The 70,244-nt window shown below is 47.1% G+C and overlaps 3 protein-coding genes across 8 annotated transcripts in view; 1 reads left to right on the forward strand and 2 right to left on the reverse strand.

Moving 5' to 3' along the window:
* SENP2 (SUMO specific peptidase 2) overlaps positions 1-9,473 on the forward strand; it is a 21,539-nt gene extending 12,066 nt beyond the window's left edge. Inside the window, exons 9-17 of the mRNA XM_049803205.1 lie at positions 1,026-1,083; positions 2,782-2,845; positions 3,560-3,709; positions 5,067-5,198; positions 5,613-5,816; positions 5,944-6,023; positions 7,269-7,353; positions 8,082-8,177; positions 8,747-9,473. Of these exons, the coding sequence (XP_049659162.1) occupies positions 1,026-1,083; positions 2,782-2,845; positions 3,560-3,709; positions 5,067-5,198; positions 5,613-5,816; positions 5,944-6,023; positions 7,269-7,353; positions 8,082-8,177; positions 8,747-8,809 (932 nt within the window). The 3' untranslated portion in view covers positions 8,810-9,473. The remainder of the gene's footprint in view (positions 1-1,025; positions 1,084-2,781; positions 2,846-3,559; positions 3,710-5,066; positions 5,199-5,612; positions 5,817-5,943; positions 6,024-7,268; positions 7,354-8,081; positions 8,178-8,746) is intronic.
* Positions 9,474-12,438: 2,965 nt separating this feature from the next.
* On the reverse strand, positions 12,439-39,047 carry IGF2BP2 (insulin like growth factor 2 mRNA binding protein 2). 4 transcript variants are annotated; one of them, XM_049802576.1, is made up of 18 exons: positions 38,836-39,047; positions 38,215-38,275; positions 28,057-28,105; positions 27,622-27,673; positions 26,970-27,033; positions 24,383-24,455; positions 24,183-24,250; positions 19,912-20,046; positions 19,356-19,478; positions 18,935-19,070; positions 18,603-18,731; positions 17,639-17,662; positions 16,106-16,174; positions 15,830-15,946; positions 15,484-15,558; positions 15,108-15,239; positions 14,704-14,817; positions 12,439-14,121 (listed from the first exon to the last, which is right to left on the reverse strand). In XM_049802576.1, the coding sequence occupies exons 1-18, from the start codon at positions 39,023-39,025 to the stop codon at positions 14,026-14,028; spliced, it is 1,707 nt and encodes a 568-aa protein (XP_049658533.1). In that variant the 5' UTR covers positions 39,026-39,047; the 3' UTR covers positions 12,439-14,025. The 4 variants fall into 4 exon arrangements, with proteins under 4 accessions (XP_049658533.1, XP_049658531.1, XP_049658530.1 ...); XM_049802574.1 differs by having other exon boundaries at positions 17,639-17,659; positions 24,183-24,455; XM_049802573.1 differs by having other exon boundaries at positions 24,183-24,455.
* A 7,476-nt stretch (positions 39,048-46,523) lies between these two features.
* TRA2B (transformer 2 beta homolog) lies at positions 46,524-67,517 on the reverse strand. 3 transcript variants are annotated; one of them, XM_049802683.1, is made up of 9 exons: positions 67,411-67,517; positions 60,283-60,416; positions 56,096-56,258; positions 55,060-55,248; positions 53,647-53,762; positions 52,386-52,469; positions 48,815-48,877; positions 48,168-48,241; positions 46,524-47,318 (listed from the first exon to the last, which is right to left on the reverse strand). In XM_049802683.1, the coding sequence occupies exons 1-9, from the start codon at positions 67,444-67,446 to the stop codon at positions 47,308-47,310; spliced, it is 870 nt and encodes a 289-aa protein (XP_049658640.1). In that variant the 5' UTR covers positions 67,447-67,517; the 3' UTR covers positions 46,524-47,307. The 3 variants fall into 3 exon arrangements, with proteins under 3 accessions (XP_049658640.1, XP_049658644.1, XP_049658645.1); XM_049802687.1 differs by lacking the exon at positions 46,524-47,318 and having other exon boundaries at positions 48,160-48,241; positions 67,411-67,500; XM_049802688.1 differs by lacking the exons at positions 46,524-47,318; positions 48,168-48,241; positions 48,815-48,877 and adding an exon at positions 48,892-51,599.
* Between the last annotated feature and the right edge of the window lie 2,727 nt (positions 67,518-70,244).

Below are 70,244 nucleotides of genomic sequence, written 5' to 3' on the forward strand. Positions count from 1 at the left end.
TAGAATGAAGTTAGCTGTTAGAACGAAATGAGCTGTCTCTGGAAAGAAAGGGGAAAAATAAGAGGGAGGAACACTACCACCCCCCAGCCCCCCTCAAACCATAATTAGTTATTGGCTAAAATGGCTTTGTTTAAGACTTTTGTTGAAGTGAAAAATTGTACTTGAGAGACATTACTGTACCAGTGATGTTTGTAGCTGCAGAAGTAACTCCACTGTACAGGAGAACGTCCTAGTATCTGGCTGTTGGTACTGGGATGGGGGTGATACATTACTGCGCACCCTTAGGTGCCAGTTACTTAACTCCGAGTTGCAGTTATGTGTTACTCTTAAATCCCTTTTTAATGCTATACATGACTATTTCTATGATAGCAGAGCTTCAAAACCAAGTAAGCTAACTGCACAGTACCACTGTTGATATCGTTAGGTTCTTTTGTAGATCATCTTTAGCAAGTTGAAGATATGTAACTACTGAAGGTGACCTTACTTGTCTTCTGCAGAGTGGGCTAAACTGGTTTGCTGAGAAGCTATTTTCTTTTGTACCAGCAGTGTGTTATAATACCATGTGTTCATGGGTATACGTTTAATATTGTCCCAGTCTTTTTTGTTCCCCCAGTTCATGACTTAAATAATTTTTCATCAATACTTCCTTTTACATATTTGATTTTATTATGGTATCATATGAGTTTTGAAATTATTTCTGCGCAAGTGTTAGAATTTGGGGAAAACTTGGTTTGTTGTCGAAAATGACAAGCTATTCTTCTGAGCCTGGAGAAGCATCTGGTTTGCAAGAATCACACATTGAGTCAAGTGTGCAATGTAGGATTTAAAATCTAATAAATGCCCTGCTTCAGCTCTCATATGCTTGCACATGATAGTCAAACTGTTTGCCAGAGTTCAAACTGCCTAACCATACAGTCATCATTAAAAGTTTTTTTTAATTTATCACCGAGAAACCGAGAGCTATATACATCTGATAGTAATTGAAAGTTGACTTCTTGTTTTCATATTACTGCTTTTCTGTGCAGATATCAAATGTGCAGATGTTCGCAGCCCACAGTGGCCTCAGAGAAGTGATATGATCAGGTAGAGTCTCTTTTTAATCATTGTTCTTGTTTCTTTTGGCTCTGTGTGCATGTGTCTTCCAGCCTCCAGTAGTGTCCAGAATACAGATCATATTTATCGTCTCAGTGCTGTGGAAGAGGAGTAGCTAGCTTGTGGGTCTGGAATTGCTCTCAAGCCAGTTGCATCTCAAATACAGCTCCCATGCTAGAGCCATGCTGTGTGACAAACAGGGTTGGGCTGGTGTGGTGTTTTCTGGGTCCTTTGCTGTGGGAAGAAAGCCAGTGAGGATGAGAGTGGTGGCTGTACCAAGTTGTCCTTGGATTTGCAGAATCCATTTTTGCTTGTGAGTCTCTTTCTGCCAAAGCATTAATGAGCTGACATTTCATTTCTTTCAATTTGAAACTAGGATCCTAAGCATAAGGTTGAGAGAGCTTGTAAAGCCTGGTGGGACTGAGGCAGTTTTTGTGACTTACAGGATGCCTTGGGTTTGAATATGAGACCAAAAGGGAAGCATGCAGTTGGGTTGTGTGCCTGTTTGAGAGGCCAGTGGACTCATTTGTATTGGCTGTCTGAGCTGGCAGCACTATAAGTTCAAATGGGAAATGGGGTTTTGGTTGCAATAAGTGCAGCTACAGGGAGAGATTTCGTATGGCAGTTTCACGTATGCGTCTTTCTGCAGTGGCCTGCCCTTAAATGAGAGAGGAGAAAGTGTAGATAGGAGCAGAGGGAGATTCAGTTGTGGCAGTCCTGTTTTTTAGCTAATTCTGTCCCTATTCTTCTCCCTGCTTTAAACACTAGTGCTATATTTAACTGTGCAGCATTGTTCCTGGACTTAAATTGTCACTGGTTCTCCTAATCTAGAGGGGAGAGAAGGAAATAAAATAACTAATGGAGTATGATGGGTTCAAGTAAAAGGAACAAACGTTTTCTTGCCTTTTTTTGCAGATTTAGCTACTAACTGAAGTAATTTGACAAGGCCTGTGATACCTACTCTTATGCTGGACTGAAAGTCTTTAAAGCACAATGAGTGTAGGATACCATAGAATTCTGTTGTAGGTCTGCCTCCTGAAAAAGGGGATCTTTGGTGACAATGCAAATTCTTGTTTTTGAAGAAGGGACATATATATGGACAACTTTAATGTCTGTGTATTTGTTTGCTCTTCAGAGTCTGCGTGGTTTTAATGATAATCCTCTCCAAATGGGGATAGTCACTCTCTTGACTAGCCTATAGAAGGCAAGTAAACATCCTGTAGCTGTCCCATTTTTAATTCAATGTGCTGGTCTTAGTTTCCGTAAGCTAACTATATTTGGATGCAAGTATAGTTGCAGACGTTCATGTTCTACCTTGCAGTATAACACCTAGCGTGCAGTATATTATCACTAGTAGCTCACAAAGCACTTGATAGAGGAAGTGCTGGTTGCTTCCCTGTTTTCCAAATAATGAGACTGATAAAGAGAAACGAAAGGAGTCTCGCACATGTAGATGGAAGAAAGTTTGCAAAGCTCCCAGCGCTTCATTCTATCCCAGTCTTGCTGCTACAAAAGAATGGTGCTGGAAGCTGAGACAACGTTGTCACATGTTCATGTGTGCAACTGAGGCTCTAGTCAGAATCAGCCTTGAAAAAGCTTTTCTTATCCAGAAGGTGAATTCTTGAGAATTACAGGGGACAGTACGGATATACAGCTCACTTCTCTCTCTTTTTCTCCCTTTCTGTGCAGGTACTACACACCAGGGGAAAACTCTCATGAACAGGGAAGACCAGTGAAACAAGCCATTGCAGGGGTAAGCTTCTGTTGTTCATTATTTCACTTTTTAGGAAAATACAGCTGTTTGTTATGAGAAATTTTTGCACTCTTCACTTACGTATATTGTTGAGTAAGTAATGTTTTTGTCCCGCTTGTTTTTCCCAGGGAAAGCAGGAGCATTATTTGTGTAGTGCTGTCACAAAGGGTTTCCCACTGCCATCAATTTTGCTTCTGAACTATTATGAGCACACTACACTATACTATTTTTATTCTTCCCCTTTAATGTGTTGGGTATAGCTTCAAAATCTAGCACACAGACTTAGTTGACCTGCAAAGCTGGACTGCAGTGTCTTTAGTCTTGTCTTGTTTTGTGAGATGGGTAGTACATCTCTTTGACTTTCATCTCTGGTCAGGATTGAGATAAAAAAAATTTTAATCATGGAAATCAGAAATATTAATCTCAATGTCAACTTGACGCCTGTGTGTGGAGGCTTTGCTGGGGTTCTTAATGCTGGTCCAAGCCAAACTAACTTTCTGCCTCTCTTGCCTCTGTTTAATTTTGAGTGCAGCACTAGATGGGTGGACAGTTGGAATGCAGTCATCAATAAAAAGTAACAGCAAAATTGGAGTTTGCTGGTTGGATGTGTGTACAAACCCCTTCCAGTTGTATACATGAGCAAGATTTTCTGCACTATCCCCTAGCAAACAAACCTGTGCTTGCTTGTTAGCTTAATGTCCTTTTGTCCAACAGAGACAACATGGAGCTGAAACCTCAGAAAATGTGTTACGGCAATTACATCTGGCACCTGTTCTGCCTAGAAAATCATCTGCCCTTGATGTGGAAGAAAAGAAAATCCCAAGCTTGGAAAAAACAGTAGAACACCTTTCTCCGCTCACAGAGGTACCATAGCTGACAGTCTGTTAGACAAAACAGAAGGCTGTGAAACAGCTGCAGGGAACTCCATTTATTATAGGTGGTCCTTAAGGCTGTTTGAAATCTTAAGAACTTGCATTTAATTTGTTACCGAGTGTCTGCAGCTGTGACTTTACAGTGCAAGGGTCAGCAATAAAGCTGATTTTAAGGATTTATTGTGTTGCACACACTCCTTTAGTTGTGCTAACCTAAGGGTTTGTGGGGCTTCTGCGACTAGGACAAAAATTATTCCAGGTTTAACAACAGTGTCCCAGAGCAGTGCTAACCTGATTCATACAGTTGTATTGGCTCTGCCTCTCAACCTGTCCTACCACAGTGATAGAATCTGAAAAATAAGCTTTTGCTGATCCACGATGTTGCATTGCTTGTGGGGAACCTGAGCATCTTCTGTACGTCCTCTGGATCTTGCAGAGTCATGTATGCACACTGGGCATGGTTGCACTGCATGTAACAGTGGTCACAGGAGTTAACTTAGTTATGCTATTCAACAGGGAGTGGGAGTTCAAGTTCCTCTACTTGTATGAATTTTGGCTGCTTTTATTCTTCAGAGTTGCAGTCGTGCTGATCTAGTTGAGCACCTCCTTTTTTGCCCATTGAGGATTGACTTGGAAAGGGCTAGTAAATCCGGAGTTTACAAAGTCTGCAGAGTGATGCTCAGTAAAGGAAAACCAGGTGTTTTTCTTATTTTGCTAGCCCATATTCAACCAAGAATGAAATGCTATTGCAGCTCAGAGTATTTTATACTAACAGACCTAGTGGCTTATTTGCATTCCTTAAGCAGGCTTAGATGGAAACATCCATATTACCACCAGCTGCATGCACAACCTGGACTCCTGATTGCCTAACTCCAGTGTAGCTGCCTCAGTTTCCCCCTTCGCTGTTACTTCAGTTCCCTTTGAAGTCCCCTGCCTTCAGTTTCTTTCAGGCTCCTGAGTTAGTTGCCATGGTATGGAGAATGCCTACTATGGTTGGCTTAAACCTTGGTATTGCGAGGGCTGTAGCATCATGTGGGAAAGGTGTTTGCTGTACTTCCATTCATTTTTCAGTTGCTTTAGTGTGTTTGCTAGTCCACGTGTTTTATACTGGCTTCCTTTGTGAAAACAAATTGAAGCAAACCTGGGCTCTAAAGTTCAAAGTTAGGATGCTGAAACAAACCAGCCAACAAGAAGGTGCTATTGCTAACTTAGCAAAAAAAATGGCAAAGCCAGTTGCTCTGTCACCTGAGCTTAGTTTACAGGCCTTGTTTCAGTTGAAAGCTGCCCACAGGTTAGCATGCTCAATACTCTGTTTCACAAGTCCTTCCCCATTTAATTGTTCATTTCAGGCTATGGAGAGAGAGGTCATTGCCGCATTTGGCAAAGGTGAGCCACATGACATCATGAGCAGTGCCTTCAAACTAAAGGTCACTCGTGAGGACATCCACACACTAAAGAACCTTCGCTGGCTAAATGATGAGGTAAAACTAGCTGCAGCACAGTGGTATTCTAATTCAGTATTTATTTAAAAATACCCCTTCACTGTGTACAGAAGTCTTTTCAAAGTTATTTGATGATCCCCACTGCAGAGCCTAGAAATATCTGTACAGTTCTTATTTTAGGTACTTAAGGGTCTAGTGTTTCTGGAAGTTCCTTTGCTACTTGTATTATGCAGCTTCCAGGAATTAGACTAGGTTATTGGAGTGGGTGGCAGGTGTTTTTATCAAACTGCGGAAGAAACCAAGTGCAAAACTCTCAGAACAAAAGCTGACAGCTGAGACTGGAGTTCTCTCAGCTGCGTACTTAAGGGTGGCCAGCAAAGACACATTGCTGTATTTTTCTTTTGGTAAGCTAGTGTCTTATTTTACATCTCAAGTTTACTCTTTATGGGACAGGTCATTAATTTCTACATGAATCTTCTAGTGGAAAGAAATAAGAAGGAAGGATATCCAGCAGTCCATGCTTTTAGTACTTTCTTTTATCCCAAACTAATTTCTGGGGGCTACAAAGCAGTAAGAAGATGGACCAGAGCTGTGGATCTTTTCAAGCTGGACCTCATCTTAGTCCCCGTTCACCTGAGAGTGCACTGGGCACTAGTGGTGAGTCAAACTGGCTTTTTATTTACAATTGGATGGGGAGAAAAAACTAGCAAGAAAAGTCATTTAGGTTTTGCTGTATGTACAGCACAAGGTTGTGCTTTGTCTAACAGTCACCTTTTAATAACAGGTTATAGATATCAGAAAGAAGACCATCAAATACTTTGACTCAATGGGACAAAAAGGCAACAAGATTTGTGAAACTTTGTTGTAAGTAACTGCTCAGTCAATGCTTTTATGTTGTGAATTATAAGATTTTTGGATTTTGTCCCTGTAATGTAACTGCAAGTTTTCGTGTTTCTGGTAAATATGAAACAGAAATCTTTGATTTGCTTGCTGTGAGCTGTGTGACATTGGCTACTTATCTAGTCTCACATCGTCCTCTCCACCCAGGGTCTTGGCTGCCTGGATTCTGCCACCTTCCCACTATGCACAGACAAAGCATCACTGTCAAATACGTGATAGCCTCGTGGCATACATGTGCTGACTTTGTTAGTAATCAGTAAAACTGGGCTACTGATGAAAGCGAAGAATTTCAGGGAAGTGTTTCAAAATACCAACCTGACTGTGAAAGGATTACAGTCTTCCAAGAGCTTTTTAACTTCTCCTTCTTTAAGAACTTCCAGATTGCAACTTAGTAATGTTGGTGTCCTAGGGTATATACACTTCTATTTGTGATCAGCTACACATAGTTTTACTCTTTATTGCTTAGCTCTTTTATCCTTTTCTTGTATTGAGACCTTTTCCCCCCCACAATGTGCAATGTCCATCCTTTCTACTGTAGTGAGCTACATAACATGCTCCTTCTCAGTTTGTATCTCTTCTATTCTGTTCAGTGTTTTAAACAAAGCCACCATATTTCCCTCCAGCTTACTCCAGCAGCCTGCCCTCATGTCCTCACTATGTGTTATTTGTATTTCTGACATTCTCATTTGAGACAGATGACTTGTAGCAAGCTTTTCCAGATGTATCAGCTGGCCTGTCATACATCTCAAATGTAATGGATACAGTTTTTCATGTTGCACAAGCCAGCATCCTTAGATGTCTTTGCCACTGATGCAGAAGTAGTAAAACCCCTTAATCCAACAGCTTTGTAGACCAAGAGCAGGAGAGCAGCCCCACAGAGACAAACCAAGTGTTATTTTAGTCCAGTGCTCTCCTGAACAGTTAACAGCAGATGCCTCTACTAAGCAATGAGCTTGTGCTTTTGTGGAAGTCTCTGTTGGAATTGTTGGTCTCGTTCCTGACCAGTTGGTCTCATTCCTGACCACTAGCTCACTGTGTTTGTAAACTTAAGATTTGGATTTTTCCTCCAAATGCCTTAAAGCAGCTTCTCTGAGGATCCTCTGACGTTTTATTGTCCTGCCATTCTTCTTCATGTAATCCTTCAGCAGCTTTTTTTTTGGTTGGCCTAAATTACAGAGATGATGAGTGATTTTGTTTTGTTTTAAACAGCCAATACCTGCAAGAAGAAAGCTGTGAAAAAAGAAATCTGGACCTGACTTTTTCGGAGTGGACTCTTCACAGCGTGGAGTCACATGTATGTGAGCCCTACTTGGATTTGAAATATGAACTATAACTCCTTGTCACGAAGGTCTTAACACTTTCTATTAAGTCCAAGCCTTTAGAGAACGGCCATAAGCATCTCGTGTTTTTACAGTACCACCTCAGGCTGCAGGTGGACCAGGAAACCATGCTGGGATGAAATCTTTAAGCAGTGCCTCTCCTTGCTGGCTGAATAATTTTCTTTTTTTTAATTAGTCTGCCACATTAAGGTGAATCTGGCTTTGCCCCCATTTCGCAAGCAAATTTAAGAATCTGTTTAGCTGTTGTCAGAAAATGTAGGCTTCAAAAATCAGGTTTGGATTTGGGATAATTATTCTTGTTTGGAGCACAAATCCTGGCATGTGACAACGCAAAAGGTTGAGCTGATATTTCTCAACAAGTTCATAGTAAAAAGGACTATCTAAGGACTCCATTTAAGAAACATGACACTGTGCAAACCTCAAGACACCTTGCAGGGAGGAAGGCTGCTATCCCATATCAGCCTGCCAAGAATTTGGATTGTAACATCCAAGTAAAGGAAGCAGAGGGGAGGGATGATGTGCAGTTAACTGGGTGTATTCCTTGTGTGCAGGAGTGGTAAATGGATTAGGCAAGTAGGTTGATGAGTGTCTGGTTAGCGTATAGTTGGTATGGATAGTGTGGGCTACTTCCAAATTGTTTGTAAGATAGAGGAAAATTCTCCATCTTCTTTGTGTTCATTAGGAAATCCCTCAGCAATTGAATGGAAGTGACTGCGGCGTTTTTATGTGCAAATATGCGGATTACATCTCCAGAGACAAGCCGATAACCTTTACACAGGTGAGTGAAGGTTATGAGCAGCTCCAGATTTTTTTGCACAGATAAAAGTGCCAGGGAATTTACGCAGCAGCCTTTACTTGTGTCTGGAACAGAGGCTGATGTTTCATACCTCTCTCTGTGTTTGGTGCATGGTTGCTGGGGTTGGAACTTCAAAGTGGCCTCAGCAGAGCAGAGCTATATTCTCCATCCTCACATCTGGTATCTGCTTCCTAGGTGAATCAGTGAGATTCCTTATTGCAGCCAGTGGGTTTGTGGTATCTGGCCTTTGTATCTTTTGGAGAAATGGGTTTCACCCTTTGACCGGTTAAGACACTGGTTATTTTCCAACGCGGTGGTCTTTTCTTAGAGTGCTTTTAAGCTGTTGTGTAGTCAAGTAAATCTGGTTTTGTTGGGTTGTCGTGTCACCCTCTTAGGACCCGTGTGGGTGAAATCTATGTTGTACCCAAATGGCAAGTGTTAATGGTTTTTAAAAGGAACTTCATATTAAAGAATTAACTGGGTGTTTATGCATATTTTCTGCCTCTTTCTGCCATGACTTTGTATTTAATGGATTTTTCTTTTCTTTTCAGAATCACATGCCTTACTTCCGCAAGAAGATGGTGTGGGAAATAATCCATCAGCAGCTGCTTTGAGACATGCACTATTGGAGTAACACTGTGATCACCTTAGTGTGACTTAACTCTTATTTTAGTTACTTTTCTAGTATCTTATTTGAAAAGGCAGCAGGCACACAAATTTTCCTCTTTAGGCTCTGAAGTAGCGGTTAAGTTGTTGGTTTTTTTCTCCCCAATTTTGGAGACAGTAACTCTCTTTGAAATTAGCTAATGCACCTTAAAGTGCAAGCCAGAAAGATTGCTGTGACCTATCCAAGGGAATGGTTAAGAACAAATGCTGTGAACCTCTGTCACTGAGGTGGATGCTCATACCTCGCAGCACACATGGACACGTTATGGACAAACCTGACTCTCATTTGTGGTTGTGGTAACAGTTGTGTTTGCTGAACTTATCTTCCGAAGGACAAATGTGCTTAGCTACTGTTTCCTCAAGGAGAGTTTTCTTCTGTTTCTGGAACATATATGATCTACTTGATTCCTAAAACTGGATTTGTGATGACCATACAAAGAAAGCATTTACCATCTTTTGATTTGTAACAAATCCATAGTGAAGCCCCTGTAGCTGGGGTTGGTTTGTTGTTTGTTGTTTGTTTTTGTTATTTTTACTGTCTCCAGGGAGTTATCTAATGTGAAAAGAGAAGTATTTATTTCTTTTTATTAAAATAAATGTAACTTATATAAAGAGCCTTACTGGAATGAAACTCTACCTGGTAATGAAATAGAATGACTTTTTTTAATTGAAAAAAGTTTGATGTATCAGTGTGGTTTTTAGCACGCTTACAATCCATGAGATTCTAGCCAGGATGAGTATTAGAGCACAAAACCCTCTAAGCGATTGTCACAAAATCCCGAAGGGGCAATCAGGATGTCATTCAGCAGCCAGATGAGCAAGCACAATCCCAGTAATACAAAGTAGGAGATTTCTTTGGGGTAAGTCACTAGACTTTGAAGTAGGACAAACAAAACCTGTGTGTGCAGCTTGGTGAACACAGGCTGTCCAGTACTAGAATCTGTTTAAGGCTAATACGGCTGTCTCCACACAGTATTGCAGTGTACTGCTGTGAAAGTGGAATAAAATGTGCTAGCACTGATGGGCTGGGCTACCGACATGTGTCCCGCCAGGTTTAGTGGTGTTGGTGGAACATGTTACTGCCTTATTGCCCCTCTGCTGCAGGTACTGCCTCCACAGGTCTGCCTAATGAATAGCTTGTGTGAATTCTTACTCCGTTACAGTCAGACCAAGCTAGATCAGTTTTAAACATGGTGTTTCCCCCTTCCTTTTGTTTTTTGTCCTTCAGGTTATACTCCAGAACTGGAGTAGGATTTCAAGTCTTTCATTTACCATTGCAGAGGAAAGATTGCCCATAGCTGGTTTGGAAGCCATGCATTCAAATGCTTGTATAAATAACCATGTTGGATACTTTCTGTAATGGCATAGTTACCATAATGTAAGGTGATTCCTGACTGGTGATGAGGTCTATCTCCTCTCCTCAGCTGTGGGGAAAGGTGGTGATTTTGGGGACATCCCCTCTGTCACTGTGGGTATGGTCAGCCTCCTTCACAGTGCTGCTCCTTACCTGAAGATCTGCTCTCCTGGGAAAGCTGATAAGGTGGTTTATCTGTGTTGCAGGTCAGCAGCTCCATCAGTCTTTGCTTTCAAACTGATTAGCTTAATCTGTCAGAAAATCAGAGGAGATTCTCCAAAGAGAGAACTATTACAAAGGCAATCTGTCGGGTTTTGTCCTTACATGAGATACTTAATCTTCCCTGGATCCCTGAGGGCTTGGAAGATTTTAGCTGTTCATTAACGCTAGGACCCAGTAGCTGAGTGCTTCAAGTATCCTTTCCCTTTAGCTTCAGTTCATCTCTGTTTGGGGGATGCAATTTTGAGGCTGACCCTGCATTCTGCTGATTGCAAAAGCAGAATTTTTCTTTGGGGGGAAAAAAACCCACCAACAAAACAAGCCCTGCAGAGAGGCTAGTGGTGTAAGGATTCTTTCCAGGTCTTCCTTTGTGCATACCTCTTAAGCAGAGGGGGCTCAGATGTTAGATGGAAGGAGCAGGGTGACACTGCCATGAACAGCTTACCTGGACATGCAGCCAGCTGGTGCCTTCCCTGTCCTCTACACAAACTGAAAAGCACTTCTGTGGTGTAAACCCTGTTAGGGGATACCTGCACTGGTCACTTAGAAGTGCCTGTGTGTTCGTGGCTTCTGAAAGCCTCCTTGTGTGAGATGGTGGGGAAATTGTACACATACCAGTTGACATCCCCTCTGTCTTTAAGGTCATCTCATGGGCTCTGGCCCTTCAGCTTGGTTCCTTATGCCCCTACAAGGTGCTGTGAGAACACCCCAGGGGCAGAAACAGCTTATTAACTCTTGTGCTTTGGATGAACAGTTGTGGGCAGGATCTGGGCCTCACTTCTCATTAGTAAATGGCCTTTTGGAGGTGAGCTTGTGCTTTCCCATGCTGATGGGAGAACACGTGTATGGTGTGAGTAATGCTGCATCTCCCAGCTGCTGCCCTGGGTGGGGGAGATGTTCATCATCTGGCTTTGCAGTTCTGATGTTCTCTGTCTGCCCCATGATGTGGTCCTTACTCATAGGAAGGATGTGGGAGGGGCTGAGACAGTGAGTTTGGGTCAGACTGACCCTTATGGTGCTGGTGATCATGGGTCTACCCCAGGGCTGTGCCTGTCCTGCCAGGAGCAGTCATTCCTCACTGCCTGGGGCTGGGGATGGTGGGGGGGACAGCAAACATGAAAACTGATGCTCTTTTTGCGATCATTCATGCTGTAGGTGGGGAAGGGACTTTTTTTTGCTCCCCGTATCTTTCCACAATACGCGGACAGGACAAGTGATGTGTTTTGGTGCTTTGAGGAGTTACATGGGTGGCATCAGAGCCTGCCCTCCCCAGGTGCCACCACTCCCATGGCACTGTGTACCCAGTGCCTGATGGGTGGGAGGGAAGGAGCACAGCTTGGGGGCCATGGGGGGGTTCTCTCATTGTGGCACCCATCAGCACTCCATGTGATGACCAGGTGCAGACCTTCCCCTGCCACAGTTTCATGCAAGGGACAACCAAGACCCATTTTGGTCCTTTCCCTGTTTGGTGGTGGCCTTATCCCTGCTGCTGGCAAGACCGAGCTTTTGGCTAGCTAGAGAAGCCACCATGGGGGTGGGTAGGGGAGCTTTCCAGCTACATGAGCATAATCAGTGTGCTATTAATAACCACAGCAGTGCCATAGCATCATTTTGGCTTTGCTACCTGCGGAGAGGCAGGGCCCCTTGTTTAGTCGGGGGAGAGGTGGCTTTGCGATGGCAACACCTCCCCAAGTGACTGGGTAAAGCTACTCCTGGCAATGTCTGCAAACCGCCCCTCCCCCTCCCAAAAATACACCCCCAAACTGCCCCTTCTCCCCCAGCAGTGCAGCTCCGGCTGCCCAGTGCTGGAGGCAGGGTATTGGAGTGGCAATGGGGAATAACGCACACCACCCCCACCCCCACCCCCCCCACCCCCGGTCAAAGCTCAGCTTGGCTGTGACCAATGCAAGGGACTTGAAAGAAAGCAACAGATAGCAAGCTCAAGCTCGTGTTAGCTGCATATATTTCTCTTTTTTTTTTTTTTTTTTTTTTTTTTTTTGGTGGTTGTTGTTGTTGGGTTGGTTTTTCACAGAACACTTTGCAGTAGAGGAAAATGTGGCGTCACAGCCCATGGGTCCGGCGCTGGCACCGGCACCTCACCCTGGCACGCTCAGCCGGTGGCATGGGACCCGTCTGCAGCATATTGCTCCCCTCTCTCCTCTTGCCTGGCGGGTTTCACCCCTTTTGTTCATTGGGGTTTTTTTTTTCTTTATACCTTTTTTTATGGTTGGTGGGGTTGGTTTTTTTTCCTTTTTTTTTTTTTTTTTTTCTCCTTTTTAAACATTTCTCAAGCTTTCTCTGAAGGAATGGCCACTGGCTCTCAGCTAGCAGGAGACTACAGAAGAGCTCTGGGACATGTAGGATGGTTTCCTTCTCCCGCCTCGCAGCTGACTTGGTCGAGATCATTTTCCAACTCATTTTTTATTAAAAAAATAAAAAAATGCTCCAACTATCAGTTTTACAAGGCATACAAAATCTCTAAAAGGGAAACACAAGCGCAAGGTGCTGAGGTATGAAAACCTGAGGTAGTTTTTGTGTGTCTGTGTGTATGCGTGTGGGGTTTGGGTGGGTTTTTTTTTCTTAATTTTAAAAGAGTTTTGCTAGTTGTTTTTCCAGCCCTGGGCTGAAACCTCTTGTAAATATGTTTCCTCCCCCCATTTTCCCCTCTTCTCCTTGCAACAGTGATCTTTAAGGAAAAAGATCCCTGCCCAAAGCAGGCAGGGCTGGTGCTGCCCATCATTTTCTGGGGATGTTAGGGCCAAGCATGGCTGTGTTGGGCAGTGATGGAAAGAGAGAGGGGATGGACAGACAGACAGTCAGAAAGGGGGGGGCAGAATGGAAGCAAACCCCAGTTTTGGACTCTGTGAAGCACAAGAGGAAAGGGCATGTGAAAGAGATTCCTCTTTTAGGAGACGGTATCCCTTCTGTTGGCTCATACAGGCACTGCTCTTCTCAAAGCCCTTAAGAAATTGCTTTTTTAACACTCTCTTTTTTTTCCCCTGCTGGCAATCCTACACCTCTGCTCTACTGTGCATTTGAGAACCAATGGACTAGCTCCTTTCTTTAAAACTCTAGAAAAGCCTGCTTTTGCTAAAAACAAACATCCCCCTCCCCCCGACCCCTTTGAAATTTAAAAAGAATTAAAAAAAAAAAAAACTTAACAAAACTTAAAAATCAGCATTAGTTTCATTATCGATATATTAATTCTAAAATAGGTGAGCGCCATGCTGTGCGCTGCAGCCCCCCTCCCCCCCCCCCCCCCAACACCGGGCGAGCTCCCCCGGCTGTGTCTGGATGAAACGGGTGGCTTTTAGGAAATTAAAAATTTAAAAAATGTCTCTCTCTGCCTATGTTAGTCCAACTAAAGGGATAGCGTCAGGAGGCGATGGAGTAGGGGGGAGGCTGTGGGATGGAGAGAGCCCTCCCTGTACCCCTCTGCTGCGCATCCTCACAGCACCCTGGCCGCAGTGGGGGCGGGCTCGGGGGGGGGGGGGTCTTTGGTTTGCTCCCCTGACCTGCTGGGGGGGGGTCCGGCGATGGCAGCGGTGGGGTTACATTCATCGGGCGGTGCTGGCCGGCACGGTGGGAGCCTCACTTGCTGTGCTGCGAGGCCGGGGCTCCCTGAGCATGTTTCTGCTCCTGCTGCTTCACCTGCTGTACGATTTCCCTGATCTTGCGCTGTGCAGTCTTGGGGGAAGGGGGGAGCAAGAACCAGGGATCAGGGTGGGCACCGCAAGCAGCCTGAGCAGTTGTTCCCCCCCAGCCGCAACAGCATCTCACCGCTCAGCCCCCTCCAAGCTTTTAATTACAGGACAAGCAGGCAGTTTGGCACAGCCGTAATTAAGGATGTGCTCAAGAAGGAGCTGCTGTGCTCCTGCACAGCTGCAAGCAGAGCATTGCCGGGTTTTAACTTCTGCTTCATCTATCACTCCTCCAAAGCCTGAGTTTTGGGGTGCTGCTCAAGCAGTCCAGAGACAAGGTGGGATGCGGGTGCCTGCGGAAGCTCCCTGCTGGCACTGATGCAGGGGAGGAGCCGATTCACACCCCAGGTGCCACTATGCATAGTGTCTTTTAGCTAGATCAGGCCAATCTTTAGTTTTAATGCTAGAACAGTTGGGGAGAGCTGCCAAAACACCTTTAGTGCATCCTGGAGGCACAGGAACCATCCAAATTGGAGCAGTAGGATGCCCAGGCAGCGCTGTGCTTGGCGGCTGACCTGGGTGGATTAAACTGGCTGGGACTATCAGAAAAGCCACGGCCAAACCTTACCTGACTGGCAAAGAAATGCCCAATGATTTTAACGATGACCTCCTCGTTCTCGTCCGGGGTTTGGTCTCGTGGCACAATGACTTCTGCACTAGTTAAATTTTGCAGTTCGTTCACCTGGAGCAAACAACAGAGCCCCGGGCATGCGTTTTGTTGTAGAAGAGCCAAAATCCTCTGCTACTGGCTCAGAGCCAGTGCACAGCACCAGGCTGCCCAGTCGCACCCTGTCCCCCCACATTGGGACGGTCACCACCCAAAGAGAGCCACCACCAGGACACGGGGCTGGGGTCAAGATGTTGCTGTGATCACTGAGCAGCTGGGCTTTGCCCCTGCCCTGGGGCAGGCAGGGGTGATGGGTGATGCCCAGCTCTGGGGATGGGGGGAGCCTCCCTGCACGCCCCACCTACCGTCTTGCCACCTTTGCCTATCACGCGGCCGGCGGCGAAGGAAGGCACCTTGATGTGGGCTTCAAGCTTCACTTCTTCTTTCGGGTTAAAGAAGTTTTCCTCTTTCAGCTTCCCAAATATTCGCCCTTGGGCCTGGGGAGGAGATATAAGGGAAGTAAAACCAGCAGGCAGCTGTCCTGGCAGTGCCTGCGGTGCCCTCCATCCTCAAGGGCAATGATGTGCCGATGTCTGCCAGCACCAAAACCATGGCACTGAACAAAGAGCTCCCCCGGCACTCAGAACCCAGGCTGGCAGCACGGCAGCGACCAAAGGGATGCTCTTGACTCATCCCTTAGCATCCCCCCAACCACAGCCCCCCACGCCGTGGCCAGCACACCTTGAACTGAGCCTCGGGCGGCCCCGTGATGATGACCATCCGCTCGCTGGCGTCAGGACCTTCTGCCGGGGCGATCTGCGGAGGGATGGGGGAGAAGGAATGTGTGTGGCCCTGCTTTGGCAAGACCTCCCCTATGTGGGATGTCCCAGTGCACGGGGGCACCCCCCCATGCAGGAGCATCCCCTCCCACCTAAGCAGGGATCATAACTGGGGTGTTGCAGGACTGCGTTTCTACTAATTTGGGGAGCAAAACCGCTCCCCAAGGGCTCCCGTTTGCTGCCCTCGGCAGTAGGAAGGGGAAACTGAGGCACAAAGCCTGGCTCCAGCCTTGCAGCGCCCTGCTCACCTTGATGGAGGCACCAGCAAACCGTGCCAGCTGCTTGATGTGCTGCCCCTTCTTCCCGATGATGGCCCCCACTGCCTGCGTCGGGATGAACAAGTTCACAACCTCCTGCTCAGGCAGCTGGTGAGGGCATGGAAGAGCAAGAACATCAGAAGACCAGCCGGACCAGGGGGGTGGTTGCCCCCTCTGCGAGCATCCCAGGGCAGCAGCTGCCCACATGCCCACCCTCCCACAGTGTCTGAGCGAAGACCTCATGGAGGGAGGTGCTGGGACACTTACAGGGTGCTGGTGGGGGAAGGCACCAGCTGGGGGGGCTCCGTACAGACCTGAGAGGTATGCCGAGGAGCTCTATGGTGGGAGAGAAAACGAGGGTCAGTGACGTCCCCAATGTGCCAGCCCCTTCGCAGCCACCCCCAGCCTGATGCAGAGCAGCGTGCCACGACCATGAGCCTGGCAGGGACATGGGGACAACCCTTCAGTTCCTGAAACCCCTCCAGGAGAGCACAGGTGCACCCAAGGGTGCATTGGGGTGAGCTGCAGCCTGGATCCTGCACCTGCAGCACAGTGCAATGGGACTGGGAGGTGGATGGGAGCTCCCAGTTACACCCAGTCACTCCTCACTGCTGGTTTTTTTGGCTGTATCCTGCTAGTATTTACAGCAGAAAACTGGCCCCTACGGCCTTTCGGAGCAGCTGCAACCATGGAAAGCCGAAAGCATGCTGTAACCACCATCGGTCTCCCTGTAGAGAAGTGGGGGTTTGCTGAGAACTAAGCAAAACGTCTGGTTTGGCTCTGATTTCCATTACCATTTCCCTTCTCCAGTTCTAAGAGACGAAAAAGCAAAGGCTGAAGAAGACATTCTCCCAAGACCTGGGCCAGGGACAGGGAGAAAGCAGTGGGTCTCTCTATGGCCAAAAGCAAGGGGTGCATGCCAGCACTCCAACCCAAGCCCTCTTCAGCTCTTGTGTCTCAAATACAGCAGACACTTCTCCTGGCAGCAGATGTAACTCTCTCCCGCTCTGGGTTCGGGCAAGCGCAACCAGACGCTACCTGCAAACCATGGTTAGCGGAAAAGACCCAGCTCCCCTGCCCGTGGCAGACGTCGCTCTCGCTCCCAGCCCTCTACTTCAACTCAGCGCGCTGAGGTTTTGTGCTCCTCCTCGCACCCAGCTCATGCTCCCTATGTCCACAGGCTGCTCCATGTCTGCTATACCAATGTGTCCTCTCCTGCCCAGCCTGTCCTCATGGCCAGGGTGGGCACTGGACCTCCCCAGCTCCCCCCATTCACCGTGAGGCTCCTTCCTCAACCTCCATCCTTGCCAGGCCTCTACAACTCCATAGTTTAAGGTACAGCCACTGGCCCTAGGCCCTGCTGAGGACATGGTCAGAGATGACCACTCTGAGGTGTGAAACACAAAGTACTTGGCGGGAAGGACCTGCCACAAAGCCAAGCTGGTTTCCTCCTAGGTTTTCTTGCCAGCTCCTTGTTTTACTATAAAAAAAAATTATAGCAATTGCTCCTCTTGGCCTCGCCAGGGTGGCTTGAAAAAGGCCATGCAAAGCTCTCCGGTGAAGGAGCCCGCACCGACTGCTGCCCTTCAGACCTGCCCAGCTCCTCTCCATCACACCAACGAACGCTCAAGCAGACGTTTCCTGAAGGCTGTGCTCGCTCAGGTGGGTGACGCAGGCAGAGCATCCTCCCCTCCGCGGGGTGACAGTGCACAGACAGACCGACCGCCTCTCTCGATGCCCTCCAGGGCCATCACGACAACATGCTCACGCACCCCTCCGCACCGCCAGCCTGGCACTCACCGTTCTCCTCCGACCGCTCTGCTGCTGGCGTTGCCAGGAAAAGAAAACAGCACAAGTAAATTAACCCGCGCGCCAGTGGCCGTACAGCCAAAGCATCTCAGCATAAGTATTTAGAGAGACTAACAGAGACTGACCAAAGAGCCTGGTCATCCTAAGGGTGCTCTGCAGGTGCTAGTGGGTTGGGGATGGGCCTTCTCTGTCAGCACTTTGGCCAGCATCTTTTCCTGACACTGGACCATCCTTGCCTGCATGCAACCTCAGTGGTTTTGAAACTGCTTCCCCGGCTTGCTTTGCTCCAAGTCTCAGCAGCCACAGTACCCCAAGAAAGAGGAAAACCCTTGACTATGAAGTCAGGTGAAGACCGGCTCCCAACAAGTACAGCCCTTCGGGTGCTAGGGCAGGGATCGAAGCTGATGGTGGTAGTTGCACAGGGCGTGCTGCTCGTCCCCGTTCACGCCATGCTCCGCACGCCCTACAGCAATACCAGCAGGTTCAGGTGGCCACTGAGACCAGACCTGCAGGGCACAACCAAATCCACACCACCACAACCCAGCTGTGGGTTGGAGGTCAGGACTGAAGACCACCTACATGGTTTTTCCATGCTGGCATCAGCACAGATTGCCCCCAGCCTCCTTCACAGAGCAGCACGCTTGGGACACAGCCAGTCCTTAAAACGCAGGTGAAACCAAACTCAGCACAACATGGACATGCAGCTGATCTTCCTGAGGAGCTAAATCCACAGAGGGACAAGCCATGTTCATTCAGCATCTTCTCCACTTTGCTGCTGTGATGAGCATCTTCCCCAAATGGCCAAGAGTCAGAGCTCTTGTTCAAGGTTCCCCATGAGATGACGGCTCCTACAGCTACAGTGTCCACCCACACCCAAGAGCTACACCAGGAGAGTCTAGAGACCACTCTGCCCCCAAGAACACGTCCCTTGCACTCCAAAACCTCTTGCACTTACTGCAAACGGGTGGTACGGGGTGGCTGCCGCAGCCCCTCGGGCCCCTGGGGTAGATGGGAGCATGGGCAGCCCTGTCGAGAAGATGCCCAAAGCGCTGAGGTTCAGTCCTGGGATCAGGTTGGCTTGTTGCTGGGAAAGCAAAGACATGAAGAAACATGTAAAAGGGGCAGTGGGGTTTTTGGGGTTCTCGCCACATACTGTGGACATCATGGGTGAGGGCCAACCCTTGCTGTAATAGATCAATGCCCCCCCCGCCCTCCAATTTTCTTCTGGCCACCTCAGCAGAGGTTCTGAAGCAGAAGGCATCCCGGGCAGCAGGGCTGGGAGCTTACATTGACGGCCACGATGTCGTTCTCGTAAGCTTCTCGCAACTTCTTCATGATCTCCACTTCAGCATTGGAGCACGCCTCCGTGCTGCCCTTCACCGTGATGGTCCGCTCCGGGTTATAAATGGTTAAATCCTGCAAACTACCCCACAGATAAATCCAGAGATACAGTTATTTTTTTTCCCCCCAAGTCAAAAAAAAAAAAAAAAAAAAAGGAAAACTCAAATCAAAGATGAGGGTCCCCCCCGAGACAGCATGGGACCCCACACCCTCTCCGTGTCCAATGCCACCATCCACCTGGGATGCGGAATGCCCAACCAGGATGGGGAACATGCATGGGAAGATGCAACTGCTCTGTTTTCTGGCTCCAGTGCTGCCCGTACCGCGTGTGATGGAGGGGGATGGCTTGGTGTTCAACAGGACTTACGGGGAGATGGTGATCTTCGTGCCTGTGTCCTGCTCGATCTTCTTGAGGTTGCGGCCCTCCTTGCCAATCAATCTCCCCACCAGACTGTTGTGTGCTAGGATTTTCAAGGGAACCTCTTCTGCTCTAAAATGGATTAAAAAATAAAATCTAAAAGGTCCATCCGGCCAGGAAACCAATTTCCAGCAACTGCCACTAACGATGTGGTAGAAGGAGCAGAAGAACCACCACCATTTCCCATGACTGTCTCTCCTCATTTTCTGGGGAACGGGAACTCAGGGACTTCCCAAGCCTGATGGCACATCTATAGTTCATGGACTTTTGTTCTCCAAGTTTATCTACATGCTCTTTGGACCCACTTGAGTTTTTGGTCTCTACAGCACTGTCAACCACACCATGGAGATGTTATTAACTGACCTACAACTCTATCCTGAAACTCTGGATGCCAGCAGTTTCCTCAGGGGGTGGGAGGTGACAGAAGATGGCTTCTTCTCCACTAATGGCTGAATTTACCTCCCTTCCACCAAACCTGCCCATTTTGCTGAGCCAGGGCACTTACGATTTAGTTTCATCAGCCTCCTTCTGCATGATATCAAGGATCATGCGACATGCTTCGGAGCACCCCTCTGGCGTGGCATGGATGGTGATGGGCTTTTCAGCAGCGCCAGCATTCTCCTTCCGATGGATGTCAACCCTATGGTGAAACAACCAGCAGAGAGGACGCCCCCTGAGATGCGTCTGGTGTCACACAAAGGCTTTTGAGAGCTCAGGAGATGAGCTTGCTATTCACAGAAAAGCTCATTTCAACACCTGCTCAATCTTTGGGGTGAACCTGGGTCTCGCTGACGTACATCTACTGTCACCTGGCCTCATGCAAGCCCAGGCAGTGTTTCGCTTCAGTTAGTTTAGATCAGATTTGAGCTACATTTGCCTTTATGCCTCCCTGCCTGGGAGCTGAGGGATATCAATCAATGTCAAATGATGCATCAAGAGGGGGGAGAACAAATCCTCAACTGGACAAAGCTCTGAGCAACCTGGTCTACCATCATTGATGCCAGTCCCGATTGGAGCAGGAGACCGGATTAGAAGTCTCCAAAGATCCCTTCCAACCGTAACCTCTCTGCACAACACCCGAGGCTGTCCAGCAACCAGCGGCTGCCACAACCGTTGCGTGTCATTCGTGACAGAGAGACAACTTACCCGTAGGCAGCGTTTGTCACGACACGGAGGCACACGGCAACAACAGCGCTTGTACTCACGCCCTTCCACGGGAGACCAGAAAGCTCTCCCTTGCGCACCTGCAGGGACCGTGCTCTAGCTCCTCTGGTCCTCCCCTCAGCTCATGGCGGGGAGGAGGCACGTGCCTCCAGCTCGCTCCTCACTGCTCAACCATACCTGGCAAAGGCCCTGAGAGAAAGGGAGAGAGGAAAGCAGGGTAGGAGACTCCCGCACATCAACCATGCGTCTTGAAGAACAGGGGTAAGCAACCTTTTCATCTTCTCCACGTGAGTCCACACACTCTTCCCACTGGAGGGTGATGCCATGCGGCCATCCTGCCATTGGCCACCACCTCAGTGTCCCTGTGACTGCTGGAGCCAGGGCTGAGCTGGCCCAGATCTTCTGAGAAGGTGCACTAGTGGCCACTCAGCCACTCAATGAATGCCACCAGCACGGTGGCATCAGCTTCATCATCTGGTGATGGTGGCATCACCATCAGCTCCAACACGGTGCCCTCCAGCTACGTTTCTGTTTTCATAAGAGATCCCCATCCTGACTGGCATCATTCACGGGTGCTGCTGTGCATGCAAGGCCAAGGGTTGTGGTGCAGAATCACGCTTAACCAGCACCAGATTTGAATGCTGCAGGGTCACAGCGGGTTTGCACAGGTCAACTCTTCCAGGAGCTCATGAACCAGTGCATTAGGAACAAGGATGCTTCATCTACAGGTAGAGGGGGAGCAGCTGGGTGAACCTTCCCTGAGATAAGGGAAGAGCCTATCCCATCAGCTTCAAAAGGCACCCCAGGGTGGTTTCATCAGAACACTGAAGAGGGAATGAAGACAGTTTGATCTTCTTTGCAGGCTACAGCTCTCCAGATCTCCTACAGCTTCAGCCAGAGCTGCTCAGGCAGGAGACTGGTCCTGCTTGGACTGTGCAAAGAAGGGCTGGAGACACCAGCACCGCCGAGCTCTCCCTGCCCTTTGGTTATGTCTACAGCACACTGTGACCCGGTTGCATGCTGCGTGACACCCTCTAAGGTGCTCCCAGCTGTGGAGCTCCATCAGGTTGACTTGGAGGATCTGTTCCTTCAGAGGCAGCACCCAGCAGGCGCGGGGACACCCACTGCCACCCCTCCTGCCAAGGAGAAGGCAAACCCATCACGACGTGCCGGAAGAGGCGAGGATAGGCCTGTGCTCCAGAGCAGTGCTGCAATGTCACACCAGGTTGACGCTCCCAGCTGTGGGGGAACTGATGAGGAATCCATGGCTGCCCCAACAAACCCCACAGACAGGAGTCAGGCAGCTTCTTGAACCCATGAGCAGTTGAGGCTGGTGGAGATGGAGCATGCAGCTGAGCTTTTGTATGGAAGAAGGGCCAAGAGCCACGGATGGCCTGAACAGATGCACTGAAGTGACGAGTACCCTGGACGAGCCCAGGAGAGGGACATGGGCCAGGTTTCTGGCTGATCTCCAAGCCACCCCTGTGCAGGCACCAGCTCAATTTGCAGAGAGAAGATGGGGTGCCAGTAAGGGGCTGCTGCATTCAGGCTTGTCCCACCCCAAAGAGCTGGAGGGTTGGAGGAGGGCTCTGGACTTCCCAGCACATCCCAGTGCTGCTGCTGCACAGCTCCATTCCAAAGGGAGGATGGAGAAGGGGACCCTCACCCCATCACCAGCTGCCTGGGACCCTGGAGTGCTGCAGGCAATGGAGACTGGAGCAGCTGACAACAGGTATGGTGGGACAGGGACAGGGAAGGCCTGCCCATGGGGCAGCAGCAAAAACCTCCAACACACTTTATGGGGGGTGGGGGAGGTGGGAACGCTTCAGAGAGCAGTGGCCATGAGGGACAGCCCTCTCAAGGTGAACAGTACGATGTGCATGTAGGGTTAACCTGGCCCCATGTCTGCTTGGTAGCAATGGCCCTCTCCTCATCAAGTTACAAGGGCTGCAATCACTGTGGAAGGTTGTCTGGTGTGGTGGGCTCTTGGTCTGGGCTCCTCCTCAGCCAAGGAAGAAGATGGCTCAACCTGGGGAGAGTTTTGTCCCCTGGAGCTCAGGAGCATCTCTGGGCATCACTGTGTGCAGAGACAGGGGTGAAGTCCTACGTGACCAGAAGAATCCAGGACCCCATGTCAATCTGGGAAGGAGCAGGGGCCAGGCAACAGGATGTCACCAGCACCCTCGTCCTCAGGATCATCACACTGGTGGGTGAGGGTGGCCTCAGCAGGGACAGAGCTGGGGGCTGACACCCCAAACTGAAGGCAATGGTCTCCTGTGACGGCCTGGGCCGGGTGCATGAGGTCCCTCTTGCCCAAGGCTGGAGCCAAGCTGGTGGCCCGCTATGGCACATAGCCTCCTTGGGCAGGTCAGGAGAGGTGAGAGCATGGAGCACGGCCTTTCTCCACGGCACCAGGTCTTCGGGGCAGGCACAGAGAGCCAACCCACAAGAAGGGACAGCTTGGTGGCAGAAACTGCCCCAGGCAGCAGCATTTGGCCTTGTGGTCAGCAGAAACCGGCAGTCAGTGCCTCCCACCTTCCTCACCAGGTTCAGGACTTGCAAAGGGCAACCTTCCAGTCTTGGGTGGCAAGGTCACAGCTACACCCACTGCTGATCACACAGGGGGACTCACCTGGAGAAGAAGGGCTTGCGGCCAACCAGGACCAGCTCACAGCTACTATGTGACCATACTCTAGGGCTAGCTGGGCTCAAAGGGCTCCTCTCCCTACACATCTGCCCCCTTTCCGTACAAACCTCTTCCTGCAAACCCAACACTGGGGTCTGGCTCGCTCAGCTGCAGAGCGGCGCGTCCTCCTACCTCCTGCTCAAGTGGACGTGCTATTATGAAATAATTTGCCTCTAAAAGCTTCTCTGAGAACTAGGACGCCCTGAAGGATGTTCTGGTACAGGAGTCCTACGTCCTGTGGGATCACCGGGTTCAGGATGATGAGCATGGGAGAAGACAGCTTTGGGTTAAACACAAACAAATCTGGGCAGGAACAAACCATGCAGGAAAACCATGCAGAAAATCAGAGGTGAAATCAATGTGAACATTGACAAGAGAAACACGGAAAACTTTGGCAAGACAGTCCCCCCCCACCCCCCTTTTTTTTTTTTCTTCAAAAAGAAAACTGTTAGATTGCAAAAAAAGGCTTTGAACAGTTATGAAAAGCCCATCCTTCTCAAGGCAGCACTCCCATGGTGCCCCCTTTCCCCCTACAACAGCTCCAGCCCGTAAGGGGTGCTGTGGGATGAGCAAATCCCAAGGGCAAAGACTGCACGGGCACCGACTGCTATACCTAGGATCCCCCCTTCAGCATTTTACCCGCAAATTTGCCATTTCTCCCTAAATCCTCGTCCCCAGCCATTCTTGTGATTAGGCTTTAGAAACCCATTCCTGGCCTTTTTGAACGTGCATCCCCCTCTTGCCGCACCCAGACCACCCTGGCCAGCAGGAACAGTTCAGGACATGGGCTCTGCCACCATCCCATGAAGGCTGCACCCCAAAAAACCAGCACTGGCTGGCACTTGAAAGCCCCAAATGCATGGAGGACCCATGCTGGGGACCTACAGCACCCTACGGAAGGAAACAAAACCATTCGAGGTACTTACTTGGACTGGGTTTGCTTAGTAAGGTTCTTTATGGTCAAGCCCTCCTTTCCTATGATCGCACCAACAAACTGCGTGGGCACCAGCATCCGCAGTGGGAAATCGAGCTGTTTGGGCTGCGAGGAGCCCCCCGGGGAGGAGCCCCGCTCCCTGGAAGAGTGGCCCCCGCGGCGGGATCGTTGGGGGGGTGGAGGGGAGCTCACCTCTTCATCCGGGATGTAGGAAATCTTGAAGGAATAGTTCTCAAACTGGTGGTCACTCAGCTTCTCAATTGCTCTGCAAGGTAGGGAGATTCGGAGGGTGGTGAGGGGCTCTCCTGGGGATGGGTACCCCTCCGACACCCCCAGCGCTTGCCCTTGTAGACTGTGGTCCCTCCCCAACCCTGAATCTTCCTCCCTTCCCAGTCTGGAGAAGGTGGTCATGGGAAGCCAGAGCTCCTGTGGGGAGCAAGACCCATAGCGTGGTGGGACGATGTCCCCTCCCATGAGGGTGATGCCAGGGCTGGCACACAGCTTGTCTCCCCGCAGCAGAGACGAGATGCCAGCCTGGGGATCTGCCACTTCACCTGGGGAAAGCGCTGGCCAGAAGCTATGACACAGCACGGAAACAGTCTTGCCGAGATTTTGGGCGTGCAAAAGGTGACATATGGGCTCCGAGCAAGAGCCACTGCTCCAAGAAGCACCCGGCACGTGGTGCCCCTCTGTCAGGAATCCCAATTCCCTTTCCAGCTTGGTGAGGCTGAGGGTGCAGCACCTGGACTCTTCATCCTCCCAAGCCTGTCCTCGGCGGTGCAATGCTCAGCCATGCTGGAGTCTGCGACGACCTCTGCAAGTGGTAATGGCTTCAGCTATACTTCTTCCTGCTCTCCTACCACATCTCACTTTGGCTGTTTATAGGCAGGCATATGAATGCACCACTGCAAGCAGCTCCTTGCCAGGCCTGAACTTCATATCCAGAGGACTTCTGCAGCTTCGCCATCCCTTTCCAAAATCAGCACACTGCCCAGCAGTCCGATTTCTCCACCGATGTCTTCCTTTCATCTGCTTGTATCACAACACGCTCTAAACCAAACACACATACCCACAAACCACCCTGGTCTTTCCTCCCATTGCTCACTTCTGCGTCGAGCTGCTGAGCGCCACCTAAGACAGGCGTCAGTCTGGCTGGATGCAACCGATCACAGTGTCTACTCTAACCCTGAAGCCTCTTACCCCAAACCATCAAGCACTGCTGTGTCAGTCAGACTCTTTATCTTCCTTTCTTGCTGTACATCCCAAGACACAGCAGCTCATGCTGTGTTCTGTGGTCCATGGCACCTTCCTCCGGCCAGCCAAGGCTGGAGCATGCCCAGCAAGGCAGGCACAACGAGGACCCTCCTCTGACCTTTTGGACCAGTAGATCATTCTCCCCATTTCTGTCCTCACAAGTGCAATCTCGTGATGGGTCAACTCAGATGGGAAGTTGCTGCAATATCCATCAGCAAACGGACTCTGGCAAAGGCTCTTCCTTGCACAGGGTCTGTCTGTCTCTTGGTCATATCAAAAATATTCTGGCCACTAAGTATGAGATGTGCTCACTACTTACTCATAGCTAACTTCGGGCTGGTCTCTAGCACAGTGCTAAAGTCTCTACAAGCCTGTAACAAAGCGTTTTGCTTGAAATAGTCCTTGCATTTCTGAAATAACCCCTAATTTGTATGTTTTCTCCTCTGCTGTCTATGATAAATCTTTAAGCATGTGTTCACGCAGCCCTACTGCACTGATGCACAGCCTCGTTGGGTTTTTCTGTCCTTTTAAAGTTTTTGTTGATGGGTGGCATTTCTTTACGACTCCTCTGCACAAAATGCAGGCGATTTACCCTCTGCTGCTCTCCCTCCCCTGCAGAAACTGGCCACAGACCCCTGGGCTACCCTCACCTCCTCTAACCAGTTATTCATCCACCCAAAGGCCCTCTCTCGTTCATGGCAGAAGAACTTTTCGACCGCCTTTTAGAAGTCGACCAGCTGGTTTCTCTTGACTCCAGGAAGCAGGAGGTAACAGTCTCTGCATATTTTGGTCTCCAACTTGAATTTTCCCCAAATGGTGGAGGGTACTTACATCTCCCATCATCGCAGCATTTCTTTGCCATCTCTCCCACCTCCTTCACCAGGTTCCACCTCTTCAGCAGCTCGGGCTGAGTAGTCGGACTGGTGATTAATCCTGTGCATTTCCAGTTTAGGTCTGGCCTTCCAACCTGGGAAGATGACTCCTTGACAAACTGTATATTTGACCTGACCCTCAGCTTTCTAGAGCGCTTTGCTCCCTGAAGACAAGGCCACTGCGATCCTGCAGAGGACCCTGTATGAAGGACAGTGTCCAAAGGGAACTGCAAGATAGGAGCCCCTTGAGGACAAGAGGAGAAGGCACAGAGGAAGAGGGGACAACCACAGGGCTGATGGCCCCAAGCTGGTCCAGTGGTGCCTATGCACGTATGATGAGGCACCACGAGAAACCCCATCTCTCACGTGAGGGGAGAGAGCATGAGGCCGCTCAGAGGTGGGACGAAGAGAAGACTGCTGGCAGAAGACGCGCGAGATGACACAGCTCAAGATAAAACCAATATCTGCCTGCTGTATCCCAAGAAGATACACAGACAGCCCTTAGGCACTTGAAGCTTACACTGCAAGAGCTTAGAAACAACCCAAGGAGGCTTAGAGAGAAGACAAGAAGAAGCCTGGAAGATACCTGGGATTCTTTGGGAAAAGCTTGGGTGGTGTGAAAACATGGACAAAACAAAACAAAACCCACTTACACTTTTGCTTCTTCTTTAGTTGCATATGTTACGTTGACAACGGCTGTTTCTGTGTCTGTGTTGACTGGGGGAAATGCAAGAGAAGGAGCGTTAGAGCAGGGGAGGAGAGAGACATCGTCAATGCTCCCGGCCCCTGGTACATCCTGGAGGGGTATGCAGGTGGGGATGGTGGGAGGGTAACACCTGTCCCGTGAAGGACGGCCCCGGCCACTGCGCAGCGTGCACGCTCATACACCATTGTATTTTCTCCCAGCACAAGGATTGGGCTGGGCCAGCAAAGGACCAGAAGGTGCCAAGGCTGGATCCTGCCACCCTTGCTAAGGAGGATGCACGGCCAGACATCACCGATCCACCAGCAGACCCCAAACAACACTTGGCTTTTTTGCTTGCAGGGACAATTGGGTTTTTTTCAATTTACCAGCAAGCAGCAGAAGCCCTGGGGATGGAGGACTGATGGCCCATGCCACTCCACCATCAGACAGGTGGCCCCACCTCTGCCAGCAGGCTTGCGTCCAAAGAGAAAACCATTTTAGCCCAGTACCAATGACTGGAAAACTAGGTTTCATGCCACTGGTTTTCTTCCGGTGTGGGCAGAGCTGGGGAGCAGCACTGGGACTTTTGCACAAATGAGGATCATGCTGGACCATCTTACCTTGCTCTACGTTCTCCACCGTCCCATACTGAGCTAAGAGACCATCCAGCACCTGGGGGAGAGAGCAACAAACAGGGCAAGTGAGGCAGACAGGAGAGGCTGCTGGACAGGCAGACAGCAGGCAGGGGAAGAGCCTGCTTCACCCACAGACACCCTTTGGAGCCAGTGTCACCCAACTGCTCAAATGCCTTCACTCACTTGCATCCCATTATCCCAATGATGCCCTATTGCTCAAAGCTGCCCCACGGCTCCAGGACCCACAAGTGGGCAGGAGATGGAGCCCAGTTCACGCTCCACCTCCCTCCTGGGGTTACTGGGAAGGTGAAGGTTGGCCTGCGTGCAGACCACACGCTCCAGCTGCACAGCTTGCACTGCTCGGCATGACTGATGGAGGATGAGATGAATGGGATGTTTTTAGGATCATCCACTTCTTACCTCCCACTGCAGGTGGGGGGGAATGTTTCGGATCTGGATCTTCCTGCTCCTGCAAAGACAAAGCCCCGGGTTAGGGTCTGCAGACATGCCACAGCAGGAGGGCAAAAGCTTTCTGGGCATCAGGTGGCAGCTGGTGAGAGCTTGCCAAAGCATCCCGCTTCCCCAAGCCGAGCTGGAGCAGCTCATCCCCAGGGAAAGCCATTTCTCCCAGCCTTGCCCCAGTCACCACTGCCAGGCCCAAAGCTGTCTCAGGAATGCTCCTTCCTCATGCCGGCTGCTGTGTTTCCAAGGAAACCTCCTGAAACGAGCCTGCGCAGAGTCATGGCCACACAGGCATGGCTGGGATGCATACACACCTCTGACCGCACTGCCCCAGGCTGACCAGCTGTGTGGGGACAGGACGACAGGACCCCGAGACCCACCATGGCCAGCCCTGCTATCCCTTGAGGGGGCTCTCCAAAAGTGCATCCTGCTGATGTCTACCACTTCCCAGCAAGGTGGGGCTGCTTTCCGTGGGGAAAACCTAAATACGTATCCTAGGAGGCCTGCCCTTGGAGATGGCCAACATAGCCAACCTTGCCTGGTTGCCCTCCCAACCTCACAGCGGTTGCAATCCCAACCTCGCTGCGGTGCAGCCTTGGAGCATGGATACACAGGAAGCGTGGCAAAGGCTTCCCAAAAGGTAATGGCCACCAAACAGCCTCCCCAGCCTGCCTGCAAGAAGACGTGCTTGGGCAGTGGGGAGTTTTGAGACACCCAAGTCCATGGAGGATCCAACCAAGCCATGAACTCATCCATCATCCACCCAGATCAGCATTCATAATCCTGCTTGTAGGCAATCAGCTCCAACCAAAGCACTGTCCTGTGTTCTCACCTGGTCCAGCTCTAACTTTCGGATCCGAGCAGAGCCAGACCACCTCTCCCAGCATCAGGGATGAGTTTTCTGACCGAGCCACCCCCTGCACACAGCTGGGTTTCGGGAACCAATTGGCAGCTGGAAGCTGGTTTTATGAAGCTTTGCCCTTCCTTGTGATGAGCTCAAGGAGGATGCTTGGAAGGACTGGTACCACCACCCTGAACGCTACGTGGGGACATGCAAGCAACCACCAGCAGCCCCAGCTGATGGGAGCAACACCCCAGGGGCTTTGGGCCAAATCCTGCAGAATGAGCCCTGCAGGAGGAGGCGGGAGGAGCTCTGCTTGCCTGCAAACCACCAACACCTTGATTCCACCAGCGGTCTTCAACAGCTGGAAAATGAGACCATCAAACTCTGGCCCAAGCGGCAAGGCTGGTCCCCGCACTCGCTGCTCATTGCACAGGCACACTCTGAGCCCCTGCAACCAATTTTGGCAGATAAAGAGTTTCTCTGGTAGTTTGGGGCCAAACACCAGGAACAAGGAGGAAACATGGGGCGCAGCGAGAACCAGAGGAAAGGCTGGCTTTCATGCAGACCCAAAGCAGCCAGGCCTGGGGAGAGTCATGCACCGCAGCACTGGAGGTTGGCGTGCTCCAGACACGATCCTTCTGCGTCTACAGCAGCAGCATGCTCCGCTTGCTCCTGTTTTAATACTGCAGGACAACCAGAACCTTGTGATGGACAACCATCTGCCTCGTGAAATGTGAATTCAGGGTGCGGCACGAGCAACATCACTATAAGGATGCTGGTGCAGTAATCTGGGGCTGCTCGAACAGGTACAGTCAGCGGTGTGATCAGCAATGGACAACCCTACGCTCACATTCAACTAAGGAGGTGTGCTCTATAAAACCCCGCGTGGGTTTGACAGATGGCTTCTCCAGACCAGCCCCTGCCCAGTTCACAACCTGCCCGCTGTGCTGCGTGTCTGCAGGGATGGCTCTGCCCAACAGAAGAAATTGGTCACTGCAAAAAAACGGGGAGACCAGAGCCAGAAAAAATGGTGCTTTCCTGCAGTGTTACCAAACCTCTTTTCTCCAGCAGCCATGGACTCTTTCTGTCCCCAGCTGCCACCACGGTTGGGCACACAGCTGTAAGATCTGTGCGAGGCAAGCAGCGAGATTCATCCCACCCCACCCCATCCCCAGGCCATTCCCACCCCACGCTAGGAAGAAGGCAGTAAGGAGGACCTGGCCCAAGGAGGACCATGGCAATGACGATCCTGCACTACTCAACAGCAGCCTGAACCCTTCTCTTGCCTGTCCTTGTCACCTGCCCGTGGCTGACACCACACTGCCGCTCCCAGTACAACCACTCTGCAGGGCCCACTCCAGAAAATGGGACAACGTTTCATTTTTGAAACCCACCAACATTTCTCAAAGGGGCTATTTTAAGATGCCCAGGTCCAGTCCTGGGAGGTGCTCAGCTCCCGGGGGGACTGCTCCTGCCTGCTCCAAGAGATGAATCCTGCTCCAGATGCACGCTGTGAGGCCAGTTTGCCTGAGCAAATCCCAGCCCAAGCACCAAACCATCGGCACCTGAACGCTTTCCAGGGAAAAGGCCTTCTTGGCTCCAAAAGGCCAACTGAAGCCCAGGACTGGCCTCTCCCCACTGGCTGAGTCGGACATGCTGCCCAGTTACTTCTCCACCTTCCAGCCCCCAAACAGAACGGGTGTGCACCTTCAGCCTGCCTTATCCCACGATGCCACCACTCAGCTGCAAGCCAAAGCATCGCTACGACCATCCTCCACCTCCCCCAGCCTGGGAACCATCTGTGCCCACAGGATGCCACAGGCTGAACCACGGAGAAGTTGCTCTCCTTTTGGGGTTCATTCGGCTCGGCTCACCCCGCCTCGTCACCGAAGCCCAGCAGCCCAGGGGATGCATTGGCTGCCAGGGACGGTGTCGGCAGCGACTCTAGAAAAGCCTCTGCCTTGAATTAAATGGCACCGAGGCCATCGTCTCCCTACACCTCTGCCAAGGGAGATGCCAGGGCAGTCCCGGTCCCCCAAGGTGCTGCCTCACCCCTCCGGACCGCTCGCCCACCTCCCAAAACACACAAAGAGAAGGACCACAGCAAGGTGCCACGTAAGCCCACTTCTCAACAGGATACTACAGCATATTCCCATTTCCAGTGTCCATCAGAGCTGATGCAGAGCACCTAAAGATACCCAAATGGTACTCAAGGCTTCACCCCCACCACCTGGCAGGTCTCCCAGCAGCTCATTATCACCACTCAGCATTTAAAATAAGGTTATTATTTTTACTGGGGGTATTTTTTATAGCTCTTGTAATTCCCCACCTGGTTAAAGCAGTGCTGGACCACATGTGGTCATCACTGACAGAGTGATGGATGTATATCCGGGGCCATGATGGATAGATGTGTTATTCCCAGAGCTGGGGCACGGACCACGCTCGGTCCCTGCGGGACAGGGCAGCAAAGCTCTAGGCCACCCTCCTCCAACACTGGTCCCGGGAGGACTTTGGGGCAGAAAACCCCTTTATTTTCATTTTCCTTGCTCCTCCCAAAACCTGGGAGACGGGAGATTGATTTCAGCACACACACACAAACCTCAGCACGGGACCTCGTGACAAAGGCAGCAGCCACATTTCACCCAACTTGTTTTGCAGCAGGCTGGTAGGAATTTAAAAAAAAAAATAAAATCATAATAACCAGTAACTACAGGCACACAGTTTGTGGAAAAATACCTAATCACGTGGTGCAACTAGCCCTGCCGTAGTGAGCTGCCATCAGATAACCATGAGAGCCGTTATCTTTCTGTATCACCCTCCTGCTCTTCCTTACCTGCACATGCCCATCAGCCATCTCAGTGCCCAGCCCAGGACAAAATGCCCAGCAGCAGCTGAGCATCAGCTTCAAGTGCTAAAGAAACCAGATTTACATAGGTTCACCTCCTTTTTTTGATTTCTAAATTCAACCCAAAATGGTCCTGCTTGCTAGCAGCTATTCTGGCTTGAGGAAGAAATATCTCCTCCATCCCAGAGCTGGTTTTGGGTACCGTGCGCTGGCCGGCATCACAGGCAGGATGAAGGAGCTGGCTCTCTAAGCAAGCAAGGCTGTAAGCTGGGTTCGTGAAATAATCCACAATGGAGCTGTGCTATATTTCATGCATCCATTAGACCAAAATTGCGAGGTCAACATCGCAACCCTGCGGGGAAAGGGGATGGAAAACCCACAGCCACCCATGCACTGCCAGCATCACCAGCTGATGCCTATGAACGAGAGCTTGACGTACCAAGTGCCGGATGTCTGTACTTGCTGAAATCAAGTGATAAACCAGAAGATGCCTTAAAACTTGTGGTTTATTCCCCAGAATCAGGTGGATTGGGACACATCTGGCACATCTCTCCCCCTTCCAGCAGCCCGGTTAAGCAGCAGCACTCGCACGGCTTCATGGCTACTCCTCCCGTAGCTCCCAAGGAAATAACGGATAACAGCCACCCCCAAAATCCAGTGACTGAGAAGAAGAAAGATGAGACGAAGCTAAAAAATGAAAATAAGCCACCAGACCCCCTGCTCAACCTCTGCGAGCCCTCCCTGCATCTGCCCATCCTTCCCTGCCCATCAGGCTGCAGCTCCATGGACCACCCACTGTTCCCACCATCCCCTGGTCTCCTGCTCCAGAGGGGCTTCACCTCCCACATGCATTTGGGCACTAGAAACTCAATTTCACTGGTTTAAATATAAGCCTTCCAATGGTATGTAAGGGACGCTTCACCTCTCTGCTGTAAAAACAAAAAAAAACAAACAAAAAAAAGAAGATTTTTTTCTAGTCAAGCTTTGTAATATCTTACTATAACAAAGCCATCTTCCACCTCAGATCAGTACTGAGGGCAGAGAAAACACTGTCTGGCAGCTCCTGCTTTCAATAAAAATCAGTTTTCAAGAGAACTGGGGAAAAAAAAAACCCAAGTGGGGAAACATGCTGGAAACCAACTGTCTCCCTGGTGGCCCTGTCTGCTTTATGAAATACTTGTCCCAGGCCAGAAAACATCTACAAAAGGTGATGCTCATCATGAGGTAGGGACCAAACTCAGTCCCACCTGAATTTTTCAGACCCAGCAGCTTAGAGCCCAAGACAGGCACGCTGCCCTAACTGGGCAGGGAAGAAAAGCATCTGTTGGGTTCATGTCTGTTGATTATCATATATAATTTTTTCAGTCTATTGGGGTCATCCTTGACAAGTTTTGCTCTCGCCCAACGCAATCCAGCAGCAGATCTTAATGAGCAACAGCTCCGTCAGCGCCAGGCTGGATAAGCATTAAAGAGCTGCCCCAGTTTCAACCAGTTGCCAAGAGCACTGCGGATGCGTCTGCTCCAGTTCCCCTCCCAGCCCGGGGGCTTTGCCTTTGACGCTCTTAAGGAATTAAAATCCGTTCACATTAAAGCCCTGTCCTCTTCCGCAGGACAAACAACCTGCCGAATGACAGAGCGGGGAGGGGGGGGAAACGGCGAGGACAGCGCATGATTGATACTTCCCCATGAGCTGGGGATGTATTAACAATAGGGATGAATGGGAAATAATGTCCCATCTGTCACAGCTTTTCAAGATTAAGTGTATGGGGGGGGAAGTGGGGAATAAAAAAAAAAGGAGAAAAAAAAAGATGGGGGGGGGGGGGGGGGGGGGGGAAGAGGAGGCACAGGAAAGCTACCCCCTGCATCCCCATTCGGCATTGGGATGAAGGGGAAAACCAAGCCCTGTGCAGGAGCAGGTTGCTGCAGCTGGCCATGCCATGCTCCCGTCCTCTGGCACCCAAAGCCACCCCACCACCCCCCCCAGCCCCGGCACCCGCCTCCCCCCAGGGAGGGCCGATGGACAGCAAGCAGGGGCAGGCAGGGCATCAATGTGATGCCCAACGGGGCAGAAGGGCAAGTTCACACCACTGGAGGAACTCTAAACTGACAAAATTAATAGGTAATTAATGATTAGTATTCATGTATTATTTTCCTTTTGGCTTTGGTCTCTCCCCAACACCTCCAAACGCAGGTAAGGCTTCACAGTGGTACCAAGAAGCATCCCAGCATACTACGGCATGGACGGTGTGGCCTCAGTCACCCCCTTGCATCCCCCGAGCCGACATGCTGTCCCACATCCCTGCCATCACCCCGCTCCTATCCCCACATTCCCAGTGTCGCCCCAGTCCCACCCCCGCATCCCAGAGGGTGGCGAAGAGCCAAGCGAAAAGGTGGCTGAAGAAAAATAAACCAACTCAAATGCCACCAGCTCCCAGTTTACTCACACCTGAAAATAGATAAAATGAGCAATGGCATCACACCTAGGAAGACCGTCTAGGAAAGGATAAGCTCCACTGGGTTTCTCCTGGCCAGCTCCGTAGGGAACAGCATCCAAGACCTATGGGAAACCTGCCGCACACCCAGCAGGCAGCAGGAGGGGGCTTCCCCATGCCTGATGCGATCAGCATCGCCCTGGCAATGTCATATTTATGTATATATAGATATAAAAATATATAAAGTCTCTTTTTTAATATTTATAAGTATATATTTAAAGTATCTTTTTAATATGTAGTAGAAGCATATATATATAAGGTATCTTATTATACGTAGTATCTTCATGTACATCGTATGTTATAGATACACACAAGATACTAAATACTTTAAATACTAAAAGAGACATTATTAATTTATATAAAAGAAACTAAAAGATACTTTATATATTTATTTATTTATTTAAAACCCAGACTAGGACTGAGAGCAGCCCCACTTTCAGCACTCTGAATTCAATTTTCAGTCCAGTATAACCCAACATATACCATACACAAATTTCCAGCAAGTTTAATTCCCTTGGCGAAGCGAAGCAAACCCTCCCCATGCTGCAGCTGGAAAAAAAAAAAAAAAAATCTCTTCTCGCTCTTTAGGTTTCTCTGATCTTTGTAAAAATCAGAGATAGTTTTTTTAAATTAGAGATATGAGAACTGGAGAGCCACAAGAGTATTCTTACTGCTCCTCGTATGTATTTATAGACACGCGAGCAAATAGGTGCTGGTGACTTTTCCTGGCAAAGCAAGTGGTTTGCATGAGGACTTCCTCTCCCCTAATTAAGCATCTCATTGACAACAAACAATTAATAATAAGGAAAGAAAAGATGGGCTGCCCATGGGGAGAGAAAAGGGCTTGTACGTTTATTCCGAGCCTTAACGTCACCAGCATTTTGGGTTTAAAAACAAGGGGGTAGGGAGAAATAAACAAACAAACAAATAAATAAAGCTAAAATATGTGGACATGAGAACTGAATTGATGCTCAAGAGCAGAAAATTATTTAAGGGTAATTCCTTTTGAAATAGGAGAAAATCCTGCAGATCCCATAAAATCACCCCCAGCAATGTTGCTCAGGCAGGCATGTTCATCGCTATCCCTCCAGCAACTGCTGTCCGGGGCAAAACCACCGAAGTTTTGCCATTTACTAAAATAGCAAAAATTATTACTATTAATATTATAGATTTAACTTAATTTAATATTATTTTTCCAGCCCAAGCTCTCTCCGACAGCCTGCCCCTCCACGCTGTTCAGATGTCTCTTGTGTTTTTATTTCTCATAGCTCAAAATTACAGCAGAGGCAGAAATTAAAAGGCACCTTTGCACTCGGGAACCCAAAAATTTCACTGGTTTGGAGACATTAAATGGGGCTTCGCTACCTCCCCGCTACTTACTAAACTCACCATTTTTATCCAATCCTTGGATAAAAATCATCATTGGGGTGGCTGTGTTTTACTCTGCATTTTTCACAACCGATCCTAAATTTTTTTTTTTTTTATCTTTTTTTCCCCATTAACCGGATTTTCAAAGACTTCAGAGATGTACAACCCATCTTTAAGAGGAAAGATGCTGCGGCTTCCTTCACCGCCACGCTCTGGGTACAAAATACTCTTGAAGCGGGATTGCATCGCCCTGCTTTAAGCAAATAAAAGTGCTCTCTGCTCTTGCTAAATTTAAAAATAATTTAAAAATTAATTTAAAATTTTTACATGTTGAGTAAAAAAAAAAAAAAGGGGGGGTGATTTTTTTCTTTAATTCTCCAAGGCACAATCCAGCATATACAAGGGAAAAAAAACCAAAAAACAATCGAGACACTGTTGGATCCTTCCTATAGGAGCCCAAACCATTTGCATGGCAGCAGAATGGCTGATTTTTAACTCATGAGAGGCAGAGCAGGCAGGATTCACGCTCCTTCCCACCGCCATCGCTTAATTCGTGCCTTCGGAGAAACAGAAACAACCCCCTGCCAGCAACTCCCGGCGGCACCTCGAAGAAATCCCTTCCCCTACCTATAGCAGCGAGATGTCAGAGGTGTTTTCCAGCCCATTTCTTATCAAACCCTACATACGCACGTATAAATACATTGATAAAATATATCTATATTAGATTTGGTTATAAAAATAAAGCACTCCAGATGGGTGCCGAGGGGAACCGCCAGGCATCAGCACCTCCTGGTTCCCGTCCCCGTGACGCAGAAATGTTGGGGGACGAGAGCAGAGAGGGGCTCGGGTTCCCCAAACCTAATTAAAAAACAAACTCACTTTAAATAACTGGGAGATTTTACCATTTCAGACCCCCCAAAATCTCAGCGCCTCTTCGGGATTCAGCTGCAACTCCAAAAATCGGATCTTCTACAAATTTAAAAGGGGGGACAGAACTAAAACATGACCACGTGAGGCTCTGTTCCCTGCCAAAAATCACATTATAAAAATAAAATCTATCATCTACTGGGGCAAAGGCACGGTCCCCCTAACTGGATATATTAATAAAAGGCAGAATGTATTTTTTTTAACTGTGAAAAAAGGATATCAGCTTAAATTAGATCTCAATCATCTGAGGAAATTCTGAAGCTGAGCTGGAATAGAAAACTTGGAGCCAACTGAAAACAGACTGATGCAAAATAAATCAGCATTTATTTCTGGGCTGTTTAAACGTCTTTTTTCTTTTAAAACTCAGAAGGAAAAGTAGCAGCACCCCAGCCCAATGGAAAATTAAGGTAAAGATGAATTCCTTGTTTACATCCCCTTCGTAGATGGTAAAGGTCAAGTCCCGGGTCCATACTATCATCCCAAACTCCCAATTTCTGGCTCCATCGCTCTTAAAAAGTCATCAGCAGACCAGCCTAAGGCTGGTGCAGAGATTTAGCTTAGAAATATTACAGCTGGGATTTTTTTTTTTTTTTTTTTTTGCTTGTTTTTGAAGATTTTTTTAAGGTAAGAGAACGTATGATCCCTGCCGAAGAAGAAATCCCGCTCCGGCACACGTGATGCCGGGCACGAGCCGTTCCCCCACAGAGCCTCAATTACACAACAGCATTTCCCCCCGCCCCAACCTCCCCGTAATTTCCAAATTAATACTCCGACATCAATCATGGGCCAAACCTCCAAGCCAAACAGCAGCAAATTATCCAGCAGGACCATCCGATGGATTTTGCCGGCGCACGGACCTTTTATCCCAACACATGTTGGGGGGGGGGGGGGGGGGGGAGAGAAAAAAAACCCGACAACTCTTGCGACAAGGCAGCTACGCAACGCGGTCCCAGGTTTTATTTTCTCTATTAAACAAGTGTGTCCCCATCGGTCTGGCCTCGGCACTCCCCTACACCTGATTAAAATAAGAGGGCGCGCTTCGACGCAACATAGAAATACGCTGAGTTTTTTGGATCCTCCGGCAGTATAAAAGGGGGAAAGAGGCATCAAGAAAGAGCAAATTGCTGAATTACTTATTGAAAACAATATCCTCCGACAGCGCTGGCAGCCCTGCTGCTGTGTACCTATACCACCTCCCTCGCTGTAAATCCCAGCCCACCCCCGCCAGCCACCCCCCCAGGACAAAGTGGGGGTGGGGAAGGGCTTCCCCCCCCCAAAAAAAAAAACAACCAGAAAACCTAAAAAAAAGCCAAAAACAAAAAAGAGCTGTTTTTCACCCACACCGGCGGGGAGCGCCCGCCCAGGCCCCTGGCTGTCCCGCACCGGGGGGGGGGGGGGGGGGGCGGCACGGGACGGGACGGACACACGGGACCCACTGAGGACGCTGCCACCCCCGGGGCCCCCCGTGGGAGTCGATGCCGTGGGCCTGGAGCTGCGCCCCCCCCCCCCCCCCCCCCCGCCTCCGCTTTCCGGAGCGAAAGTAAAACCCGGCGGGGCTCGGTCCCCCCCCCCCCGACCCCAACCCCGGAGCTTCCCCCCCTCCCCGGGCTGGGGGTGGGGGATGATGGCGAGGGGGTTACCTGAGCTTTTTGGGCACGGAATAATCCACCTCCATCACTTTGCCGTGCAGCTCCACTTTCCCTGCGGAGACAGCGGGGCGTTCAGCATCACCCCCACGGCAGCCCCCCCCCTCCCCGCCCCCCCGTCCCCCCAAACCCACCCCGCGCTCCCCCGGCCCCCGGCCCGCCCGTACCCGCCCTGCCGCTGCTCTGCCCGCGCCTCCCCAGCCGCCGCCGCCGGCGGCCCCCAGCCGCCCCTTCGACCGCCCTTTGCTCCGCGCCCCCGGTGAGTTGGGGCAGGGCACCTCGTAAAATGGTCCCCGAAGGGGAGAGGGTGCTGGGGGGGTGATGGGTGGGGGGGCTCCGCGCCCGGTCGCCTCTTAATAAAATCGAAGAAAAAAATCAGCGAAAAATACCCGAGATTGGAAAGAGCCGGAGCGGCCGCGGGAAGGAGGGAGGGAAGGGGGGGGGGGGGGGTGGACGGGACCGGCGGGGATGCCCGGGGAGGGGGCTCAGCGGGATGGGGGAGCCCCAGCGGAATAGGGGGGGGGGGAGAGCTGCGAGGGGGGAGCGGGGAGCCGGGGGGGGGGGGATACCGGCGCGGGAGGGGGGGGGGGGGGGCGGCTGCGGCGCCTGGCTTACCCGAGAGGGTCTCGATAGCCCGGATGGCCCAGTTTTGGTCCGGGTAATCCACGAAGGCGTAGCCGGACTTGAGCAGGACCTGGCCGGCCAGGGGCAGCTTCCTCTCCCCGAAAAGCTGCTTGAGGTCGTCGGCGGTGACGGCGGGGCTGAGGTTCCCGATGTACAGCTTGTTCATCCTCCGTCGCTTCATGGGGAGCACACGCCGCCCCCCCACCCCCACCCCACCCCCACCCCCCCCCAAACTGTCCCCCCCCGGCTCCTCCCGGCCCTCGGTGGCCGGCAGAGACGCGGGGACGGGAGGGTACGGCTCTGCGCCACCCGCCCTGCCCCAGCCCCAGCCCCAGCCCCGCAGGAGCCTGCGAGAGCGGCGGGCAGCGGGCGGAGCCGAGCCCAGCCCGCCGCCCCCGCCCGCCGGGATGGGGCGCCCGGCCCCGGGGCCGCCCCGTCGGGGTTACGGGAGCAGGTGGAACGGCGGGACCCCCGCCCTGGGCCCCGGACAGGCCGGGGCGTCCCCGTCTCGGGTGGGGAACCGGCGGCGGGAGGCAGCTCCCCTCCCCGGGGTGGGGGGGGTGGGGGGGGGGGCCGGTTTGCCTAGCCTGGGCAGAAGGGGCTTCCAGCGGGGGCCCGCAGACGCCCGGAGCGGGGTCGAAGGCGTTTCAGGTCATTTATTCCTGGGGAGGGGGTCAGGAGATCCGGCCCTGCCTGCACGCGCACCCCATCGCCTCTGCCCTCAAACCCATCTGCGCCCCATCGCCAACGGTTCGCCCAGCTCTGGCGTCCCGCCGGCAGATCACGCTCTGTCCTTGCTGGAAACCCCCTGAGGAGTTTCCTTCGGGGAGACGGAAACCCTCTCGCTCAGGAGCCGAGGTAAAAAAGTCAGTAAATGCATAAAAGCCTGTCTTTTTTGGAAGCACGAGCGCGCCAACCCACCCCGACCAAGGTCCGGCCAGCCGTGGCTGCGTGCGAGCCCATCGTCCAAAACGCTTCAAGAAACGGCAAGCCGGTGTTCTGACGCCCCAGCCAGCGCTGAGTTTTGCACGTTCTCAGCTCGGTGGTAGATGGCTGCTGTAGCTTCTGGGGCACTTGGCTTTCGGGGGCTCTGCTGAAGGATGTCCTCAAGTGACCAAGAGTTAGTGTCACGACCTGCCTCGTCTGCTGAGGGCTGGATGCTGCAGGCTAAGTGACTTTTTTCTCTCTCTTCTTGAGAATACAAAGCCAAATCTTTATGAAATTGCATCCAGGCTGTGACCGGAGACTACAATAAGGTGCAGAAGTTATAATGGCTGATGGGAGTGTGGGGGGGACACAAGTGTCCTTGGAGTGGAGTGTCATGCCCTAGGGCCGGTCGTCCTTTACTGGGCAGGGGATGAAGGGCGGTAATCAAATTCCCCAGATTTTAAGCTGCATGGTGGGACAATTAAAAGCGATGCTCCCTCCTGCCGCGCTCCATCCTGCTGCCACTCTTCCCCTGTCATGCGGAGGTGCTGGATGGAGTAGGAATAGCAGTGACGGGTACTTGATGCCATGCGTATAGCAAAAATAGATGTGGTTGGACTGCGATGATGCAAAGCGAGAAGAATCCTTTCTCCTCCAATTTCTTCGTCTTTGCTTTCAGCGCAGAGCTCCTGCTGGGCTGCCATTTAGCAGAGGGGCTGGGGGCTTGTCCATCCCCAGCACCTTTTCCAGGTGCTTTTAGGCTGAAATGTGTTGATAATGTCCTTTTAAAAGAAGCTTACCCTCATTCAGGTCATTAATTCATCCTCAGTGACGAGCTATTGACAGTAATGGGGCAGGGAGCTGCCGTTTCATCCTGTGAGGTCATTGCTACTGGGAAGCAGCAGGAGAAACCTGAGGTTTCTGGAGTAATTAGTGCCCACAGGTTGCAATACTCACTTATGACTCCTTGCTCAAGTCTTCTGCAGGAGCTGGATGTAACGTAGGAATTCTCCTGCAATTACCTGCATGATCTCATCCCTCCTGCCCCTGATTTTTGGCTTTGCAGGAGGAGGTCAACAACCTTCTTCAGATGTTTTCCCAACCCTATGGAGCTGGTATGCTCTTTCCCAGAGTTTTGGTGGATCGGTCTTGGTCCGGATGAGATGGTCAAGGGAAGGATGTGCTTTGGGGAGGAAGATTTAAGAACACGGATATAAAATAGCTGGTGAGGCAGCACCCACACAGGCAAAGCTCAGGGTAAACAGTCCTAAAGGTGGTTCAGGACCCAGCAGGAAAGGCAAATCTTCTTCTAAGGGCAGCGCTGCAGGTGGCATGTGCAGAGAGATCATTCCTCTCTGAAATGAGATGCTGACGTGGAACAAGTCCAGGAGGTGGTGGCAAGACTGATAAGAAGGGCAAAAAACCATGATAGCGAGGGGAGTTTGAAGGAGGGTTTGTTTAGTCTGGAGGAGGACAAGATAATGGGCTTGTGCGTGTGAAGGGCTGGCTTGAAAAGACAAGGAGAAATTAGGAAAAAAACCTGTTTGGTTGATCAGACACGGGAAGAGAAGGGGGTGGTGCCATTCCTTGGCTGGAGGTTTTGGGAAGAGGTAGGACATCCACCCTTGCTGCTGGGGCTGGCCCGAGGGATTCCCGAGTCCTCTCCAAGCTCAGGATAAATGGGTTGGCCCACAACTCTGTTTTATCCTGAGCCTTTGGTAAGCCTGACTGAGAACAGGCAGGTTAAGATCAATGAGGTTTCATCACCCTTTTCTGATGGACTGGTCTTACCAGGACCTGCAGTCAGAGTACTGGCTGGGCTCCTGTTAACGGCTGCTTTTGGGGAGGCCTGGCTGGGGCTGTGTTGGAGCATCCGTGTTGGGATCCCTCCTTGGATCCCGCAGCTGGAGCATCCATCCCCAGAGGGTGTTGGGAACAGGACAGAGAAAGGGAAGCACGGGGTGGGAGGATCCTGCCTCGAGCCAGCAGGAAAGATACGGTGAAGCCATCACATTTCCATCAGTAGAGGGGCTCCAGAAGTTGTGGTGTGCTCAGCAGGGCTGGCAGCAACATGGACTTGGGGATGATCCCAAGGGAAATGTCCTCCCTGAGCCATCCCCCACTGTCACCAGGGATCAGAGAAGCGCTGGCATCCCCCGTGTCTGGAGGGGATGCAAAAGCATCGGTGGACAAACGTTAACATCTAGCTATGGTCTGGTCAGATCTCTTGGTCAAACCCAGGTGGGCAAAGAGCGTGGTTTTCCTGCCAGCAGACAAGAAAATCACACGCCAGCTCATGTGTGCCCCAGGGGGTGGATAAATGGGCTACACCATGTGAGGAACATTGGCCAGACCACCCGCTTGCCACGCTCCCCAGGGGCTGCATCAAACTGGCGGAAAAAGCCCAGCTGCTTGGCTCAAGAGGAACCTGCCTCATCTCTCTGACCTCCCATTTTCCCTGAATGCTTAAGGGTATTTTTCACACATTCATCACACAGGAGAAACCTCAGCAGAGCTTCGTCCCGTCCCTGCCCCGTTGGTTTCAGGGGCAAGGTGGAATGCAGCCGCTTGTCACCCTGTGTGGGGGATGTACCTCTGGCTGCAGAGGAGACTTCACAGGAGAGGCAGTGCCAAAAAAAAAAAAAAAAAGCCCCAAATAAACCCTCCCTTACAAATTAACTCATTTCTTTTACGAAAGGACTTATTTTTTTCTTCTCACCAAGTCACAGGGGTGACTTCATGTGCCACAACACACTGCAGAGAGGGATCGGCATGCCCTCTACCACCCTGTGCCAGGGATGAGGCAGCACGAGACTGGAGCAGACCCGAAATTTAACTCTAATACAGAGTTACTGAACTTCTCACAAGCGTCTTTTGGCTTTTAGAAACCTAGCAAGAAAACTGAGCAGCTGCTAGGGAGAGGACAGAGAAGCAGCACAGAACTGGCTGCAGTCAGCAGCACCAAGCACTGAAGCAGCCCACCTTAGTAGGTTGAGATTATCCATCATCAACAGCGTGGTTGAGAAAATAATTCAGAATTTGGTTGAAAACCGCTTCTGTACTTTTCAAGCTGCGTTTTGCTCACCGTTTGCTAGGACACGAGTGAAAATCTAGCTACCAATGGATTTTGGAAGCTCTCAGGTCATCAGCCCTTAACACTCGGGGATGCCGAGGTGCAAGGCAGCTCTCACAGCTGGGTAATTGAATTAATAACTGGGTCTTTCTTAATTACACCTGTACAGGGACTGAGCATGACTGAGATGTAACTCTTAAGTTTTTAATAATGGGAATGGTGGACTGTACCAACAGCTCCTTCCCAACAGGCTAAAAACCTTTGCTGACTCTGCTAGGGTGATCTTGAAGGTATGGATGCCTAGGACCAAGGTGATGGAGCAAAGGCCAGGTGCCAAGAGACGAACACCCGAGAAAGCCCTACGCAGCCATACCCATCATACTGAAGCAGGAAAAAGAAAGGGTCAGCTTCTCTTGCCTCTGAAAGCTGCTCCGTTGGGTCAGGAGTACCTGCCTTTCGTGTGACTGATTTGCTGGAGCTGAAAAGTGAACCACAAAATAAATTGCTTGAAACCAAGTTAAGGAGTTGCTAGGGAAAATAGGATTTTTAGGAACTCATGAAGTTCAGTGGAGAGGTGAAAGCTGCTGGACTGCTTGTGCAAGGGGTGCTAGGAGAGCCACAACCCTGTGCTCTCCCTTCACCATGTTCAGTGCCGCACTAGACCCAGATGCTCTTAAGACCCAGTTTCAAAGTTAATTTGTATTTGTAAGCTACCTTACAAGTTGATTTTATTGTTTTTCTGAATATACTAAAAACATGACTACCCCTGACACTATCAACCCTTGCGCACTGATGCTCAGCAGCAACCTCGAGCTACATCACCCCCCTGCGGGGACCCTCCTTGCGCCCAGGGGACCGGGGAGATGCTGCAGGGTTGTGCAGGGACTGGAGCATTGCTCAAGCCAGGAGAGGCAAAAACTGACCCAGAGGAAACTCCACCTGCACACGGTGGGAACAGACCAGCAGCGCAGCATAACACACACACACACACACACAGAGCTTTTAAAAGTTTTCTATTTGTCCTACTCTTGACAGGAAAGCAGGTCAGCAAAGGGCACAGCATTTCAGATCCACCCCAGCAGCTGTTGCTTTCACAGCCACGGCAGCAGAGGATGCTTCCCTACCACTGGTGAGATTTCTGCTGAAGTTCAGAGTACCCTTCTCCCCCTTCCCCTGTGATGAATTTGTGTTACACGCTGGCAGAGCATCAAGACATCCAGCAGTGATTCAGCCGTGGTTTCAAAGCACATCACATACCACAGCAATCTGTCATTCCCACGTAACAGGGCAACATTACACGCGCCGGGGAGCATCTGACCAGGGGCTCTTTTTGGACTGACAAACAGTTGGAGTGATTCAGCGGCAGGGAACACCCAGACAAAAGGCTCTCTCCACTGCAAAGGCTATGGCAGCGCCAGAGCTGCTGCTTTCCCAAACCCCAGAAATAGCTTTAAAAGGGATTTTAGGCTGCACCTCTGCACGCTGCCTCCCACCGAGACAACACCCCTGTTCCCTTTTGTACCCTTTGCGGAGGAAAACCTCGCTTTCATCAGGGCTAGAGCACAGCTCCGCAGCGGATCTGAGCCTTACCAGAAGTACCAGGTATCACTGTGTGGGGAAGGAGTGGGAGGATGCTCTTCTGGCAGCAATAAGCCATCAGATGAACTCAGCTGCCAGGAACTGCACCACAAGTTGCGAAATCCTCATTTTACTAAAACATAAAGCAGCTTACCAAAGGACATATGTTCTCGACTCCACGTCTTGTCAACCCCTGCTGAGTGATTCAAAGGAAGCCCAAGACCATGACTAAGAAAACACAGTCAAAAGAATGAAGGGACTGCCCGGTCTGCAAAGGAGAAAGGTCAGCTCCAGCGGGTGGGACTCCACCTTTCCAGAGAACACTCCTGCATGCATCTGAACCATGACACCATGGCCCCGAAACACTCACACCAGGCAGGGACCTGGCGCAGGGATTGGGGATGCTGTCAGCGCAGGAGCAGCACCATGCATCCCATGGGGTGATTAAAAGTGAGTACCAACTTGGCCCCGGTGGGGATGTTACTGCTGGTAGTTAAAAATAATTACTGCCGAAATCCTGGACAGTAAAAATGGGTATGGATTTTAAAAATATATCCAGGTATTTGTAAAAACCTTCCTAAGATGCCTGGTATACTGCCATTAGCTACCTTCTTCTCCAGACAGCTCCAGCAGAGAGAGCTTATTTCTTCGTCTCTTGCTTCATGCAATTGCATGTAATTCATCAAACTGCTGCCAACAGCAAAAGGGGAAAGCATTTTCTTCCCTACATCAGTAGAGAACCTAATTTTTGGAGTCCAGAAATGAGTATACCAGTAATTCTACACAAAAAAATAGCCTCACTGTAAACAAACATGGAAAGCTCAATGATCTCCTCCAACTTAAGATTAAAAAAAATTAGATCAAACCACACAGACTTACCATGCAGGAAGACAGATAAACTAGGTAGTGTTTACCGAAGAACTTTTAAATCCAACAGGTAACTTAATAGCTGAAAATCAGAATGAGTGATTCGGTGCCAATTTTAAAAATGAGAAATGGACATTAGAAGTACTTAATGAAGAATCTTAAGTGCAATTTCGCCTTCATGGAACAGCAAATAACTGGTTGTTCCCAAAAGAAATGGGATGCAGCTCAGACAGTATGCAAGCCCTTACCCTGGAATCACCTCTGGTTTCTTTGTTAGGTGGACAGGACTACTACAGTAGTTCCCACCAAATAAAAATTTGGGGGTAAAACAGGCTTACCACTTAAATCCCGACCTGTGATGGTTTTGATGGCACTTCATAGCAGAGTGCCAGCACAGCAGCTCATACAACCTTGTTTTAAATTCTCTAACAAAAGGAAGACTGCAGGGACAGGCTCCTGATCATTCATCCTCTGGTGCGAGCTCTTGGAAGTTGCTGTATAAAGACCTCCAGCTCAGCAGTACTCAAGAGAATCAAAGCAGGACAAATGTGAGATGGTGCTCAGAAAGAAATTAACATTATGTTACCACATAAACCCAGAGTTCCTAAACTTGTGGAATACTGTGTGCCATCCTGGTCCTCCCTTCCACCTCCCTCTGAAAAAACAGACCCAGTTACTGAAAACTTCCATACAAAGATCTAACTTGATCTGAAAACTACAGTAAGACAAGAGATGACGGAGGCCGCTGATTAGAAATAGCACAGAAATGCACAGAGAGCAGCTGTCTGTTCCACTACCATACAAGAAGAGATAAAATCATCAAAAAGGTCAAGAGACTGCAGGTCCACAGGGTCCTGTAACTGCTCTCAGTCCACAAAAAAGGTGTGGAAATTGCTACACAGGGAATGAAGTAGAGGAAGTTCAAAAGCAGGGAAGAGTGGCAGATGCAGCCTAGCATTTCACCACTCTTGCACCGTTTTCTACGTCCTCCGTGCACAGCCACCATCAGAGCTATGATACGAGGCTGAGGGAAGTTCTAGTCTGACCAAGTACCTTCAAACCTTGCACAGAGTTTTCCTGTAAGCGTGTGAACTTCATGAATCTGAGTAGGCAGAATGGTACTACACTGGTAGAAAAGCATCATTTGGGAGTTTTATTGCATTTTAGCTGCACATGGGGATAAAGATGTACTCTTTAAAAGAAGGACAATCATCAGTGAAGAAATAAGAAAAATCAAAGTAGTCTAAGTGTTATTTCATTGCCTTCTCCAAGCGTATGGTTACCTACATCCACTGAAGCCTTCTCCTTATTTAAAGGCCTACATGTATGTTATAGGTGATAATCTGCTAACAGCTTACCCATCTCAAAGCTCAACAGCATTACCAAGAGTTTATTACAAGTCTTGCTCCGTGCTCCTGCTGCCGCACAATTTGCACAGGGACTTCCCTACACACTGGGTTTACGTACTTGAAGGTACTGCATTTAGAGAATAGCTACCCAACAACACAAAATTAGGGTCAATTTTACTTCTGGGCTTTAAACATTATTCCAGAATACATAGTGTAAGTGCTGTAGTCTCTTTTCAACCTGTAACTTACACTTGGCAAAAGTAAGTAGGAAAAGAAAAAACAAACTTCTTTTTATTTTATTTTTCACTTTTTGAAAGCATTTTACACAGGTTTTGATCTTCAGAATACCTTGGAATCAGTAGAAAAAACTAACTGAACAGTTTGTCTTTACAATAGAAACCTTTCAGGAGTCAAAATTGAGACTAAAAAAATACATGCAAAACATACTCCTTTGAAAACACAACTTGAAACAAAGCACCAAACTACACAAATATGCAGAATGAAACAGCATTTAACATCACAGAAGTAGTCTTCATAAAAGGTGTAAAAGTCACCTATTCACTAGGCACTGTTCACTTGTTTAAACAGAAGAGACAATAAAAATATTGTCCACAAACTTGCAATTTCAACTCAAAGGCTGTAGCTAGAAATTCCTCTACATGTCATGCTTTAATAGCGACCTGAAAGAAAAAACAGAATACATACACCATTAGACTTCCAAGGATTGACAGATTTTTAAGAGTTCTGTCTAAATTCACTGCCACCCCTCAAGTCTGCAGCGAATTTAAAAGTCTTACGATTTGTCTATGACAAAGTTCAGCAGTCAGTACAGTTCCGCCAGTAAGTTCCTTTGTGTAGAAAAAATCCAATTCCTGTCATATGCCCAGTGCTGATGTTTCAGCACAATGAGAACTCACACTGTAACTGTTCCCTATGTATCAGTAAAAGCAGTTACACTTGTTTTCATTTGGACACAAAGGATAAACATGAGAACACAACCTATTCATTCACCCTGTATCCATTACAAAGGGAGTATGCTAGGAATGCTATTGTGTTTTATTAACTTTCAGCCATCAAAATGCAGCTTTATCTTCCATGCAAATAAGCAACTGGGGGGAAAAAAAGCACTGTTTGGACCTCGGACAAAGTTAACCTCTTTAACAAGTTATGTTGGGAAATTTAGTTTCAGTGTTATAACGTGCGAGGCTTGGAAATTTGGCCCTGCTGTCCTAGAGGTAACCCAAACTGTCAGCGTACTACAAAATCCTGTGTTAACAGAGTTTCAGAGAAAGAAACAGTCCCTCAAGACTTTTTAACAAGTGGTATTATCTAGTTTATTTTTTTGCAGACTAAATATTTGCTCTGTCCTCGAGGTTGCCAGTTGCTCAATGAAACATTAAAGGGAACTGTGGTTCAAAAAACCCAACAAACTACACTGAAGTCAAGCAGTCTTTATGGACACAAAAGCTCAAAAGAAGTTCAAGCGAAGTGGAAATTTGCTTCGATATGCAAGCTCTGAGTCTACTTACGAGGTGAATAGGATCGAGATCGGGATCGAGATCTGTAGCCACCTCGGCTGTAATAGGGGGATGGTGATCTCCTCCTGTGAAAGGGGGCAACAGAAACAATCCCTTCGTTAGAGCAATATTACCCTGGTCTAACAGAAGAAATACAAGCTCTCTTGCATTCACAATTTGACTACATGTGATTTTAGTGTTTCAAGCCAGGAGCATCCCAAACAAGCAGTGCAAGCCAAATCACACCTTAACTTTTAATCTTAATTATTTGTTCTGCAATGAAGAGTTAATTTGACTAGCTGTCACTGCTACAACCAACCTCACTCCCAAATCGTTCCAATCTAGGCACTCCCAAGTTTTGCATTTCCTTGCCTAGTTCCACTAATCTCCTAATAAAATAAAAAATCCCCAACCATTCAGGACATTAACTTCTTGGCATAAATCACAAGTTTTTCCTGCACAAAGCTGCACTACCCTGTCCCTATACTAACCTTTGAAATTAATTGCCCTGCTCACTGAAGAGCTGCAAGTGCTCAGCATCCACCCAGTTTCTGTTAATGTGTTTAAAGATATCCTAGACTTCATTCATAGAATACTCAAAAAATACTTGTAAGAATATTTCCACTGTTGACCGGACACTGAAAGCTTTCCTATCATACCTGTAAAACTGATCCCTGTCTTGAACAGCTCTCCATCCTCCTCCTCCTCCACCACCACCACCTCTGTGAATACAAAAGCAGAATGACTTTTGAAAATTTTAAAAATAAACACAAAAGTTCATTGTACAAGCAAAAAGCATCATCGAGCACAAGAAAATTATGTAAAGACAGGAAAACATTGGTTCCTACACTGGATAATGCTGAATTACTTCCATTATATTCATTTTTAGGTATTCATGGAATGAGTTGGCTAAACTTGGTGTCAAGGAGCAGTTAAAGAGGACTCATGTTCCAGCTGACCAACGCTGTATTTTACAGTGTCATACTCTCCAACAAGCAGCAGTTTAAGATCGGTACATAGCCTTCGCTTCTCAGGCCATTTCTGTTACCCACTCAAGGCAAGCAATTTTACTTATTTGTTTGGATGATGGAACAGTCACTGCCACAGATGCCTCACAGCAACTCAAAAAAGGCCATAAATCACATGAAGGACAAAGAACCCCTAAACACCACACTTTCAATCAGCAGGTCTCCCTTTCAATTTTTTTTTTTAAAGTCTTCTCCATTTGGTAGGTAGCCAGTGTGCAAGTTAAGTTTTTTTAAGGTTATTCTTCAGTTTACAGATAACTCTTCCAGACAAGATTAAGCACCCCATGGCAATAAGGAGAATTAACATGCCAATTCCCATCTGAAGTTGTATTTCCCTTAAGGCTTCATAGCACAGAGGGCAAGGAAGGGAAAAACACAAAATTGTTACCAATTGGTGTTCTAGGCTGGAGTAGTAGTATGCAATGCTACACTGCATCTTTAACAATTCTATCTTTCCCTTCCTCAAGGAAGTGCTTCTAACATACACACTATTCTCTCTCCCTCAAACAACCAATGCCTGTAGGATGAGAAAGTAGGTACCTAACCTGGGCGGACTGTGCTATTTTAAAAGTAGCCAGGTACAAACCATTTATGGATTACTTTCTATCTTTCAGTATCTGCTATGGAAGGACATTAAAAAGGTTCTGCAGTGAGCTTTAAAACATTGGGGTGGGGGTTTTTGTTGGTTGGTTGGCTACTTTTTTTGTTTTGTTTTGTCCTGCCCCCCCCCCCTTTTTTTTTAAGATAGGAATTGTCAATATTGTGAGTATTTCCACCCCAAAGCCCTAGTTCACAACAAACACAGGATGGAGAGCGTGTAGCAAGGTCAGAACATCACCCATCACAAAACTGTCTTGAAGACCTGGACTGAAGCATGGCCATGAATTCTGATAAAGCTACACTCAGACTAGTACACTAACTGAAGTAGTCCATCTTCTCACATCACCTCTTACTAGTCTGCTCTTCCTCATCTAATGCATGTACTCTTCTTTTATGTTTAGTCACAACCACAGTCTGCAACTATTCTCACTAACATGCACCCAGAACTGACGTAGTTACAACTTCTGATAATGTTTTACAAACATCTCAGCCACTGTTTGCTATCAGGAATGAAAAAGGTTAACAGTTGAGCACTGAAGACTTAGGGTCATGCCACAATCTAAACAAGGAATAAACTACATTTTAAGAACATGCAAGCAGCAAACAACAGATTTCAAGGACAACCAGTACATCCTGACCAACCCTTTATGAAAGAGTAAGAAAATCTGTACTATGAAGAAGTGCAAGAAGACAGACCAATGGTGTAAAACTCTCACCAAACACTGCATAGCCCCACATCTTCTACTGGTCCTTAGGTACCTTTTTATAGGTTTACATCAGAACCCCATACAAAAAAATGGAAAGAGGGAGAAGCAAGCTAGAAACACCACTTAACAGATTGCTTAGCAGGCTACGTTGCAAGTCTTTTCTGTTCCTCAACACTTTGGCGAGCTGCTTCAGTTAATTTACCCACTAGATTTCAGTTAATTACTTTTAGTACAGCAAGTGAGACGAGGCTATGTTAAGTATCCCAAGCAAGTTTTTGTACCTTGTGCTCTGAAACAAACTGAAAGTTTGGCCAGAGAGCCATCCACCACATATAAAAGCCTACATACAAGTCCTGGCAAAGTAAAACCCAACATATCTTGGTTCTTATATGCCCAATATCAACTTCAGATTTTAGCTGCTCCAGTCCTCCAAAATGTTCAAACCACTGATGTTTCAAGAAAATGGATTGCTAGAGGCAGAGAAGTACCCCAATGACTGCTTCCCAGAAATGTGAGCAGAACACTTGTCTCCTGTGTTCACTGTGATGATGTAGAGCACCTTGATGCCCTCCCTGCCCCCAGCGGCACTGAAGCACTGTAGAAGCAAGGCACCTGATTTAAGGGACAACAGCAAGGCAGAGAGGGGAGAAACAGATTGGAAGCAATGCCAACAGCCTGGGAAGGAGAAAAAGTGGCTGAAAGTAGTATGAGGGGAAGGAAATTACTGCTCTCAGTCACTAACAATGACCATACAGCTACCAATACAAGTATAAAGATGCTATTTTCTTCTACACCTAGAAAGCAACAGAAGAGTACACTGAAAGCTAAGGTCACAGAATTTATTATTTCCTTTGTCTTTGACCTATAATGTGACAATGCAGTCGAATTAACGTATTTCCATAAATACATGGTTGCCATCAGGGAACAATCATAAATCCACCCATTGCTGATGCATTTAAGCTTTGCAAGCCACTTAGAAAGTATTACTATAGAGAATTCTGCAACTACAGGAAAGCTTGGCAATTGCAGACAGAAAAAATGAGCTCTTATCTTTGTGTCCAACTTAATAGTGTCCCAGAAATTCACAGGGGACCAGTCTTGTTGGCAGTCTAATGGAAAATGCAGAAGACAAACTTGCTCCGTCACCAAAACCAATTACATACAAAATCTATTGAAAACATAGTTGGTATCAACTTTAGCCCTCTGACAATGTATATTGCCACCTGAATATTCACCTCTTTTAGCTAACTACTATGCTGTCAAACACAGAAGTTTAGACTGCAGACAGACAGAAATAGGAGGTATGAGTCCTTCAAGTAAAATGCACTCATTCAACCCGACAAGAGTATGTTAAAAAAAAGCTTTTTTTAATGCACATGTCCAATACAGAACAGGTAATGTTCCAATCCCCGGTTCCTTATTTTTGTCGAGATTTGAGGTGCCATAATTATTAGTAGGGGATACTGGTGACCACTGCGATTTTCCACTTTGCCTACTGCACTATGCTCAAAAGATAAGTTGGCACTGTAATATCAACTCAAATATTAGATCTGCACCTGTATTCCTACCATTTCAATGCTAACAGATGAACCAACAAAGGACTCTTAAAATCAGAATATAGAGAACATACATTGTTTTTCAAAACTTAATGCAGATTAGAAATATTATGGACTAACTCATGCCACAGGTTAAACATCACAAAGTATTGCTCAATCTGACCAGTCTGATTTGTACTGATCAGTCATTTTGGTAAAGATTTCATAGTAAGATTCCAGAATGACAGTGAGTGCAAAAATATTTTGGCATACATATGTAGGATGAACTGCTTAACACTTACGTAGGTAGAAATATAGATGTAGTTTAAAAGGAGTCAAATATTACAAATATTGCCTCACCTGTACGACCTGCTGTAATAGTCACGATCATCATACCCTCTATCATACCCTCTGTCATAGTAATCTCGTCGTCGTGAGCTGCCACTACAAGTAGTGAAAGAGAATTACATTTAATAAAATATAAAATATTGTTTGCAGTGCTTTTCAGTAGGCATACAGTCAGTTATAGAGTATATACCATTTGAACTGGGTTATATTGTTACCTTGCATCCTCACAGTTGAAATGATTGTAACCACTCCTACTTTCCCATCAGTGCAGATGGAACAGAACTACTTAAAGTTCAAGTATTTTAAAAAGCAATTATTTAAGACAGCTACTTTCCTACTTGGTCTGAAACATCTTAACCCTTCGATATCACAGGCACATGAGGAATTCCATTCTGTGACAACTCTTCATTCACTTTTAACTCTCTGAAAACTCCTTTTGGAACTTTCTGATTAAAAAAAAACAACCTGCAGTCTCAACACAACATCAACTACATAACCACCAGTACCATATGAAAGTCTTGGGAAAATAACTGGGAAATGACTTGGGAAAACAATTTACATTCTTGGCAACTTTAAGTCAAAAGCGTACTCTGTGGATAGGGAAAACTGCACCACACAGCTGCTCAATCAGTATTTGTTAATCCACTCTTGAAAACTTGAGCTTGTAAAAGACATTAATATTTGAAGGTACAGAGGACAACAACAACAACAAAAAATCTTACTGCAGACTTATTTAAATGTTTAGATAGCTCATGTCTGGGCTGCATAACTAAGGAACACGGTTCCTGCTCACTGTAATCCAGGCTGACCCTAGATCAGTCACTGACAAAGTGCTACATAAATTAACCCCTCCTATCTAAAGAGCTGGAAAGATATGCATTACTACTGATGGCTGTCCACATGCAATCTTTTTTTTTTTTAATTCTGAAGAGCTTCCTTTAGCAGTTGAGTTTTTTAGTTTTCAGAAGCTTTGCCAGATAACTACATCAGTGTTAGCACAGCTCTTGTTAAAGTGACTTCTTTTTTAAAAAGTAATTAGGCATCAACAGTGATTTTTGTATTTTAGTTTCTAGTACTGAAACATCCACATAATGTACAGCACACAAGTCATAAGCAAGGAAACAGCTTTGAGAACAGTGCATTAATGCAAAAGGCTGATAAAAACTAGGAAATCCACACAGAATCAGGTCTCCTAGAGGTGATACAGAAAAGTTTTAAAAACCACACAATTATTACAATTCTGTTTGGAAAAAATCCCACACGGGTAACTTACTAAGTGGGTCTTCCCATATAGATTCCCGGTGTAGGTGTGTGAGGTCTTTTTGTTATGGAGAAGTCTACCCGGATCCTTCTTCCATCCAGCTCCATTCCATTGGCACGTTCCTTTGCCTAAATGGAGTGATAGAATACAGTAAGCTGTAGGTATGAACTGTATTAGCAAGACAAGTTTCTAACCACGGCTTCAAGTATTATGAGAAGTCCTAAAATAGCTCAGTTAGGTTGCACATCTAAGTTTCACTTATTCCTTATGCATAACACCTAACACAATCAGTAAGATATTCTAGGCCAGCTGGATTTAAGCTTCTGTAATCACTTAAAACATGACTTATATTGCATAAAAAGCCTGAAAGGAACACAATTTAACAATTGTTTCAGTATCTCTGTTTCTAACGTGATTAAGAGGAACCTTTGAACATGCTTATGTAGGGAGATGTAACTACTCCAACACACAACATGAAGCAAAGCATTAGACTGTTATGTTAAGCTTTTTCTCCTCCAATACATCCCTCAAAACCTACCATAACCTTGAATATAGTAGTATCTGAGTCATAAGCAAATTTGAAGTAAAAAAAACCAAAACAATTGGGTTTTTTTCTGTCAAGTAACAGGACCTACATCCAAAGCTCCAACCTAACATGGAAGCCTTCATGCCAAATTTGGAAAAGATGACAGACTTCAAGTAGGGGAATTTATGCAGAATATAAGCCTAGTTATAGCCCATAAGCACACTGCTCTCCAAGGGCTGGCCTGAGTGTACAATTCTATACCTGGCAAGTATACAATTCCCTGTTCATTCTGTAGCACTTGTAAACACAAATCCCACCATTTGCTACACTGTATTGAGATTGCTTCCAGTTACTAAATCCCTTTGGGTTTCCCATGGACACCTGCAGGCAGCAGGAAGCCATGTACAGTCTGGCCTTTTATTTTCAGAAAAGATTCCCCCCGCCCCTTTCAGACTGAAGCACTAGAAGTCAGCCAAATGCATGTTATCACTCCTAAAGAGAGTTCTGAAATGTCTGTCTGGTCCACACTGAACACGCCTGTTAGTAAATACAAGATCACATGTGGCATTAGGAAGGAACTCTCATCTCATAATTGAAACAGAGAGACTGTGTTTCTATTTTCTTTTCCCTGTTGGCATAGTTTGCACTATGGCTAGCCTGAAGTTTGCTTTTGTGAATTACACAACAGCTCAGCCTGCACAGGGTCCAGTATTCATGCCTCTTCACTCTCTCCTCTGGTACACAGTAGATATCTTTTGAACTAAGACTCTGACATTTATCGTGAGGTGCCAAATATTTTTTAGGCCCTGAGTTTCCCCAGACTATGTCCTGTTATAGAATATACATCCCAGCAACTGAGAACACAGCAAACATGTCATACATTCTGTACGCCAACCTACTTCCTTAGCATCCTCAACATTTTCGAAGTACACAAATGCAAATCCTCTGGAACGCCGAGACTGCTGATCATACACAATGGAAACATCGGCAATTGGACCATACTTGGAGAAAACTTCTCTAAGATCTCTTTCTGTGGTGTACAGACTCAATCCAAAGACACCAAGACAACAGTTTGGGTCAGGATTTGCCTAAAGGAAGAGACAGATTGATATTAGAATAAAATTGCTTCTATTTGCAATACAAGGTGTTTCACAAGTTGTAACTGTCAGAGCTTCAAGACAAAACAACAAAAAAGATACTGCTGAGATTCAGGTTGGGTTAACTTGCTAATAGACACTATTGCAACCAAATCTACAGATACACAAGCCTCCTTTCACAAAAAAACTTTGCATTTCTCAGGGTACTGTACAAACTACAGTTACAGCACATAATAGGTACTGTATTTAAAAGTTCTCCCTCCAAAGGCTAGCTGGTGACTGTTGAATGCGGAGACACATATACACAGAGGCCTGGATCACATCGTCGTTTGTGTTAGTTATCTCTTTTTGCCCCCTACTTCAGCACAAACCACACCACACTCAGCCACCTGAGCCTGTAAAGCAGCTAAAAGCAAGCTGGTTTGCATGCTCATTTAATAAAGACACCATCAAAACAGCTTTTAATGAAATGTTTTATTTTCCCAAGCTTCCTAATCAAGAAAAACACAAATGTTTCTACCTCCTAATTCTACCCCCATCCTTCACTGCATACATTCACTCAGTTATTACTGCAAGTATACTGACAACAGCCTGCACTGGTAGCACTTCTAAAAGCATCTGTTAAAAAACAAGACACCCCCACCCCACAATCCTTAGCAAACTTATGGAGAGCCATGGTTTATCAAAAGTCAAATGGCAATTAACCTCAACATCATCTTTTAAATAGACCTGAGCGGGAAGCAGAATGTTTTTCTAGAAAACCCCAATGAATTAATTCAGTGATTTCAGGATGTATTCAGGACTATGTATGAGTCATCTATTTCTGTAACAGACATACCCTGTTTCCAATATGACGTCTGCGAGTAGACATGGGTGAATGGCTGTGACTGTGTCGTCGCCGATAATCCCGACTGTAAGACCTACTTCTGGATCTTCTATGAGAGCGGGAACGAGAGCGTGATCTTGTGTAGTGTCTACGGGAACTCCTCCTCGATCTAGATCTGAGGAAAAAAAGAAAAAGGTACAGTGTTGCATTCGTTTTTTGGGTTTTTTTTCCACCCTTCAAAAATACATCAGATATTCACAAACAAAAAGCCCAAATAACCATTTTCTAAAAACCTGCAATACCACACGATTCAGCTATAATCAATTTAGTCACTATTCTCAAGGACTGTGTGCCAAATCTTTACAATTAGATTACTGTAGATGCTCTCAGAGCATTTCTACTGCAGAGCAGGAACCTCAACTTCCATTTTAGTTAGCTTTTAACTTTCTCTAACAAGGCTATCCTAGTTTAACACAGTATATGCTTAGAATATTCACAGCATTTACAGTAGCATTTAAGTAAAAATAGCTGGGGTGGCTTTCTTTTAAAGAATAGAAAAAGGGAACAGGAGTAAATATGACTTAACATAAAGCACGCACAATTGCAGAGGTGCACACTTCTGCTTATTCTAGCACTGCTTTCAGTGACACTGAAAAGCAAATACACTTTTTTCACATTGCATAATTACAAGCACAGAAGTCTGGCAGATGCCCCTGAAACAGACCTTAACACAACTGAAGAAATTAAGCTGTAGTAGACTTATTTACCTTCTGGCATTTCAACAATTATTTAACATTAGTTGTTCATCAATATTTACAGGTTCACGCTCCAAGCGTGTTTAGGCAAAGGTGCAACTGCTCACTAATTTCAGCCCAGGCCTCCTCAGAACAGTTCCAGAAATGTTTTCTGACAGCACTAGGTCTGTGGAGATGAGGTTCTAAACACTTCAATTCCTTCCACTAAACCCTCAGCCCTCCCAACACAGACAGCCTTATTGAAAAGCTGGACAGGCACTTAAACTGCAATACTACACCTGAGCTTGGCCTGCTGATGGCCATCACTGAATAATCTGCATTCCACACAACTACAAAGAAAATCGATGCAAGGCTAAGAAGTGCAATAAACAGTTTAATATTCAAAGGCTCTTAGTCATAAATTGTTAATCTTCTGACTTGTTTGGGTCTTAAGTGTCCTTCCTCTAGTTTGTGGAAGGCAAGGTAGTTAAGTACTGACCAAGACCATAAGCCACCATCATTGCACAACTGTGTTTCACAGTAATACCACCACTATGCTAGCATGAGTGAAGTCCTTAACCTGAACCCTTTTTTACTCCTGAGCATTTAACAGCTTCTTCCACAGTCAGGATTTCTCACTAGGTAAGTGTCACCAGACAGCCAAACTGCACAATATACACTCTGTACGTTATAGGCGTCCTTAAAAAAAAACCCCACGCCTTCAAACTCATCAGAAGTGAGCCAGCTAAGTTCTGTCTTCCTCAACTTGAAACCTGTATACATGTCCAGGAGAAATTACTTCAGCATGTCCCATTACGATACTTCTAACTATGTATATAGAAAGAATAAATTATTTTTGGCAACAGAAAGTTTAAAAAAAAAACTTCCCTGAGGTGGGGAAGACAGTAAAGACAGACAGAAATAATAATAATAAATAAAAAAAAGAAGTTCAACACATGCATACAGCCACATTTCAACCGCTGACATAGAGAAAAACTGAAGGTAAACACAGAACTGATGGTTCCAGGTAACAGAATGCACCCATTACACTGAACAAGAGCAGGACACTTCTACACCAAGCAATCCATTATGTGAGAGAACAAGGCTTATTTTAAATAGGCACTGCTCATATTGCTGCCTTAAATGTCATACTGCCATTCTCCTTTGCTGCAAAGTCACCGCAGTTGAAAATCCTATTCCTTTGTTAAGAATTGTTTAGACTTCAGTCAGCCAAAGACAACAAGCTTGCTATGCTGATGATGAAAACTTCAATAAAAGCAGATTGTTAAATCAAGTACATCCACACCCCAACTGATAAATACACCAGGACACAGATTTGTTCCCAAATCAAAGTTTAATTTATAAAGCTGGTAACTCAAAAATACATTTAGAACAGAAACTGCCAAGAAATATGAAAGGTCTCACAACGTTATTTCTCTGGTGAGAGCCAGTTAGATGACCTGCTCATGATCACATCCAAACGCATGACGGCACTGAAAACAGATATAAGTATGTTGGTTCTAAATATGTGCCTTGACACAATTGTGCCAGAAATCTGCTAATGAACAACTCTAACTCTGCAATATACTTCAAGTATTTCCAGCCATAGGCATTTTCAAGACAGCTGTTAAATGCTCAGGAAGCCATGGGAGTCATAAGCTTCTACTTTTGTACATCAAAAAGTCACCTCCCAGGATATTATTTAAAGGGTGATTTCTTGTAAGAGTGAACGGTTTGCCAGGTTTCTCATAAATTCTAGATCTTGCATTTGCTTCTTCCAGCTTTTTATACAATTTATGATTGTGTTCTTACACAGTATTATGGTTATTCTGCAAGTGAGAAACATGGTGCAAGAATATGGAATCCCTAGGGGTTATGGATTAAGGTGCAGAAGGACATGCTGGGCTGGGTCCTGACTTGCTTGTTATTTTAAAATTACAAGGTTCCCCAAAGGTGGTGAGCTGCCTCCATCCTCTGAGGTCTTCAAAACCCTGAGCCCAGAGCTGACTGCCTTGAGCAGGATTTTGGACTGGACCCTTCCTGAGCCGTCCTATGAATCTCTCACTGCTAGCAATTCCAGAGGTCACTGACTTCGTACTATATAAAGCAATATTACTCTACCAAGTATTTATTAATTTAATTTTACATACTTGCTTTTGCACTACAGGGATTGCCAAGTGCATGATTTGACACTTGTGACTATGCCTGAAGTACACAGAAGAGACAAGCTCACTCCTTTACTGTCAAAATTTCCCATGTATTTTCCTTCTCACAAAAGCCTTTCAAACTGTGTTTGATCGTGCAAGGAGATCTAAACACAGTATTTGATAGTGTTTTCTGTCCTGGGTGTTCACTAATAGCACGGTATCTTCCAGCATTGTCATCCTTCAGCCTGACCCCCAGGCTTTGGCAGGCCTAATTCATTGCTTATATACATAAAAAGTATATTGTGAACAGCTCAACTGAAAACCCCACTGCTGAAACCCAAGTTTTTTTAACCCGAACGCTTACAAATGAGTAAAACTATCAACATCTTCATTTCTGTAATTAGCACTCAATTATCTAGACTCTTTAGAAAATAACATTATTCACCCATGTACAGGTTTTGCCCTTCTATTCATTATTAAATATGTACCTCTTACATGACACACCTGATAAATGCTATGTAAAGTGGCTAGCAGTGACGTTCATAGTCTTATATCTGGAATACCAGCATATTTTATGTCTCAGTTATGTCCGTTAACAGTTTCAAGAGGAATTCTGTCACTGCACACAGCTTATTTAGCAGATGAGTATAAGGACAGATAGGTCATACAGTGCAAAAAGCATTTTCATACTGTACATTTGTGTTGCCACGTAACAAACACAATAAGCAAACTACTTTCTCCACAACTTTTGAGAGCTTGGCAAGCTGTCTAATCTTTAAAGCTTTCCAGACTGTTAATTTTCAAGTTAAATTAATATGTATTTAAAAGGTCACAGATGCCTGTTGAAATTCACGTTTATCTCTACTGTTTCTTTTTCATGGAATATACTGTTAACTACTCCAGAAATATCATTGCTTCCAGTGAGAAAATATAATACATTCATGTGACCTAAAATGGAAAATCTGCTGATGCGCTTATTTCTTTTAATGCACAGAAGAACTAAGATCTAGAGTTCCTAATGCTTCACACTCAGAAACTGGCCATTACTCTAATGTAATGCCTTAAAAGGCAGACCACTTCCAAACTGTACCAGCAGAAAGCCTACATAGCTGACTACCTCTTATAAAAAGCTGCAAAAAATCTATCTTGATAATTTAGCTTTTCAAATCTTGAAACCACACGTCCCCCTTTGGATTCAATGTCCACAGATCACCAATTATCTCTGGAAACAGAATTGAGCTAAACTGGATTTCAGTTCACCTCTGACATAATCATCTGACTTGCGAAGAGGAGGAAGAGGTAAAAGAAGTAAACTCACCTGGATTCAGACCTGGATCTAGATTTTGACCTGGAACGCCTGGAATCCTCCTTAGATCGAGATCTTGCAGGGGTGTGCCTCCCCGACTTGCCAGACCCATGAGCACTTCCGCTTCTGGAAGCAGAACGGGATTCCTGCACGCAGATATTGAAAGCCTAATTTGTACACAATTTCTCGTTTACCTAAGTCTGTAAACAAGCTCCAGTGAAATAAATGGTAAAAATTCATATCTATGTGTCCGGGCAGTTGGCATTAGAACTGCCTAGATTTTTAAGAAGGTTTTTTTTTTTTCCCTGGTAGACACTTCTTTACCCTGCATATACTTTTGCTATTAAACAGATAATGCATGCATGTTTAGCAAAATATACAGGGACACATAAACAGACTAGTAATTACTTAGCGTAGTGCTTTCAGATTCCAGATTACTTCTTATCTTAACTTCATTTTTATTCCTTTTCTTCATTCTTCCGTTTCAAATTCTGACTTCTTTCATCTTCCCCACTTCACACAAATTGCTCAATATTCTACAAGTGGGACTTCTGGTCTGATAATTAGCATGCATTCACTTTCTTTTTTTTCAAATTTCAGCTTCACTTATTCCTGAGCTTCAAATAATTCTCATTTATAAAACTTGTCAAATGGCGACTTCCGCATTTTCCTTCTTCAACATTAACCTTAATAGAAAAAGAACAGGATGAAGAATATTTAAAAACTCCAGGATAAAATCTAGTGCCAAAACTGAAACTAGAAAAAAAATGTTTTGTGGACTTTTACTATATATGCAGTTCAAGAATTGAATCTACCAAATGCCCTACTATTTTATAAACAGATTCAGTCAATTCAGTTTAACTTAGTACTAAGTAACTGAATTTGCTATTTATGCCTGTATTTAATAGCAAATGCACAGTGGATGAACTGAATATCTACTAATGTATTCTAGCATTAGGAAACTCAAAATACTTTGCACTGTCAGCCACATACTTTGACAAAATCAACAAGAAGTGACTTAAGTAAGGTCCCTACTGTAGCCAGAGATGACTAACGGATGTGCTTTTTGAATGCAGAAAGCACAACACGGTTGGTGTTTCAATGACTTACAATTATTTTACTTTTTGGGACATTCTTGCAGTTTAGAAGGCCTAGTTTGAAGGTGTATGAACACACTTAACCTACTCTTCCTGCACAAGTGTGATTACATATGCAGACTTCACACTCCCAAATCATAATTTTCCACCGACCAAAAATGCAATTCCGTGCAACACACTCAAACACTGTTCTGGAATAATACCCCATCTACTCTATTATTTACTTGCAATTTTCTTTGGTAAAGACATAACCTAATTACCATTTTCAACTTTTATATGTATATATACACATATATATGTATGTTTTTTTAATCAGTATAACGCTTAACTTCAGTCAAATGGCTTAAAACACTTCGTTTGAACACACTAGAAGGTATCTATTTCAAGATATCAGAGAAAATTTAAAATTAAGCAGCAGAATTCTATTTTTTCCTAAAAATAAACAATTCTAACTTTTGTGTCAATTCTGATCAAGAATGCTCACTAACGACACCAGAGTAACAGATTTTTCTCAAAAATCGCTTTTATCTTTGTAACATCTCTTAAACATGAACACTCAACTTAATGGGCATTTTGTACTAAGCATTCAGAAATTCATTTGCTAACCCAAAATTTAATCATGCTTAAACCACTTCCATACAACTTTAAAAAAAGTTTAGCTATTTACAATTGCCTACCATACAATACTGGGGAACAGGACATGACTTGCAGGAGAAAGCAGATTTTCAATACCAAGAGCAAAAGAAATAATGCAAAGTTGGTCAAGGCCATATTCTCCTCTGCAAAAATGTTTAAAGAGGTGTTCTGAACTATAGCCACCTCATATGTTAACCCCGCAAAGGGCAGTGCAAATACTGAGAACTAATTTAAGTTACAAATAACAAATTTAACCTAAACCCACTACTACCTTCAAAAGAAAACAATCCATGGAGACGAGTTCTGAGCTAATGTATTAATTTAGCCGTAAGAAGTCTTCAACTCTTTTAAAAAGGGTTAGACAAAGCAAGATTGAAGAAGGGCTAAAAACCAAAACTAAGGCTGTTCTTGATTTGAGGAAAAATACTTCTGTTCAAGAAACATAACTCTCCGACAGATTCAGGCTAGACAGAAGCCGCCATATCCTGAAAAGGGCAAGAAATGCACAATGGGAGGGAAGCAGCAAGGAGGATCTTGCCGATAAACATACCCCATATCCTATAGTTTTTAGAAGTCAATAAGCTTTCAAGAAATCAGTAGAGAAATGGTATTAGCATAAGGAAATGAGCGAAGGCCTCAGCTATTCAATACGTTTTTTTGGACAATCTTTGGTATATTATGTTAAGATGTGGAAATTGGACACCTAGGATTGGAGAAGAAACTTAGGAAGAAAAAACTTAACTGTATATCTAAATCAGAAAATGAAATAGCTGGCTTATTTTCAACAAGCTCCTTTGGACTTTACAACATTTTCCAGTTTTTAAACATCTACATTTTGTTTCCAGATCATCCTTCTTCAGAGCCCTTATCTTCAATCTAATACATTTTACAGCATTATGTCACTTCTTTATTACTTCTGGCCTCAAAGGAATTCATTGCACCTCGCCTGCTCCAGATATTACTAGGACTGGTAATCCCTAAAATTCAAAGTTGTTACCCTCCCCACCCCAACCCCCATGAAATCCTCCCTACCCAAAGTTTCAAGCACCAGGAGTCTGCAGCACTCCAAACTTAATTTACTCCCCATTTATACTGACACTCTTTGAAGGGTCACAAAGGCCACTCATTTCAATTGCAGATGTTTCTACTATCTAGTTTTGTTGTTCTTGATACATTTCCTTTCTCTACTTTTTGCTCTTTCGCTTTGTGAATTTCAAATTTTTTTTAAATGCCAAAGTAGGCTCCTGTCATGGCATGTAGAAGAGAGAAGAAGAAACAACCTTCTTTATCCTGCCTGTATTCAAACACTGCTGGTAAGCAGATCAAGACTGGCGTTTGCTATTAAATAACCGGGTTTTTTTCTAACCTTGAGTTTGTGAAGCGTGGATTTTAAAAACTACCAGATCCCTTGGTCTTTACCAACAGTTCTTCCCCTTCATCAGGCATTACTGGAATTCAGGTGGAAGCCCTTAAGTCTAGGCTTGTGGTTTCCAAACTATTCTTTCCATACTTTAAGCACATTAAAACCAACATGTAATACTGAAGGGCCAATACTTTTACTTAACACCTCTACGCATATCCATAAAGATGCAGTACAGTCATCTACTCTATAAGCAGGGAATGTCACAACAGCAGGATTATTTTGGGTGCAGCAGGTAGAAAAGGTTTCCACAGACGGAAGCAGCTGCAAGGTAATTTAAGTGAGGACCATGTGTTCTTTGCACTTCTGAGAACCAGTTTTTCCTCATGGGAATACAAGTTACAGATTTCAGTTACTTAATGTAAAATACAGGCAAATAAAATTATTAGTATTTTTTAAATCCTAAATCCCTACAAACTTACATATTTTCACTTGTTTTCCTAAGGAAGGGTGCAGCCTCACATTACCAAATCTGCAGTCAGGTTTATTCAAGGTATAATTGTGCTATCTTCACATTCCTTCAACCTCTCTACTACTGAATTTAGCAATTGATCCAACAGAAAAATAACACCTTTTGCTTCTCTTCCCCCTGAAGCAGAGAGTCACCAGATCAGATCACTGCTGGGCGGGACAGGACAGGACTACAAATCCACTTAAGAGGGAAAGCGGAACATCCCCTTTCCACAACAGTTTCCAAACTCCACCAAAAAAAAAGACAAGAATGTGTTTTGAAAAAATCAAGCTAACAGACCATGAGCACGGAAGCCCAGCTTCCTCCCACCACCTCTACCACTCATGCTGACCCTGTGGGCTCATTCAATGCACTAAGCTGGCAAGAAACTAATCCATCAGTAAAAAGCAAACTATTATCTGACAGCTTAGGGTACTGAATCAGCCCACCAAGAAGTCCGATCAAGTGCCAGCTGATGAAGGAGGAACACAGAAAATGACCTATCCTTTTGGTGGCATCAATCTATCAGATTGTTTCTAAGCTTTTGAAACTGCTTTCTTAGACTTTCTTCCACAACTTAGTAGTAAAGTCAGCATTTTTGAAAATGTGTTAAGTACCTTGTAAGTAGATCTATAAATTGAGCATTTATACCATTCAAATTACGCTGATTAAAAAAAAAAACAAACAAGAAACCTGACTACCATATTAAAGTTTCTGGTCAGACACATACCAAATAATCACTATCAGTATTAACTAATTCACAGGATGAGACTATTTTTTCCTCTAATTAGTCTTCTTTCCAACCCTTCCATGCCTGAATTACATGCACCTCAGTGAGCACAATTTCAATGAATGAAAACAAAATAAAAGTGACTTGGAAAAACGTGGCAATTATTACAACATACTGACAGTATTTGAAGTATTGGTAGCATTTAATAATTTAGTCTCTTCAGTTAAAAAAAGTTTCCAGAGTTCAATCCCACTATGGAGTATAAACTGTAAAAGAATTTTACTGGGGATTTTTTTTTTCTTTTAAAACTGTGACATAAACGAGTTTAGGTTTGTGTTGCTGCTGAAATAGCAAGTTGCATTACTTGTGAAAGCACCTGGTATTTCTTCTTCATCCCCAATGCTGATATTAGGACTCATGGCTACACAATCAAGTCAAGCCTGCAAACCAATGCAGCTGGAAACAGAATCAGAAAAAAATTTCAGCTGATTTAATTCCCAGATTTGACTGACTGTACAAATACCAGCACAAGGGAGAAAGCAGGAACACATTTTCAGAAGCACAATTCTTATTGGCAACATCGACTTGGCACAGCTTAACAGACAGTTGTAAAGTCATATACTAGATTAGTTATCCAAACACTGTTTCTACTCTGCAGAGACTTCAGCACTTCCAGATTGAAAAAGTAGAAAGCCATTGACTCAGTAAAATATAAGCCTTAAGTAAACAAAAAATATCATAAATAACACTGGCAATCACATTAGAAAAGCCACTCCCTGATCTAGTCCGAAATAGCAGGCTTGTAGCTCTATGGTTTTATCTTTTGGTTTTACAAACACGTACATTGCATACAACTTACCTATTTACGATTCACAAAAGTTCAGGCATAACTCATTTTAAGCCTTGGTGAAGACTGCCTGCACGTGATTCATGTATTTTTTTTTAATAAAAGTATAGAAAAGATAAAATAGAAAAGTAGGTGGGACAGCAACTGCTGTCCTATCATTCCCTGCACAATTATGTTTCAAAAAGACTGCTACAAAAGTTTTAATATTTCCACTCATTCTGATTGAAAATACAATGCAGGTTATCCTGGCAAACTTGAGTAAAGTTAGGTTACCATCTTAAACTGGTTTTCAGTCCAACTTGCACAATAGCAATTAAATCAACTTTTTAAAAACCTAACACAGAGAAATCCACCTTGAGCAAGTCAGAAGCAATACTCCCTAAAAATATACCAGTTGTAACAGTGACATGAAGACATCAATGAAAACATAATACTGGGGGTGGCACGAGTCTATTCTTTAATCGATATATCTTCCATCGTTTATTTCCATCTAGTATTTTTAGCTTCCTGAAGACCAAATTTTTCTAACCTAACCTACCTTGAAGTAGAAACACTCATACTACTAAAGATGACAGTGAATATGAATAAGACATAACCATATTCGAAGAAAGACACTACAAGACACTGCAATTTTGTGCTCATTTCTCTTTCATTTTTTTTGCCACCTCCAGTGAAGGTTTAAAATTTAAACTACTTATCACCTGCACAACTCCCTCTGATGCTGCAATAAGTTAGAATCTTACAAACTGATGCTGAAAAAAATAAAACACGGTATTGACCCCTGCACTGCACTTGTCTGTTGTAATAAAAATTAAAGACCTCAAAGGAAAACAAGACTGATTCACTGAAGAAAAAACAACTATAGGTAATCTGTATTGCAGATTTACATTACAATCGTGAAGCTTAGCAGGTCATCTGCTGCGATATTAGTAAAATTCCATCCAGACGGTAACATCTTCCAGCAACTATGCAGTTTAAAAGAACATGTACTGTAGGTTTCACAAAGCAAGGATATTGGCCTAGCACTGCGAGCGTTCAGCTTGAGGTTTAACCCTTCGACTACTGCAATCGCATTTAAATTAAATTAAGAGGCCAAGCCACTTGGATGCAAGGCTGCAACTACATCAAGAAGCTTCAAGAGTTAATATTTTACAAGCAAGCGCGAGGAGCAGCAAATCGGAGCTCTTTCACCAAAAGCGAATTGCAATGCAGCTTTGGAGAGTATAACAAAGGCTCAGACTACTACCGGGTCGGCGTTTTCCTTCCCTACCCAGACGATACCTAACCGGGCTGGCGGACGGAGGAAGAGGCACCACGGCACCAGCCGAGACCGCCGCAGCCCGGCTGCGACCTCGGAGGAGGCTGAAGGGCCGTGCACCGCCAGCGCTGCCGCGGGAGGCACGGGGGAGCGGAGCCGGCCGCCTCCTGCCCTCCTACCGGCGCTGCGGTGGCAGCTGGCAGCGGCCGCCCAGCCCCGCCACAGTCCGTGCCCCGCCACGGTCGGGGCAGGGACGAGGCAGCCCCGGCGGGGAAAGAAGCGCCGGCGGGGGCGCAGCGGCAGGGCCCGGGACGCGCAGCTCCGCCGCCCTCGGCCATTTTGTCCCTCTCCGGCGCGCCCGGTCACCAGCCCAAGATGGCGCCGGGCAGACTCACCATGGAGCGCGCTGGCGGGCGGGCAGCTAGAGCGTCCCCGCCGCGCGCCCCCACCGCCTTCCCGGCTGGGCCAGCCGCCATCTTCCCCTCACCAAGCCTCGGCCCGGCGGGCCTCCCGCGCGTCCGTCGGGGCCTCCTCGCCCGCCACGCCGCGGCGGCGCCTCCCGCGGCGGCTCCGCTACCCGCTCCGCCCAGGCCGCGGGACGGGGACACGGGGGCGGCCGCGTCGCCCTAAGAGGGGCGGAGGAGGGGGGAGGTGGGGTGCGGGGGCCCGGCCGGGCAGCGCACTCAAGCTCCGTGTATTACCCGCTCGCCGTAGTTCTGCTCCCCGCTGTCGCTCATCGTCCCGCCGCACCGCTCACCGCCGACCCGACCGTCTCCGGCGCCAGCGCTCTCCGCAGAGGAAGTGACGCGGCCCCGCGCGCGCGCCATGCCCCGCCCCCTCCGCACGGGAGGTGAAGGCCCCACCCCCCCTCCGCCGTGCGGTGGCGGCCGTGGCTTGTGGCGGCGGTCGCCGGTGGTCGTCGTCCCCCCCCACCCCCCCCCGCGGGTTCGGGAGCTTCTCGGTCCCGGGGGGCCACAGCCTGACGAGTGGCCCCTTCAGAGCCAGCCCCAGTGTCGGCTGGAGGTCCTGCCTGCCCGGCCTGGGGTGGCTGCGGCCAAGGCCAGGATCTCCTCCTTTTCCCCCGGCCTCACCCTCCACAGGCTGCGCAGGCCGTGGGAACGGTTTAAAAAAATAACTGTGATTGCAAGGGGCTTTCTTGGAGGAGATGCCCAAGAGTTTGAAGGCATTAGTTTAGTGCAGGTCGGGATTGAATGTTGGGATATTTCTAGAATACCCACGTGAGGGCAGCATAGCGTCGCTGAATAGCCATTTTTGCTCAGGCCTTGAATAGTCATTTCTGCTCAGGCCTTGAATTGTTTCTTTGTGAAACACGTCCCACTGCGTCTGCGAGGAGTGACACAAGCACCTTTTTCTCCATCACAGGCACTCCGGCTGCCACTGACTGTTGTCACTTTTGTTTTATTTCACCCTGGCAAGACAAGCAGCACAAGTAAAGCACCATCATCCCTAAAGCTCTGACTGTGCAGGTATTAAAACGAGGACACCCAAATGGAGTGGACAACCGTGACTTAAAATACACGCCTTCAGTTTAAGAAAAATGCCAATTTATTCATTGCTCTTGAAACCACAGCACTGTGTGAGAGTTGAAGTCTGGAGACAGGAGTCATCGCACCCGGTCAGCCCATCCCAGTGTACCGGTTACCCCACACGCTGCCACTGAAGGATGCAATCCCACTCCACGATTGCTCCCATAACCATCTGACACGCCAGCAGCAATTATTTTTCTTCACTTAAATGCATTTTCTGTATAGGGAGAGATGGGACAATGCTCTGCGCACCCCTCCATTTCTGCTGTTAAACAAGCAGCAAAGCAGAGAGCTTGAACTGTGGAATTTTTGCTGCTGAGGTTATTCCCAGCGCCATTTGCCACACAAATTTAAGAGTTGGCAGCAACGTGCTCGAGCAGTAAAACTGAAAATGCCAGACAGCAGGCTGGCAGCAAACTGCAAAGTGAAGACAGCAATTTGACTGACAGCTTTAAATGTCGGTGAGCTCTGCTGTGTGGCGAGCAGTTCTGGCACTGCAGATTTTCAGGTGATGACTCCTGAAATGCCCATGGGGTACTCAAGCTCCTTTTCTATAAGCTTTGACACTCATGAGAAGAGACAAGCTGGAGGCTGCTTGGCTGCCTTCCTTCTCCCTCCCAGTCCCAGAACACAAAGATGAATTTATCAACCAAAGAGGAAGGTCAACAGTATTTTCACAGCTTTTGCTGATTTAAAGATACCGCAGCTTTTTTTAATGCCACTTTTTAATGGTTTCATCTCAATGCTTTGCTGGCATTATTGTAGAGTTAGTGATGCACTGCACTGTACAAAGTCATAAACAAGGGCGGAAGGATGTAGTCACAGAAAGCACCACTGTGACTATTGAATCACTGAGAACTCGAAGCTCAGAAAAATCAGTTTTCCCTATATGCTGCTTGTAACATAAGGGGGACAAGGAGCATCCTGTACTGAAGGGGCAGGGAGAGACATCTGATCTGAGCTGGCTAATATTCAGAAGCATGACATCAAAGTTCAGGGTTGTCTTTAGAAACCATAACACTCACCCAAAATGTGTGGCAGAGAGTTTTGACTGAAAGCACCTGAACTCCTTTGGTTTGCTTTTGTTGCAGAAAGTTTAATGGCCATTTGTTTTCCAGCCCTTTGTCTATATTTATAAAGCTAGGCAGTCCTCATCCCTCAGAGAGGGTCCTGTGACTGTAAAAGCCAAATCTGGGCCCACAACACTTGCTGCAGAAGCAGGCATTGACCTGCAGGGTCTGCCCAGCCCTCCTGGAGCTCTTCACCTTCACCAGCGGGCGAGGAGACACCACTGGGGATAAATCGGCTGGAGTTTGCTAGGAGTGAGGGCCTCTCGCAGATCCCCTGTCCCAGTGGTGACAGGCACCCCGATGCTCCTGAAAATGCTCTGAGTAGGAGAACAGGGTGCAAAGGAAAAAGGACAGCTGATCAGAGAGTGCTCTGATCCTTTCTATTCACATTTAAACTTGGTCAACCAAGAGCTACGGAAGCAAACCTACCTTCCAGCAAACATCTGAGCCCACTGTTCTTGGCTTCTGCAACAGTGACGCAGATGTGTGAGATGATCCCAAGGAGATTATCTCCCTGCTCCCAGAGGCACCCAGAGATGTAGCCCTTCCATTCCCTTTGCGCAGAGAGCACAACTGGATTTAAGAGATGTTTTATGGTTTGCTTGGGCCATTTCCAGCTTGCATTTCTACGATGTGAATACGCATTTGTGGGACTCCTGACCAACCATGTTCTCCACAGCCATATTCCTGTCAGATTTTATAAAAACCACTTGTGCAGTAAAAGTAGCAGTCTCACACATGCTATGTCATCTTCAGGTGCAACTCACTCCTCAGAAGAGTTCCCTCAAAATCTACAAACAGCTCAGGTCATGCACTCTAGTTTCAGAGCATGCTTAGACATGACTCGGGTTCAAGCAGTGACTATCGTCTCCATGGTCATTTCCATCTGCCCTTTCAGCAGCAAGGTGAGCCGGCACT

This window comes from Accipiter gentilis, chromosome 6, assembly GCF_929443795.1.
Source record: "Accipiter gentilis chromosome 6, bAccGen1.1, whole genome shotgun sequence".
Lineage (NCBI taxonomy): Eukaryota > Metazoa > Chordata > Aves > Accipitriformes > Accipitridae > Astur > Astur gentilis.

Coding starts and splice junctions, on each gene's coding strand:
- IGF2BP2 (XM_049802573.1), bottom strand. CDS start 39,025: ATGAAGCGACGGAGGATGAACAAGCTGTACATCGGGAACCTCAGCCCC. Junction 27,674..28,056: donor CCCCCCACCTGCAGTGGGAG/GTAAGAAGTGGA, acceptor TCTCTCCCCCAG/GTGCTGGATGGTCTCTTAGC. Junction 15,559..15,829: donor TTGCTGGTGCCTCCATCAAG/GTGAGCAGGGCG, acceptor ATCCCTCCGCAG/ATCGCCCCGGCAGAAGGTCC.
- TRA2B (XM_049802683.1), bottom strand. CDS start 67,446: ATGAGCGACAGCGGGGAGCAGAACTACGGCGAGCGG. Junction 56,259..60,282: donor AGATCCAGGTCTGAATCCAG/GTGAGTTTACTT, acceptor TTTTTTCCTCAG/ATCTAGATCGAGGAGGAGTT. Junction 53,763..55,059: donor ATGTTGAGGATGCTAAGGAA/GTAGGTTGGCGT, acceptor CACTCCATTTAG/GCAAAGGAACGTGCCAATGG.